Below are 70,264 nucleotides of genomic sequence, written 5' to 3' on the forward strand. Positions count from 1 at the left end.
TACTTTTGCCTTTCAACCCTTCCCCTACACTTAGACACTTCACACCCTAACACTTTCATTTTTATGTCCATACTATGTCCATTTTACATTGTCATTTTGTCATTTTGCGTCCTTAGTGTCACACTGAATCTACTTATTGCTCTTGGGGGCTCAACCATTCACCTGCATTCGCTTGTGCTGGCCCCGCGTGTTCATCTAACCGAGTCCAGTATCAGGGATTTCCTCGTTCGTGCACCAGCAGCAGTGCGAGTCCAGGAGCTCACGCTATATGGTGACCAAACATTCCCATCTCCACTCACCATGGAAGATCCAGCTGAAATAGCATCTTCCGCGCCATGTTTCACATCTGGTGAACTTGCCTACCTCGACCTCTCAAGCGCACCTGTGACTAGAGAGCTTCTCATTGATGTTTTCAAGCCACAGCCGAAGTTGCGGTTGCTTGCTTGTTCAGACTAGCCTTAATCTAGATTGGGTCAGGGCCTGACCTGGCATTGGCACACCTCGAGGCTCGGCACAGAAGGCAATGGGCTGCTGTGCATGCCCCCCCCACATGTCCACTCTGCACTTGCAGATGGTTGTAATAACCTCCTGCTCCCATGCGGCTTCAGAAAATGAGTGAGTACTCCAGATACTGACACATCTCGTGCTCCATCTGGTTAATTTCGCGCAGTTGAAACATGCCCCGTGCCACAATAGATGGAGGAGGCAGAAAGGGATTTGTGGTAGGAGGAGGGGTTGTCTTTGAGGGGGAAGGGAGAATATAAGTTGGGTAAGGTCCTTGACCTATGAAATCCTTCTTGACCATGTCCTCGAACTCCCTCAGTGTTCCTACTTCAGATACTGACACATCTCGTGCTCCGTCTAGTTAATTTCGCGCAGTTGGAACATGTTAAATTGCTTATCAGAGATATTATCACAGTAATAATGACTGCAGCAGTGAGCATGACGGTTACAGCATTATGTAATAAGCTGACATGGTGTTTTTTCGGCCAAGTCCATTGGTCACAACCCGGTCGCAACCTGGTTCCAACATTCATGCATCGCTGATTCAGAACCTTAGACGTCGATTCAGACGTTTAACTGTTGTCATCGCTTGTTACTTTTAAAACAGTGCGCTCAAATTATATTGCGCCTTGCGACCTTTTTACTCATCTTTCATGATTTAGGGTCTTTGCATTGCCAGACATTAATATAGTCCAGGCGACGCCACACTGGTAAACTACCTCATGTCTGATTCATTGTATTACTTTCTGACATGTTATTACATGTTATCAAGTACATTATGCATGTAAGTTGCCGCATGGATTATCTTCCCTTGGTGCTGATTCTGAACCGAACACTGCTCGGTTGTCAACACACAGCAAATTTCGACTATAAATTCTCCATCGCCCATCACACATCATTGTGGCCATCAGTCTCCCAATCTACTGCGCGAATCCTTCCTATTATGCCCCAGTACGCTCCCCGTCAAGTTGGCACACCTGATAACTCTGACTCGTCCGAATATGAATCGGACTCTGGTCCAGTGTCTGTCGGCGTCTCGTCAATTAGCCAGCCAACGGTCTCGAATGGTCGAATGCCGCAACACGAGGACATGGAGGTATGTTTCATTCCTGCAACTATGTATTATGATATGCTCTCCTAATCGTGTTCCTTGAAGATCATCTGGCGCTTACAACTTGAAAACCAAACGCTGAAGAACAATAATTGTGCTTTAGGCGAGACGAATAAGACATTATCAGCAAATCAATGGCGATCGTCTTCGAGTACCCAAATTCCAGATGAGCTGAAGGCTTTTGACGCTGAACTTGCAACTTTTTCCCGCAAGTATGGTATCATTGCAGAGATGTTCCCACCCATGCACCGCATCCTCAAACTTCCTGTGCTGAAGCCTCCACCTGCCATCCTATCTGGGAGCCGCTATGCAACCAAGAGCGCAGAAGAACTCTGTCTTGTAACAGAGCTATACTCACTTCTCCCAGATCATCTTCATCGCTTTGTACCGACTAGTCATTTCCAATCGTTGGTATGTGGTCTTAAGTTCAATGTTATGTGATCTATTATAGCAAATTGACTATTGGTATATAACACCACAGCTGGGACAACATCTTAAGGCGGCCGCTCAAGTGAGATTGGCAAGTTGCGAGTGATGGCAGGGTGTATTTTCGGTCTTGATTCTTCCTACTTCGACACCGGGTTTACGAAGCGAGACACGATCCCCTGAAATCCAGAAACTGCTTGGTCAATCATCTTCGATGTTTCCACCTGTCCTTTTTACGAGGCAAGAAATGGACCTAACGATGTCAACAGTTTTCGGTAACTGGGAACCGCTCGCAAAGGTATTTTTGCTATGGCTGCCTGAAGAAACTGTGCTTGTACTAATGTGTGTATAACAGGCGATTAGAATTGTAATGTTCGTAAAAAATTCAGCTGGACATTGTTGGGTGGCCAGCGCTAAGTGTAATGCTCGAAAGTGGGGCATAACATCATGCACCCCTGGCCTCCTTGCCTGGGGTTGGGTTGTGGTGAGTTGTCCCTTGTTCGCTATCATCAGCTCTTGGTGTCTAATGATTGTTTAGTTGATATTTATTCTGTCCTCGGACACTTCATTCACTAAAGATGGAGTCGGTGCAAGGTCTCGACTACCGTACGCAGCCATGTTCACTGGCCTACAAGCAACTATGGGTCACTGCTTTGGGAAGAGCCCCATATCATTTCGATCCGTCAGAAAATCAATACCCATGTCTGGCAGTCATCAACCTCGAATGTTGCAGCCTCAGAAGCCGAAGGCAAAGATTTCACTTCTGATCTAATGCGCTTGGCTCTTGCTAATGCTGGCCACAAAGATTCAGATTCTCCGACTATCAATGAAGATCCCGCACCTCCCACAACCCCTACTTCACCAATAATTGATACTCCAGTTGTCATTGCGCCACCTGTCCCTCCCACTGTACCAGCTATCACCCCTGCCATGTCGCCCCTGGACCAGGCCACTGAAACTATCATCAACCCAGTTCCCAGATCCACCACTGATCAACTTCCAGTCTCACTCACAGGCAATACCAATGGGGAGATCATGTCACAAGCTGTAGCCTCTGGGTCATCGTCTTCTCGACAGGGCCGAGGCAAAAAGGCTGGCGTACTTGCACCAGTTTCATTGTCAACTGATACAGCAGAGCAGCAATGTGGTCGGCCAGTGAGATCTCGCAAGAAGAAGCAGTAGCGGTAATAGTGGAGGATTATGCATATTAGATTGAATATCATTTGAATGGTTACAATGAAATTTATTCTATCTCAAGGATGTCTGAATTAACTTGAAACCTATGCATGTTTATTCTGACATTATTGAAACACACCTTGAGATTTGGATCTCAATCCAGTTTCAATGTCGCTACTATTGCCTAACTTGGTTGAAATTTTGGTTGAAAGGCTCGATTGTGACCTAATTGGAACATAATTGGAACATGAGACTCTTTTATTGTATCACGTTGAGACCTAGGTTTGTCATTGGGTCATTGCAACGCGTTGCAAGGCCATGAAACCTAATTAGGAAATTTCCGACATAAATGATAGAGTAGGAGTAGGAGAAGTTCACCTTAGCAAGTATAGTACATACTTGTGTTGCTTCAGCCTCAGCCTTATAAATACTATTGATAATATTCTTGATATCTTCAATTTTGTCAATCTGATATTCATCCAAAGGAAGAGTAGAGCTGAGAATATCTAAAATCAGTTAAATATGCTAACTGTGGATGAACTTTTGTGCAGTTACCAGCAACTACTATTAGACCCTTGTAACCCACTGCATCCATGAGTCATCTCACTCAAGCAATATTTTCAAAGATAGAATGTGGATTTTATAAGACATTGGATGACTTGGCAACAAGAGTCCTATCAAGATAATCAGACAACTGACTCTCTCCCAGGACCACATAACAACATATCTTAAGTGATGGGATGATGGCTTACCTAATTGCAAAGTAAGAATGTTATACTGACATATAGAGTTTCTACTGTGAGAACATATCAAAACCATAAAGTTTAGGTATATTTCTGAATATCAAATGCCATACTTTAAGTTGGGGTTGGTGGAGTTGGTGAGGTGGAAGCGGTCTGCAAACATGTCACATAATTCTTTGAATGTCTTGTGGTCTGCAAGTTTCCCACTCCTTGCTGCCTCAAAAAGCTCAATGAAACATTTGATAGAACTTCCATGCTCAAGTATCTTGAATATATTGAATATCACAGGGTTCTTGAGTTTGTCTTGCATGACACGACCATTAGTGGTGTGGAGTGTGTTAGGGGTATACTTCTCATGTATTAGCAGAAGCTCATATTGTTCCTCTTCTGACAACTCCAATTACTTTGTCTTCTGCTTATATAGTCATATCAGTTATACAACAAACACACACATAGCTGGCTCTACATACCCATCGGATAGCATGTTTAAATGCTTGATCACTATGCACCAGTCTTTTACATATATCACATATTTCACTCTTGTTCAAGGTCCGCTATTTGCACTGAGATAAGTGAATATAACTATTGACATAATCAACTTCCCATTGTGCCCAAGCCAACAAACTCTTATCTAGCTTCTTCTGCTCATCACTTGTCTAGTCTTTCTCCTTCACATTGCAATTTGCTTTCCATGAAACACTCTTCAGATCTAGGATAGCTCATTGCAACTCCTTTTTACACATGGAATCTTTAACAGCTGGGAATGGTTTGTACATGAAGTGTTGGTGGCTAATCTAGGCTCACAGTTTGTAGGAAATTCCTCCAAGGAGCCATGTTTGGGTACACAGTATGTACTCTGTGTACTTTGGCTTAATGAGGTGTTGATAGGGCACTGTAGAAGCCTCAGATGATGGGTCAGGCTATATAATAACTGTAGATGACACTGTCAGATTTTATGTTGTTTTACGCTTGGAAAATATTCTTATGATTGAAGGGGTCTATAATTATATCCTAGGTAAGTCTCAAAGGCCACTATCATTCTTGCATTACATTCACACTCTTGATATTGATAGTTGTATACTTTGTTGTGAGCTATTATTCTAGACTATCCTGCTCATAGCTACATTGCTGAAGAAATCTGGCAATAATTGCATTCCTGTAGACTGTTATATTGCATGTCAAATGGCAAATCAGTGTATGTTCATAGTGCCTTATCTGAGGTTTGGATTTTGATAACTTTATTGTGACCTTTCATTTGTTTTGCACGCCAGTAATGTGGGGACATTTTTTATGGTGAACCTCCTAGTTATGTAACTCATATTGACAGTTATCTTCGGAGCAAAGCATGATCCACCTCATACACTTATTACACTGAATATACTTAGGTTCTGCATAATATATCTACTGATCCTTAATTAAAACATTGCACTATTGTGATGCTGACAGGTATGACAGGGTATTATCTTTCTTCTGGGTAGCTTTTGACTTTTTGATTCTCTTCTTTTCATCATCAGTGTCATCAGGGTCTGAGTTAATATTTTTCTTTTTTCTTTTACTGGAGAACACAAATATCTCAGTACCACTTATGTGTTTCAAAGACCTTTACTTACAGTGGTACACTAACAAGCTTTTTTGGCACCAACTTTGATTTTATTGTCACATCTGATAAGACAGGGATTACATCGGGCAAGGTGGTGTATTACTGGTCCAGACAAATGACACCATCATCATCATCATAATGAGATACCCTTCAAGACTATAATATCCTAATCAATATCTCATGACAAGTAACTCATGGAAGTTTAAGTAGTATGTTTAATATGCATACTCACATGTCATCTCTAATATTTTTTAAATCCAATTGTACACATTGCCATCATCATAAAGATCCTACATGACCAAGAGTTATGTTGTCATTCATTAGCATTAGATGAATATATCTTGATCATCCAACTGCTATCTCTGATATTGACTTTGTGTATAACAGAAAATGCTGAGACAGCATAAATGGCAGCTTCAAATTACTATGCAGGTACATGTTTGGGGAGCATTGTTGGGAAGATAAGTGTGTTTCTTACTGGTTACATCCAGATTACTAATTTGAGCTCTGGAATACTATCATATATGCACCATATCTTTTGGTTGAAGCCAATGACACCAAGGACCCAGTGAGAAGGGTAACTACCACATAGAAGTATCATCTACTGTGCTCATTATAGTGCATTATCGAGGAGAAGATTTCCACACTAAGTTTCATTGAGCTTAAGTCATGTTTGTTTTTTAACACTTATAGCTGCTTTGATAAGTTTAACTATAGATCCTTCAGCTTGAGTAAATATAGCCTTATCAGTTGCAAGGATAGGAATCTAGGATGACAACACTAATGTGTTGTTGTCAGCAGCATGAAACTGCTCGCAGAGAACATCCTGGATAATTGCTCTAAAAGCATTGAGTATGGGACTAGGCAATTTATAACCAGGGTTAAGTAATAGGAAGAGATCATAGTAATAAACTTTGATGTTCCACACAGAATGGATCTCACAATGTAGATTCTTGCTGAGTAACATAATAGATAGGCTTAGAGATGATTGGCACTCAGTGCCAGCACTCATTGATCATACAAATTCACATAGCAACAGTTGAAAAAACCTACCCTAAAGGTCAGCTGAAGGCCTAGAATAGACAAGAATCAGACAGACATTGGCATGTTTGGAGCACTGGAGTGGCTCTTCAAGGTGCCAAATAGGCAAAAAACAGACAAGGACAATGCAAAATTTGGGCCTTAAATAGGCAACTTTTTGGTCAAACATCATAAGAAGCTTCTGGGGTCCTTCTGTCCATAAGATTCACATATAGAGTTACTGGAGGTATTCTTCATCTCAGACACATGCTTACTCAAGTCAGTTCTGACAACCATGATACCACCAACATTTCAACTTGTGATTCTGCTAGTATTTATTGTATGACTCAATTGTCTCAGGCTCATCAAGAATGGAATCACAATTGCCCATCATTATTCAAACTCCAAAATATTGACCATTGCAATATGAACCCACATTATGTGTTTCAATATTTAATTTCATGGTAAAATCTAAATGTTCTGCATAGTGCAAGTTGTAACTATGATTAAAATGCACGTCTGGGGCTGATATGCAATATTAGATGACTTTCTGTAGGCCAAATAATGGTGTCATGGGTGTCCTGTTGCCCTTCAAAGTCCCTTGAGGTCTCACCTTTGCAACTACTGCAAGACATTCAAATTGTTCTGATACTCACCAATGCTAATATGAACAGCAACAACCACTCTAATACTGGCTGACTACATTTAAAAGGATGTGGTAATTTTTGCTGTGATGTCAGATGAGCTAAGAACATACTAATGACATATCTCAATTTTTTTCCATTGTGCTTAGTTCATCTGTAAATATATATCAATTTACTTGTATGGAGAATGAAATTACAGCAGAGGGCTCAGCAAAACTTGCTACACATGGGGAGAAAAAGAACATTAAGGACACCAGGATACCTTGAGACTATGTAATATGGTCAGCCCGACGTCCACACATAACCATTACACATTCAAAGCCCCTATTAAGAACGTGCTCAATGGTTTGGATCCAAAGGGCTTGGCTTCAGCTCGTACACTGCACCCCTTACCCAAGTATGTGCCCCTAACTTCTGAGGGCTAAAGGACAACGTCCGGAGTCTGATGTGCAGGAATTCTGGCGGATGTTTGGGAACAAGTGATAAGACTAATCTGGATGATGTCCGAACTAGAAAGGAAACAGCAGAGGACTACCAAAGGTAGAGGCGGAGGTGGTAAGTCAATAGGAGTCAAACCTAAAACTATCGGAGACGACAAGAAGAGACTCAAGTCAGACGGAGGAGGGAATGAGCAGAATCTAAGATGATATTTAAACTAAAGAAATACAGAGACTTTACAGAGTTTATATACTATGAAGGACATAACAGAGAATCAGTCAGTGCAGTGCGAGGCTATGTGAGGCTATGGATGGAGCATGTGGAACAACTAACACTAGTGTATCGGAACTTAATAAAATGAAGACAGAAATGAATAAGGGACAGAAAATAAAGCACACTAACTGAGAAGGGAAATACTAAAGGAAAAATATACAGAAGATAGAAGCTAACCGGATCTGGAAGTCCGGAGATGATTGTGTGATAGGTCCGGGTCCGGAATGCAGGATATGACAGCCCCTCTTCAATGAGCATATATGTTCACTGACAAGTCTAGGATATTTCATTGTTACTTAGTTGTATTCTTGCTATCAGCTCATGCACATTTGCATTTTTTAAGCTAATATTAAATCTTTGATTTGATCATTACATTCATGTCCACTGAAAATGCTAGTTCAATGTTGTAGACTCAGTCTTCGAGAACAGCTACAAACTCTAAATCATTAGCTACAGGAGATACATCCCACATCAATCTCAATATACAGGCTACATTCTAATAAGTTTTGGTGATGGCATGTCTCGTCATCATCGATGACTCCAGATGCTCTATATCTTCAAAAATTGAGGTAAATATTACTTTCATTGAAACCATATTAGCTGAGTTATTTGCTATACTAGAACTGTGTGTCTCAACTGTTGCAGGACCCTATGTTAACATGCTTAATGAAGTTGAAGCCAAATTCACCCAAACTAGAGATTCTAAAAATGTTAGACAGTGCTTAGTTGAATCTGCACAAGTTGGCAAAGAAGCTCCTATATCAAAGAATAGGAGTAGAGCAGAGCCAAATGAGCTAGGAGAACCTACTTACAAACAATCCAAGCTTGACTACTCCTTCATTGAAGTCACTATCAAAGAAAAAGTATTAACCACTTTCACCCAGTCTTGAGCACACTAATAAAATCCTCAAAAACTGGTTGCAAGATCAGAAGGAGGTTCAGCAAATACCTCATATACTACAAGTATGGTCCTGAATTCCACAAAGCAGATGAGGTGAAATAATTGGAGGAGAATGTATTAATCTCGATATCATCTAGTAATGTTCTGGCCTAGCTTAGCTCAAAAGCTGTAGCTTTTACTTGGCTTCAGATGGCTTGGACTTTCAGAAATCACAGGCCAGGCCAAAGCCCTTAAGAACAGCTTAGCCCTGGCTTGGTTTGGCTTGATTTATGGCCTAAGTATGAAAATGGGTGATATCAATGATTAGTGCATAGATAAAACAAGTTTCACAATTTCATGCTGTATTCAGCATACTATAGTACCAATTATTTCTGTGAGATTCTGTGCACACACTCTACAGACACTCAAAAAATAGTATTGTACTCACTGCTCAACTATTTACTCATGCATAAATAAGCACAAATAATCACAAAATGGATAGTATACAATCAGATAATGTGCTAGTGGATACATGATACTATACTAATAGGAAAAAAATATAACATAAATAGGGCAATAGGACAAAGAACTCTGAGACCTCAATTAAGCATGAGTTGCAGATAATGATACCTTGATGTGTAAGGCTGATGTTGAGTATGAAGGGGTCCGGAATATGAAGCAGATTGAGATGAGACAAGACAAGGTAGGACCAAGATGAGACAAAACAGAACATTTTGACGAGATGGGATGTTTTGAGCTGAAATGTTCTGGACTTTGCGATGCTTGGTGAAACTCTCTTGATTTGACGATGAGTACATGAATATCAAAGGTTTATATACATACGAGCATGAAAGGGATAGCCAAGTGGCTCAATACATGGTACAATGTGTAGCAAACAAAGGGGAATTCAATGAAAGGGACTTTTTGGAACAAGAATGTGAGCGACAATAAGTAAAAGGAAGACTCATGTTCTACACGAGGTGGTGGCGTCACATGATATAAAATGAAGTGTTTGTTAGAATACAAGGGTGAATGTAAAAATGAAGGAAATGTATCTGGATGTCTCAGATATGAAGAGTGAAGCTCTTCACATCAATGAGACATGTGGACTGCATTCACATTCATTTGAAGTGTTAGTTGGAGTGCAGAGGATATAGTATCCTTACACCTCCTCCCCACTTTGGATATCAACCATCCTCGGTCGATCCTTCAACAAACGAGCTTCAAAATTTTTTTTTTGTAGAGTACAGTGGAAAAATAGAATCAAAAGCAAAAAGATAAAATGAAAAACACAACTATTCATTGTCTGGTATGATGCCTGTTAGGCTTTGAGGGTCGATATACTGAGTGACTTTGATTGAAGTCCGAGAGTGTGGGTGGTAAGGAATGAGATGGAAAGCAGCAAACTTCAGCTTCAAAAGGCTGCCATCGACTTCTGCGAGTCTGTAAGAGCTGCCTTGAGACCATGAAACAACGACCATAGGTTCAAAATAATGAGGTTTGCATTTTGCATTTGAGGCAGCTTCGATCTTTTTATTCAAGACAAGGACAAGAGAGCCGGGGGGAAAGTTATAATCATGAATTGTGGATGCAAAACAGTGTTCGAAGTCTTAGACTGATGTGAGATGGCTGTTGAGAAGGTGTTGATGAGCAATTGCAAGGTCATTGTCTTGTTTCTGAAGCTGCTGGGTGCGTGAACTGATGAGGTTGGACATTGAAAGGAGTGCAGAAATCTCGGGTAGCATGAAGGTTGCTTCAACTAGGTTGAGTGGAAGGAGGGGCTCTGTGCCATGAGCGAGGTAAGGTATAAGACAGCATAATCCAACAAACCTCATGTGATGTGACCAATGTGTGACGCTGTGAGGATAAGTCAAGCCGAATGACACAGACTCAGAGGAATCGGATCTAAGTAAATGATATGCAACTAGACTTGTAGTATCTAAGCTTGTAATGTAATAAATTGTAGCTCAGTGGGATTGCTCTAACTCTCGCACTGAACCCTTTGAGCTTTCCGCACACTACACTCAACATCTTCCATTGCGCCAGATTGCACCTGTCAGAAACATCATCAAGCCTTCATGTTTGATTTCTCATCAATTGACTTACAACTTGAGTATTTTTCTTATCTGAGCTTTGTTCAATATGCACCCTGGCTTTCTTTGACTGTAAATTTGAGATCCATATGCTGTGGAGACGTTTGCGCGGTGCCATGATGCTCTCTGTTGAGCCAAGTTGCCGCATTTGTCGGAGCCACAGTTTTGATGTCCGAATCTTTACTGTGTAGAACTGTAATTAACTATTAACTCTCTCATTTCTGCAAGGAATTCTATTCTGAAACCGTGAAAATGTTTGTTTTCGATTTATCTAGCAAATGGTGGAACAGATTTTTGAGAAGTGGTGTTTCTGAATTGTTAATAGATTTATACCTTAATGTCACTCTTTCATCACAATTATCACATGAGGTTCATCGGATTATGCTGTCTTATACCTTAGTACGGAGAATGGCCTGTGGATTTTCGTGTCATAATGTGATGTCTCTGTTACAAGATTTGACGAGTGAGTCTTGGATGGTGCAATGAGAGCGTTCGACAAGGCCATTAGCTTTTGAATTGTAAGCCAATATGTGAATATGCCAGATATGATACCTCTGTGCGAGCTAATTAACAGCTGCGACAAAAGGAGTCCCATTGTCCATCACGATGTCCTCTATAGCACCCCACCTGCACAAATTTTCTTCAAACAGAAAAGCCCCTAATGTTCTTCCCATCTCCTTCCTCAGCATTCTAAACTCTGGCCAGTTGGATAGTAAGCATTGTGCTTGTACCACATAAGAGAAGCCATGTGCTGTGGGCATGTGCATAGTGTCTGTGAAGACTTTACAAAATAGTGTCAAAGGTGTGGGGACCATTGGTGGTATTACAACCTTCTCTACTGAATGGATCTGACATTGATGACATGTCTTCAGATACCATGTGAGGTCTTGGTCCAGTGATGGCCACCAGAACTGGTCTGAAATAGTGTGACGTGTGGGATAAAAGCCCCAATGACCAAGGCTGTTGTGTGCTTTGCGTAATACTCACAAACAATCTGAATGAAACAATACCACCCTATGGTGGCCAGCTGTATCCTTGCGCCAGAGCCAGCCTCCTTTGGTAAAGAATTGTCATGCCCTTTTCATAGGTGGAAACGATCCGAATCTGAGATGGTAGAAGGGAGGGACAGGTTGTCGAGAAATGTTTGAATGATATGAAGTTCACCATCTTGTTGTTTGGTGATGTCATTTGAGGGTGGTTCCAGATCTGAGAATTCAACATCCTCCACACAACACATGAAAACTGCCCCGTTCTTCGTCATTCCACCCAAAGTTCCTTCCAAAACTTCTCCAATTCCTACCCCACATCCTAGAACTTCATCCACCCAGTCCTCAACATCTTCTGATGTTTCTTCAACCTCATCTTCATCTTCCAGTGCATGAGGTCGATGTGACAGGCCATCAGGTCCAAGGTGCCTTGCTCCAGGTACGTGTTTAAGAATGAAATTGAAAGTACATATTCCTGCTATCCATCTGTTCATAGCCGCATTGGGCTGGATGTCTGGTTTGTTGAGCATGCCATGGATGTACTTGGCATCTACCTCGATGGTGAACCTCTTTAAACCTATTAACCAGACTTTTGCAGCACGCAAGGCTCGAAATAGTCCATAGAGTTCTATCTTGGCCTGTGAGTAGTGCAATTCACACTTGTTCCAAGTGATGGAGCCAAATCTTGAAGGACGACAATGACCTTCAGAGTCAAGTTGTGAGAGAATCCATCTGCACACTATGTGAGATGAGTCTACTGATAGTATCACTTCAAGTGACGATGATGGGGCAAATTGCGGGAGAGTGAATGATTGTGTTTTTGAGGGAGTCCATGGCATTTTGAGTTTCTTGAGTCCATTCAAAGGAGACATTGGCACATGTAAGGTTGGTAAGTGGACGAGAGATTCGTGCGTAATCTTTAATCCAAGTTCGCACTGTTCCTGCAGTGCCCAAAAATGCACAGACCTCTGTTCATGACATGCATGGGGGCCAATGTCTGATTTTCATGACTTTGGATGAGTCTGGGCTGCGGCCTTCATATGTGCATATTTGTCTGATGACGAGAACTTCGGGTACACAAAGAAATAGTTTCTTCACAGAGACTGGTTCCAGTGTGCTTGAGTCTATGAAGGACACAATTAGCGTTAACACAGTGTTCCCAGACAAATCTGCAAATTCCAGGGTTCTCAATAAGTGTTTCACATGCTCCATCTGCCTTCTCATAACGGGTCTTTGGGCCTAAAATATTGACATCGTCCTGGAAGTTCGGTGCTATTTCGACCTCATTTTGAAGTATGAAAGCAACATCATTCTGAAACATGGTGGGTGAGTCAGTCCAGCCTTGGGGAAGGATGGTGCTGAGTGGTGTTTGGAATGTGGTGATGTCACGAGAATCCTCCGCGAGAGCCCTGTGATTGAATCCAACAAATAAATTTATTATAGAGTATATTGATCGTCCAGTGCATTGTTCGGCAAAGTGTTCAACATAGGGCATTGAAGCTGCATCCTTGACTGTAACAGAGTTCAGTTGTTGTAAGTCATGAACAATACGGATGGCTCTGTTCTTCTTTGCAACACAGAACCATCGTGATTGATATGATGAATTCGAAGGTTTGTAGACTCCTGACTTGATTTTGGCTTGGATTAGTCTGATAACTTCATCTTTGATGCCTGGAGAGATGGGAGGCTGGTGGTGAGTCCAGGGAGTGTGCTCAATAGTGGGAATGATGACTGGGGGAAAGTAGTCATCTCTAAAGTGCCCTTTCTCTGTTTCGTCCCAGGCAAGAGAAAATTCATTGTTCATAAGCACTTGGGCAGTGAGTTTGCACTCTTCTGGCCATAAGAATTGGTTTTCGAAGATTTTGAGGTCATGCATGCATTCTTTAGTGAGACAAGTACTGGGTTGGAATTCGGGTGGTTGAGGTGACAAGGTAGGAAGAGAAAGCAAAGGATCTTCAAGCAAATGGCGGATAATTTGAGCATGCGCCAGCATTGTTGTCGCTACGGGCTTAACTTTATTTGCGACCTTTTTGTATGCTAATACGTGATGGATGGGGTCAAAGTTGAATGATTGTTCTAGAAGGGAGTTGCAGAATGCTGTTGCATGAAGTTGAGATGTTGGAATAAGGGAAGTAGACAGGGCAGAGTGAGTGATGGTTCGTGAGGTTGATGGGCAGAGTTTCGAGATGGAGGGGAATGTGAAGAAGGCTGCAGATGTGGCTATGAACAATCCTGGTTGGGGCCATGGCCATGCCGATGTCTTGCAGGTATGAGTCTTAGTGCTGTCAAGAGGATCACTTATGGTTACCAATACTTCATCTTGTGTTTCATTCTTGGATAACTGCATGAGCCTTTGCCATGATCGCCCTAGGAGAAGCCAATAAGGTGCATCTGGCACCACATATGCATGTGCCCAAGTTTTGATGCCATCGACATCGATCTCCAACATTTCAATGCACCTGCCCATCTCTTGGGCTCCTCCATTTGCAGTTTGCATCCTCATATGAATCTCCTGGTTCCAAGGTGCATTAGTCTTCCTCCAAATGTCTTCCCTGATAACGACGATTTCAGAACCTTCATCAAGCAATCCCAACTCTAAGTGGACTCCGTTGAAGGTGACCCGAAGCTCTCTAAGTGGAGTAGCATGCTCGATCTGGACTGGTGGAGATGTTGCAACAATATTGGTGGTAAGAGGTACTGTGGAAGTGGGTACACACTGAGCCCTGCAGTGTTCTACAGCTTCCTTTCATAGCTCGGGACTGATGGCTAAAAGATCGGCAATAGTTACACCCGGGATCACTGAGTCAAGAATGTTTTGGAACATGTGTTTGGTCCATTCAAAATCAGCTGCTTTGGACTCGTATGTGAAGGAAGGTGGCATCTTCTTGGATTCAAGGTGAGGTTCCAATGGAGAAACTGGAGGTGCCGTGTTGGATGTGTTGCTTTGTTCCATGTCAATAGCTCTCGACTTCAAGCATGTTATAGCCAAGACTTCATTTGAAGGTTGACTTTCACTTTCGTCTTTGACTGTTACAACCACTGCATGATTTTCGGCAATTGAAGTACACTGCAAAAAGTATGATTCTGAGATGAAGGCGGAGGTAGGGATGTCATTGGAAGATTGGACCATGGTGTCATGTCAGAAATTGTCGAGAGGGATAGAATTAGGTCCACTTGCAGGAGTTGAAGGCTGGGCAGTGGCATATCTAGCGTCAATAGCTTGCTTTAACATTTCGTTGCCTGTTCGCCTTATGCAGGACTGGTCTGGAAATGCAAAGTATTGTCCGTCCCGAATTATACGTCCAGCTCTTAAGTAGTCCCCGGCTATCACGCAGGTCCGAATCACATGTGACCCTCCACAGAAGAAACATGTAGTGTTAGACTGATTGTTGGACGAAGGTAGCAAAGGAGGGAGAGGAATGTAAGGTAGAGTCCCAGATGTTGTGACGGAATTGACAAGTTGTCGTGATTTCGGGTCTGCCCATGCCTGTGCTGCAGCCGGAGCAAGGCATAGAAGGCACATATAGCAGCCTGAGTAGGCGGTGTCTCCTATATCTAAGGTATGCATCTGGCGTGCGAGATCCTCTACCTCATCCATCGTTGATTTAATCAGTACTGGAGGGGAGGTGAATGCCACATGCTTCATTTGGACTTCTCACCGTACATTTCATTTCTCTTCTTCTTCGTCATCAGAATCCCAACTTGGTCATGTCAGCTTAGCTTGGGAAGCATGATTTTCACGCATGGATTTGAGTCGACTAGCGATGGGCTCGTTCAAATCTGCATCAAATGCATCATCAGAGAATATGAATCGTCCTGCTTCGAGGACTTTCTCGAAGTCAGTGGCTTCATTTTGAGTGTAATTAGCTTCCTTGAGTTCGAGACATCGATTGATAGCACACCTTGCAGAGTGAGGGAGTCCTTGCCAAAAGTATCTGTCTCATTCGTGCTTGGAGATTTTTGGATTGGTCTCTAGCCATACAGCGATAGGATGAAACTGGTGATAGTATTGAAGAAGCTCCATTTCTGTGGAAATGTCAGAGTCTGCTGTATTGAGCACAACCCGTTCCAAGTCTCGGATCATATAACAAGTCCCCTGGTTCATGTGCGGGTACTTCGCAAGGATACTTTGTTTGAATATAGCATAGTCCTTACTTTCATAGCCCATTAGCATGACCCAAAAACGTTTGGTAAGGATGTCTGTATAATGGACAATCGCCTTGCATGTCTGTTTGTCCTGCAGCGATACCTTTGTTTGAGGTAGACATGGCTGTTTTCGTTTTCATTGAGGGCAGAGTGGATGCAATATATAATGGGGGAAGGTGAGACGGTACAGGAGCAGGATTGATAATGGGTGGTGCAAGTGTTACTGAAGGTATTGGGAGTGTTTGGGACTGTTGGAATAAGTGGTTGGAATTGAACAGGTGGTAAGGAAATGTTTTGACTGATGAATGTTTGGGGTGCAGCGGAGGTGACATTTCTTGCGGAGTCTACGAGAGGTGGTACTGATGGTGTAAGTGGGAGGAATCTAGCAGCCGGGAGTTTGAAAGGGATTTGTCATATCCTGTATTCCGGACATACATCCGACAATGTTCCCACGCCTCATCCAGACCTCCGGACCCCCTGTCCATGTCCTTTATCTGTCAAGATGCCTGTACACCTGGATCCCTGTACCTTTGCTTATCCACACATCCAGATCCAAAACCCAGACACTCAATCTGATATCCACTTGCCAGGATCTCCGGATCCAACCTATGCTTCATATCCGAACCCAAACCTTAAATCAGCGCTCATTCCCTTATGGTAATCACCTGTCTCCGGACATCTGAACATCTCTGGACATCCGGATCCGACCCGCATCTATCTTCCGTGCCTTTTCCCTTTGTATGTTCCTTCTTGAGTCAGACTATACTCATTTTCTGTACCTCAGTTCATTTCTGCCTTTGTTTTCCTATGTTCTCATTTCCGTCTTCATTTACTATTTTCCGATAGACTAGTGTTTGACTTTTCTATACACTCCGCCCACAGCCTCGCATAGCTTCAGACTGCGCTGACTGATTCTCTGTTATGTCCTCCATAGTATATAAACCCCGTAGAAACACCTGTATTTCCTTAGTCTGAATATTACACATATTAGTCCTCGCACTAGACCTCACACTAAGTCCTCATACTAGTTCTAGTCCTCTGACTTAGTCAATATCCATCTCAGGCCTAGGGAGGAATTCCCTAGGCTGGAGCTCCACTCCTCCGCTCCTCCACTCCTCCGCTCCTCCGCTCCTCCAATCCTACACTCCTCTGAGTTTCTGGAAGTTTCCCACACCCCTCCAGAAGTTTCTTGCACTCATCCGGATCCGGATAGTCCTTCCTGACTTTCCCGCGCTCCTTTGGAAGTCCTATGAACTTCCTCCGGATGTCATCTGCAATTAAGGGCACATACTTGGGTAAGGGGCGCAGCGCACGAGCTGAAGCCAAGCCCCTCAGAACCAGTCCTACCCTTTGTGCACGGTCTTAACAGGATTGGTGGCGGCTCATCAAGGATCAAAGGGAAGTCCAAAGATAATTCTAGAGCTTCATCTAAGGAAGATCTTGCCGACTCTTCTGAGTTGTTCGGGGTAGTGGCTAGTTCTAGGAATGGGTTGGTTTGTCAATTGGAAGGAGTTGTAGGATTTGGAACAGGAAGTTCTGGAATGATGGAAGTGTCGATTGTTGCAGGAAGTTCATTTCGAGGACGTTTCGGAGAGAGCTGCACATTTTTGTGATAAAATTTCGGAATGGTGGGCGATGTAGGTTTAGATAAATGAATCTAGAATGTTTATGAATCTGTGGATCAGAATGGAAGATCAAAGGATCAGATTTGAGTGCAAGGAGATGTTTGAAAACAGAACCCCTCGCGGTGGGCTCCAAAATATGTAAGGCTGATGTTGAGTACGAAGAAGTCCAGAATATGAAGCAGATTGAGATGAGACAAGACAAGGTGGGACCAAGATGAGACAAAACAGAACATTTTGACAAGATGGGATGTTTTGAGCTGAAATGTTCTGGACTTTGCGATGCTTGGTGAAACTCTCTTGATTTGACGATGAGTACATGAATATCAAAGGTTTATATACATACGAGCATGAAAGGGATAGCCGAGTGGCTCAATACATGGTACAATGTGTAGCAAACAAAGGAGAATTCAATGAAAGGGACTTCTTGGAACAAGAATGTGAGCGATGATAAGTAAAAGGAAGGCTTATGTTCTACATGAGGTGGTGGCGTCACATTGAGTCGGTGGCATCAAACCAAGCAAAAGGAATAGAAGCTGATGGAATGAGTAAGGTCTAGCTACTGACAGGCACTAGGTATATGTACCTAGGTGCCTTGAGGTCTGGACAGGACCCCTGACACCTCCGAAAGACCCTCAAAACCTCCAAAAGCCCCTAGCTGCCAACCCCTACTGACACAATGTGATATAGGATGAAGTGTTTGTTAGAATACAAGGGTGAACGTAAAAATGAAGGAAATGTATCTGCATGTCTCAGATATGAAGAGTGAAGCTCTTCACATCAATGAGACATGCGGACTGCATTCACATTCGTTTGAAGTGTTAGTCGGAGTGCAGAGGATATAGTATCCTTACAGATGTGTCATCTAAGTTGCCATTAACCTTATAAGACTCCACCCTATGTGAATTTCAATTAGTATTCAAAACTTCATAAAAATGCACAGCTTACTATCTAGCTTCAGTCTATGATAAGAATCATCTGTGAGTTATCTCAGTAGTTTGAACATTGACTCATATAAAGTGCAATACTCTTTGAAAGTAAACTTTGGAATTGATTTGCCATTACCATTCTTCTTTAAGCCATTGAGGATACAGTTAACCTAGTAAATATAATGGCAGTAGATTGTAAAGTAGTATATAAACATGAAAAACTTTACCACTATACAAACTAAAGCAAGATACTTCAAAGGTAAAGTCTATTGAGTGAAATAGTCTGTATCTTATAGCCAGCCCAATATGACAATCACTCATATTATACAGGCTATCCCAGATGGACCTATGGGCAATTGTAGCCATAACATATGGCTAGGTCCATCATTAACAATACATGTGAGTTTCAGCTGGTGCCATAATAATGGAGTAGTATGACTGTGGGCAATAAATAAATTATAGATGTAATATATGGCTGGGTCCATACTAGTTAGGTAGTATACATGTGAGCCAATAGATAAATTGTAGATGTAATATATGGCTGGGCTCATAGGTAATATTATAGATGTATTACATGGCTGGACCCATAGTGCTAGTTGGCCTTTTGGCTGGCCTATATATAGAGATAGATAGAGATATGAGTAACCCCTGGAGGTCAGAGGTAAGGGTACTGGAGGGTAGATGTATGAGTTTGGATCTAGAGGCCTCTGTACCCCTAAACAAATAATAGTACCTCTGGGCCTAGATATAATATAATTTATAGGTATCTTTGGACTTGTACAGTAAAGCAAACTTTAAGAACTCAACTCTAAATAAATTAGGCTACTTTGTGGTTTCATTTTCTACATCTTACCAACATTCTAATTATGTTATCTAAAAGAACCAAAAAGCCCATAGAAAGACTTCTAACTATGGCCACTAAGGGCCAAAACAAGCAGAAGACAACAGACAAGGCTTCTAATACTATTGTTGCACCTAAATGGTCTAAAATAACAATATCTGTTGACTTAGATCAAGCTATAAAAAGTTCATCCCTAGGTCCAACTTCCTATCGAGCCACTGTGTATGAACTGAAGAAGAGGAGGCATCTCTTACTGACCACATTTTCACTCATGCCATCATTAAGAAGAAATACCTTAATCTTGCAATTTGTGTATGTCTCAGACTAACTATGTGCAAGAAGTACTGTATCTGGTTTGTTTTATCATCAAAATATGAAAGAATCTTTGCAAGCTCTGCAACAAGGGTGCTGTTTGATGATATGTTGTCTGCTGTAACATTCAACACCTATGTTGATAAACCTCATGAGTTTTCTCCACTGATATTTAATTGGTTTCATATCCTATTTGATATTCCAAATTCTTCTAGGATTTTTTTGAACACTTTAGCCAAATTTGCACCTGTATGTGACTATAACTAGTCAATGAGAGATATGTCTATCTTTTTGTTTACTTTTACCTTTGAAACCTCAACAATATCAAGGATTATAAATAGCAGCTGTTCCTCATGCTTAAGATATACACATACTGTAACATATACCTAATGATTAGGGGAAGTCTACATATTAGTAGCAAAATTGAGCTTGCTAGTATAGTCCTAGTAAGTAATATTATTGCTTTGGATTTATTCATGCAACATTGACAAGTCTCACCTATAGCATTCTTGCTATATGTCTCCATGTTTTAATGAACATCAACCTGACATTACATGTGACAGTTTTTGGTACTAGTATATAGTATTCTGGCCATCTTGTTTTTATTGACAAGACAAATTCTCAATCCTTCACAATCTTAAAGGATTACAGACCTTTAGTATTGCCACTATCAATTGTAGCTTGTAATGCTGTTTTACCCAAACAGCTCCTTACATGTTTACAGATAGGAATATTCTTATATTTTCAAGGTACATGAGGTACAGTAGAGATAATATATGGTGTGAAATATGATTCTTTGAGAGTCCTCCTATCAGTTTCTTCAAATGCCAGAGTCTCTTGAATTAAATTCATGAGATGTTGAAAATGTTTTACTTCTTCAGGTAGTAGAAATCCTTGAGGATTTATTTTAAGTGTTTCCATATGTTCATAAGTTAAATGTTCATTAGAATTAAATTCAGGAGGATGTGGAATTAAATTTTAAAGTAGGTTATAAGGGAAATGATGATCTACTCTGGCTCCTTGAAGAAAAGTTCCTGACATAGGCTTGACTTTTTAATCAACCCTCTTATACATTCTAAGCTCTGGAACTCTCTCAGGATAGTTGGTAGAGTCACAGGAAATTAAGATATCAGACTCAGTATCAGAGTGTTAATTATAGTCTGAGTCTTGAAGTATAGTGTCTTCATTTTGATTGGAGTTTGTAGTATGGTTTTTGAATGTGAGATTATTTCTAAGTCTCTCAAAACACTCCTCTATAGACTCATTTTCAAGCAAATCTGAAGGATACATCAGGATCTCCTTGCTTGAATTTTGTTCACTAGGTTTTGAGTAATTTAGACTTAAACTTGATTTTGCTATTGTTGAGACTTGGGTTTTTCAGACAAAATTTTGGACTGCCAAAGACTTGAATTACAGAACAGGTATCTCATATCTAAAGCTATCACTTGAGATTTTATACCTTTTTCTTGTATCAATACACTCATGTACATAATCCTGCAATGTAGTTTTTGTGAATAAGCAAGAGCACTAGAGACAATCAAAACAAGCAAAGACAAACATGTGAAATGAGACTCTGAGTCTGAGACTGACATGAAAACAGAGATATCAATACATAGGCATTGGTTTGAAGATGTGAGGGTCCATGTTTTTGGAATTAAGTGAATTTGGATACAAGCCAATAGAAGTCAAAGGGGAAATAGATATGATGGATATATATGAAATTTTGAAATTTGAAGATCCAGTAATGAGTTTTTAGATTTTCTATTAGAGAGATTGATAAGTTGAAATCATAATAATAATAAATAATAGAAGTTTACCTCTAGATCACTAGAGAAAAAACTTTTTAGCCTTATATTTTGGCTCTTCCTCAGGTTCTTTGACCATATCTGAGAGAATAAACCACTCTTTTAAATAAAAGGGGTCTTTGGTTATCTCACTATGAAAAAGGGAGGTAGCAATAGTAGTAAGGTCCATGCGCACAATGCTAAGGACTGGATCTCTATCTAAAGCAAGACAAAGAATGTTCTTAACAGATCCTACATCAAGGTGTCATAATTCTGTAAGTGTGCAAATGGTGTTCTTATCAGAGAAAGGCATAAGTAGGGCCTCCAAGATATCTAAAGCAAGGATGGGCTCTCCATGGTTTTCAACAATGGCAGCATAGGAGTTGAGCTATTTGTACTTACTCTCAGAAAAAAATAAGTTAATATCCTCATAATGACTAGATAAGTATTGGGAGAGAGGCCTCCTTGGATATATAAGAAGTGGTCACATTTAATAGTGCATGCATGTGTCAAAGCTTCTGCAAGCATTTGAGTTAATAGGACTGTCTTGATGACATTAATAAGATGCTGGCTATAGGCATAATGATCTTAAAGCTTATGAACATATTCATGTCATATTCATCTGGATCAAGGGCCTCCTGTAGGGAGTTTAGCTCCCCCAAAAATAATAGGGTGCCCAAAGTATAATCTATCTTAGAACATATGAAAGTTCCAGTCATTCCCAATAATTTCATCCTGACAGAAGCAGAATAACTTAATGGCCTGCACAATGTTGGAAATATACACTGAGTGATAGTCATTATATTTGACTGACTTGCTCCTAAGGTGTTCTTTAGCTTCTACACAAGTCAGTCCTATAGAAGATATTTCAGTCCTACCATCTGCATAAGCAGGTCTGTGATAAGAGATATTTTCCGAAGTAGGTGCAGGGGGAGGTGAATATGATAGAATTTGGGTAAGTGTATTATAAAAGTTAATTGTTTTAATGTACACACCTTCAGAAATAAGGTAGATGTCTTGCAAAACTGATAAACATCACATGATTAGTATGATGAAATTGTGACTATAGCTCATAAAATTAATAACATTTTGCCAACTCCATATACAAGAAATCTGTTCTGCTATCCTATTGATATCATATGTTTGAACAACTTTGTAATTTCAAAATGTATATCCATGCTGAAATAAGAGAGCTATTAATGAAACAGTAATATAGAGGAAGTGGCAAATGAAACTTTGCCACAACTCTGCCCTACTACTATGCTGTACTATTTTAGGAAGGTATCAGCTTACAATAACACAGCCCAAACATGCTCATAGTGTATAGGCTGCAAATTTACAGTCAAAAAAGGCAAAGACTTCTAAAGAAAAAATCAGTAACCAAGGAAATGTGAGTGTGGAAGCCCTCATGTACCAAAAGATTAAAAATAACACAGAAGTAGATAAATGAGTATAATAAAGGAATTTGATGATTTCATATCCTTCTCCAGTTTATTCTGATAATCAATATGAATTGTCTTTATTACTCAAAATACTAATTTCTAGCTACCTGCACATGATTTTATACTACTATATCATGTTATTCTCTACTATATTACTCCTCCACTCATTTTGTTATCTTTTAATAGCTTTGGCAGAAGTTATCTGAGGTCTGTCACACTTGTACCACATCATGTGATGTTCATCCTAGATGATATCAATGGCTGGAATCATAGGGTCAGGGCCAAGGTCTGAAGCTGAGTCATGGTTAGGAGGTAGGTCAAGGTCAAAGCAAGATTCATTATCAATAGAGAGTACAGATAGAGTAGGTAGTGTATGTAAGAAGGTAGAGTAGTAGTAGTATTGTGTGAGTAGATAGTGTTAGCATTAGCCAAAAGAGGGAGCTACAAGTTAGCATAGATATTAGAGAAAAGAGGGAGCCATGGGTTAGTATAAACATTGAGGAAAAGAGAGAGCCATGGGTCAGTGTAGACATTAGAGTAAAGAGAAAGCCACAGGTCAGCATAGATGTTAGACAAAAGAAAAAGCTATAGGTTAGAATAGACATTAGACAAAAATGAAAGCTACAGGTCAGTGTAGATATTAGACAAAAGAGAGAGCCACAGATTAGCATAGATATTGGCCAAAAAAGGAAGGTTAACATTGACATTGGCCAAAAGAGGGAGCCACAGATTAGTGTTAGTGTTGGGGAAAAGAGGGAGTCATGGATTGGCATTAGTGTTAGCCAAAAAAGAAAGCCACAGATTGGTGTTAGCATTACGCAAAAGATAGAGCAACAGATCAATGAAGGTGTTGGCCAAAAGTTGTCCAACATGATAAGAAAAGAATGTAACAATAGATTTAGTTAGATTTTGTAGACAATCTTATTCCACTCACAGTTGCTTGGTAGGGTGTTTACCTATTCCCTTGCTAAAGCATTTATCTATTTCCTTGGCTGCATCAGTGTTCAAATCTCTAACTTTCTAGTTCAAAAGTTGTTTTATTTTAGTCTTGTAATTAGCCACTAATGTTCAATAGACTTACTCATTTGCTTCTCCACAATATTGCAATGTTTTGTCATATATAATCATATTATGGTAGGCTAAAACTAAGCTTGTGTTATTCAAATTACAACAATTAGGATTGCTTCTCCTAACTAAGCATACTATATCATCTAAACATAGTCTATATTAGTTGTTCCAGGGGTATATATGCATTTTTGTTATATGCTCAGATTGTTCTTGCCAATTTTTGAACTAATGTTTTGATAAAGCTGTGGACTATTAAAAATGATGAGAGTCTTCACTATAAACAATTTCAAGAGAAGATTACATCAGCAAGACAAATGAATGTATGAGCTGGATATACTAGCTAGTAGGGTGTTCCTATGAGGAATGGTCATTATGAACCTTATGAGATTCAACATCATTCATCCTGTTTAGTGGAGCATGAGTTCCTCAGTTATGAATGCTTATAGCATGACCAAATTCTACAGAAAGTCCTATATATAATGAGATAGGCCTTACATGAGTGGATCCTTCTACAGGTACCATATGTAATAGTCCAACTAGAGGGATTATAGGAACTTGTCCCACAAGAGGATTATGTACTAGTCCTGCAATAGGCCTTTTATATGCTGGTCTAGGATAGAAATAAGAATAATAAGAACTACGAGAAAGAGGCCCTTTGTCATATTCCGCATTCCGGACCCAGACTGTTCACACACTCATCTCTGGATGTCCAGATCTGACCCACTTTTTACTTCCACTTTTTTCTCCTTTCATATGTCCCTGCTTGGTTAGCTCCTTTTACTGGTCCCCTGGTTATTTACATATCTGACTGTACTCATTTATCTGGACCTTGTTTCATTTCTGACTTCATTTATTATGTTCCGTTATACTATTGATAAGCTTTTCACATGCCTCATACATAGCCTTGCACTGTGCTGACTGATCTTCCGTTATGTTTCCATAGTATATAAACCCTGTAAATTCTCTGTACATCCTCAGTTTGAATATCATATTAGATTCTGCTCATTCCTGCCTCTGTTAAGACCATGCACAAAGGGTAGGACTGATTCCAAAGGGCTTGGCTTCAGCTCGTGCGCTGCACCCCTTATCCGAGTATGTGCCCTTAATTGCAGATGACATCTGGGGGAAGTCCATAGGACTTCCGAAGGAGCACGGGAAAGTCCGGAAAGACTGTCCGGATCCAGATGAGTGTGAGAAACTTTCGGAGGGGTGCGGGAAACTTCCGGAGGAACTTCTGGAAATTACTATGAGGTTTCGTCCTGGTACAGATATGTGTAACGGCTACTCAGGATGAATCCTGAGTAGAATGGAGACAGAGGAAAGGCTGCAGGGACAAAGTCCGAAGCAGAATAGGTCTGGAGGACCACAGGAAAGTTCTGGAGGAACTTCCGGAAACTTGGAGGAGTGTAGGATCGGAGGAGTGTAGGATCGGAGGAGCGGAGGAGTGGAGGAGCGGAGGAGCGGAGCTCCGGCCTAGGGAATTCCTCCCTAGGCCTGAGATGGATATTGACTAAGTCAGAGGACTAGAACTAGTATGAGGACTTAGTGTGAGGTCTAGTGTGAGGACTAATATGTGTAATATTCAGACTAAGGAAATACAGGAGTTTCTACAGGGTTCATATACTATGGAGGACATAACGGAGAATCAGTCAGCGCAGTCCGAAGCTATGCGAGGCTGTGGACGGAGGATGTAGAAAAGTCAAACACTAGTCTATCAGAAAATAGTAAATGAAGATGGAAATGAGAACATAGGAAAATAAAGGCGGAAATGAAATGAGGTACAGAAAATGAGTATAGACTAACTGGAGAAGGAACATACAAAGGGAAAAGGCACAGAAGATAGATGCGGGTTGGATCCGGATGTCCAGAGATGTTCAGATATGAGGGTGTGATTGGTCTGGGTCCGGAAACAGGTGATTACCATAAGGGGATGAGTGCTGATTCAAGGTTTGGGTTCGGATATGAAGCATAGGTCAGATCCGGAGATCCTGAGAAGTGGATATGAAATCAGGTGTCCGGATATCAGATCCAGATGTGTGAATATGCAAAGGTACAGAGATTTGGGTGTATAGACATCTGAACAGATAAAGGACATGGACAGGGGATCCGGAGGTCCAGATGAGGCATGGGAACATTGTTGGATGTAGGTCTGGAATATGGGATATGACAGCCTCCATCCGACTTGAGTCTCTCCTCTTGTCGTCCTCTGATAGTCTTAGGATTGATTCCTATTGACTTAACATCTCCACCTCTACCTTTGGTAGTCTTCCACTGTTTCTTTCTAGTCTGGACTTCGTCCGGATTAGTCTTCTCTCTTGTTTTCTGAATGTCTGCCAGAATTCCCGCGCATTGGACTTCGTCCTATAGCCCTCGGAAGTTAAGGGCATATACTTGGGTAAGGGACGCAGCACACAAGCTGAAGCTGAGCCCTTTGGATCCGACCCTTTGAGCATATTCTTAACACCCTCAGACTGAGACTAGGACACTTCATATAATAACTTTGACTATGGTACTAGTGTCAGATTAAAAAAATGGAGTCATATAAATTACTAACATTAGATCCCTTATTAGCTATCTCAGGTCAATATATATTTAGGAAGCTGGTGAGATTAGTGTTCTTTACAAGTGCTAACAGTATAATGTTTAGTAGGCTGGGATTAATATAAGTAGGTCTTGGACTGTACTAGGCCTCATTTGTAAAGGATAATACTTGCAAAGGTGATGAAATAGTTAGCTTGCTCAAGTGAGATACTGGAGTAACTATCCTAGACATAGGCTCAAAGTTGGGTTCAGATGAAAATTCTAAACTCTGAGGAACTGATTGGATAGCATAGCAGGTAGCTCAGAGATATATTATTCTGATAAGAAAAAAGTGCATCAACACCCACAATATCATGAAATAGAGTAATTATGTATAGAATCTTGAAGATAGGAAGTATGCAAGCATGGTAATATTAGGTTGATTATTAAATCATAGTAAGAGTACAAACTTAGATCTAAAAATAGGTGGGAATTCTGGCACTAAAAATGAGTTTGGAATGCAGTGCAAAATGCACTAGTCTTATAGTCTACTCACATTTAAGACTAAAACATTATATAGCAGATTAGTAGGTTCTAAAGTTTTGTTACATTGGTTGGATATCAGATTAAGTCCCAGTGTGGTTTAGATTCCACTATAAGAGATGTATAAGTACTATAATATATATATTAAAATAACTCTTCATACTCAGATAGGCAACTAATAGAGGGTATCAATCTTAGAAGCTGGAACTGATAAAAAAAGCTATAATATATTATATTAACCATGAATTTTGAACTGGAACAAAGAAATGTATCAAAGTATTAAGCAACATAGCACTATCCTTGGACTTCAAATTAGCTAGAGATGTACTTTCTGGATATTGCATCAGAAGACCTATACTTTGCCTAATTATACTTTAGCACTTTTATGTAATTTTTAGGACTTATAGAAGGTAAATAAGAAACTATACTCTTAGCCAAGATAAATAAGACATTATAAGAAAATGTAAGATATTACAACTTAGTATGATTTAGTGTGATTTAGTGTGATTTAGTGATATATCTAGGTTATCTGCTGATCTTAATTAGCTTAATGACCTGCCAGGCTTAACTAATTTTATTAGACTTGGCCAAGTTTTTTAATATTTTTTAGCAAAATTGTAGGTTTCCTGGTGTGAAGGAAATTTCAGCCTTAGGCAGCTCCTCAGGCTATATGTGCCCAGGGGCAGCCAGTCTTAGCTACTTCCTTCTATTCTTTCCTTATAAGCTCCATATACCTAGGGGCAGCCAGCCTTGGCTACTTCTTTCCACTCTTTCCTTGCAAGCTCCATATTTGCCAGCTTATAATTGTCAAGCATCCACCTCCTACCAATGATTTAGCAGATTTATTTGAGCATGATTTGTTTATTAGAGAAGGATATTTTGTTACTTAATGTGCAAAGAGTAGCAAATTGGTCAATGATATAAAATGTATGTATATAAGTACTTAGTTTGTTTATTCTAAGGAATAGACACACAATATTTCCTCTTCTATTGCTCATCTGAGCTGGTTAGCATACTGAACTATAAAACATACAAAGCAGGCTTGCATTTTACTACTAACTCAAAAGCTAGTTTTCTTGCCTATATGATGACTAATGGAGAATTTTAGCCTTCCTTATTTGTGAATAAACATAAAGACATATTTAAAGTGGTTTGTCGAACCATGAGTACCAAGAAGTTTTTAAACAAGAAAGAGTATATACAGTGACTGATACAACAGGAACCTCATTCTGAGATCATTATTAATCTTCAAGAACTTGTCAGCATCTATATGAACCTTAAGCTAAACTCACACCTGCCTAGTATGTTATTTATACTACACATGATTGACAGCTTCAAATATCTAGCTCTTAAGATGAAATCACTCTTTGTCATGTACTCTATTTAACTAAAGCATAGTATTATATTGTAATACTTTATACATATTTGTTAATTAAAAACCTATATTACATAGTAATATTGACTGATACTTTTGTTTATAGCTAGGTAACAAGTCACATGATAGTTTCATAATACAGTTACCAACCTATATTGTATCTTGTCTTATTCTACATAGCTGCCATAGCTACTTATAAGCTTTTATTTGCTTCCACATATGTTAGTATCTCATGATATCTCATTAATACCAACATAATGCCTACTGAATATCATCATCCTCACAATTATCACACTTATTTGAATATTTGAACTAGACTGGAATTGAGCAAGTATTATATTATAAGAATAAGATACTTATATGACTCTTATAATATAAGATAAAATCTGAGGCCATTTCCTGTTCTCTTGTATTCCTAACAATTATTATATGCACTGTAATCACTAATGATTCAAGGCTGTTAGGTCATTTTACTCTAATATCACTAACTAAAGCTGTTTGACTCAAATTCTAGAGTTTCTGCTCTAATGTCAAATGCTGAGGCTATCTGACACAAATTCCAGAAGTTCTACTCTTATACCACAAACTGAGACTGCCTTGCTCAAATTCTGAAGCTTTCTGCTTCAATGCTATCAACTGAAGTTATATGATTCAAATTCTCAAGCTTTTATATTAATGTCAAATGAGACTATCAGGTCCAAATTCTAATACCAAAGTTAGGGAAATTTTAAATGGGGACATATGAAAGAAGCAAAATCCAAAAATAATATAAATATCAAATAAGAGATATGACAGGGCAGCTAATGTACTCTTCAGATACTCTGGTTATCATTTATTCTTTGTAGAGTGTAAGAGAACTTACCTTGATTAATTCAATATTGAACTGTAGTAACACACACAACAATAGAAAAAACCCTAATACTAATAATCTGACTAACTTAGTATGTATCTAATATAAGATTATACCAAATGTCTTCAAAGAGGTAATCATCATTTTTGATATAACAGGTGACACTATCTAACATATCTAGATACTCTATAGTGATCATGGACACTATAGGTATAACTACCCACAGTAGCATCTGGCCCACTCTTAACCTCTGGGAAAAAATGAGAATCAAATAAGAGAATAGAGTACAAAGTTAAAGAGGTAGTTTACTGCTTGTATACAAGAGATTGCTAGGTATACCTCATTAGGATACTCTCCTAGTTGTAACAGCCATCATGAATAGCATACTATATACTGATATGATGGATAAGGAGCTACATAGCTACTAGCACTTTATTAAGTATCTTCTGCTATATTTTTAGTTAGATACATTATATCATACATACAGTAATTTTAAATAACATTACTTGGATACTATCAGAAAACACCCTTTGGCCTTCCCTCTGCACTCTGTCTAAGCATACTAAAGATTGTCCTATTACCAAGGGTCTTTTAGGTTCTGAATGTAGGATATGTAACTCATTGATAATTTGCTCATCAGGAGGATATCATTACTCTGACTATGATTAGTTGTTGATACAGATATCTAAAGATAGTACCAAAGTTTTGTGAACTGTCTCTGGAGTTATTAAAGTAGGCAGATACATTGTGGCCTCCATAAGCTTCAGTAGGAGCAATTAACCAGATTTTTTAGTACAAAACTCAGAACTCATTAGGGGAGAGCTCAAAAGTGCTTAATATCTAACTGGACCTGTATATCATCTAAAATCTTATAAAAACAGTTAATGTAAAAGGGAAAATTTTATAACAACACATTCATAAATTTAAACTCACCATGAGATTAGGCTCAGGCTTTGCTATTTGTTTGTCCTTGCTAATATTTAACAGCATCACTATAGACCAGTCATTCATGAGATATATTTTTCTGCCAATGCAATAAAAGTAATCAAGGAGGGGCTTAAACCAATGTCATATTTGTCATTAATATTTGATTAGTATTTCTATTGCTATATCTTAGCAATTCTGATAGTATTACTTACCTTCTTAATATCCAACTGAATCCTCATTAGATACTCCTAAATGTAGTTCAATAGCCAGCCTTCTAGGAGTAGCTCTGGTGCACAATCAGCTCCTTTCTCCAGAGTCAAGTATAGGGTTATACAAGCAATGATGCTATGAAGATGACTTAAGGATTTGTTATTTTATATATCTTCTTTCATTTTCTTCAATAGGGACCATAATTGTCACAAGACACATATCACATTTGCTCAATATATACTTAAGAACATGATATAGATAGGTAATATCTCCTTAATACAATCTTCCTTTCCTATAAATAATGTCTGCATGTTTATAAATTTTACCTATGACCTCTGTCTATGTTGAGAGTTTGTCTTTCTCATCTTGTATGCAAGATCATTATTGATTCACACAATTTGATAAGTTGTGCTTTTATGTTTTCATCAACTTTTTCAATATCTTTGAATAGGTTATTGACCATCTTATAGGATGAGAACAATTTATGGGAGTTGGAAATGAATAGGGTCTGAATAGATAAGTACATTTGGATATAGACATAATTAGAAGACTGAAAACAGGGGCTAACTAAAATGGAACATACAAAAGGAAAAAAAATGCAGAAGTCAGAAGTGGGTTGCCAGACATGTGGAGATGATTGTGTCATACTTTTTTATTTTGCATTTATTATGCAATATAAGACCATGAGATAGTTTAGGATAGAAAGAGGAGTACATAATCAATAAAGATTCAGAGTAATTGATAAGATGAGAGAATAACATAATAAATTGAAATTAACTATGCAAAAGTAATACATTCAGATTCAATATATAACCTATGCAGGCAATGTTACTAATAGATAATCTTGCACAGTTAAATTAATAACTCAATACAGGTGTCAAAGCTGTGAAGATTGAAATTGGAATGATTAATATTTTGACCATCAAGAATAAATTAATATTTGAGACATATGATAACAGGCCTCAAAATAAAGCTAAGACCAATAAAATAATGTTATCATCTGAGAATAATAGTATTCAGTCAATGAAAGAAATAAATGTCCTTACCATCATTATCAAGTCATTATATATAGCCCCTGGACAGATACTAATAGGCAAATAGACCAAGCCAAACATTAGAGAAGATGACATTCCTAGATACACAACCTTTTATATTAGCATCTGGTTAGTATTACATTGCTATTTTAAGAAAACTGGCTTAAGCACACCTATCTTGAGGAATAAGAAGAGATACAGAAATGACTAGCATAACTACAGAGTATGAAGAAGATAACAGATGAGAAAGCTATTGAGCATGAAGACTTACAAAAGCAACTTAGGATAGTAAAAAGACACATAGACAGTCTAGCCTATGGAGAGTCATACTTTATATGACAAAGGTGAGTAAAACATTATCTTATATCATAATTATTATACATCAAGACTTGTATCTTGAATTGATATATCAAAGGAGTGTCCTATTTATACATACAGAGTTAATACTTGATTTAAATATTATTATATATTAATATGGCCCATCCAGACTCTGTTTAGATGAGATGGGATGAGATGTATGTCTTACATTTTCTGTTAAAAATACATATCCAGTGTCATGTCTGTATGCATTATATGAAATTAGCGATAAAACACCTACCAAATTTGACCAACACAGGCAAAGGCAAACTTGCAATATACCTAAGTTAAAATCAAACACTACATATTTATAGCAAGATATAGGAAGAGCAGCTTATTTCAATCTTACTGAATATGCAAGATGTATAAACCAAGAGTGACTAAAAAGCAGCTATCAAAGTACTCAAACTAAATATGAGAAATCTAGTCACCAAAAAAACTTGAACCTAACTTCTCTAGTAGATCATCTATGCAAATAATATTAGTAAAATACTGACATTCTTTACTGTGGACTAGATTATCTAATACCCTCATTTATTTTTTGAGGATATCATTGAACAACTTATAGTGAGATTAGATGTGACTCACTCAAGGTTAGAGTTTATAGTAGATCATAATCAGTTTGAGTAAGAAAAACTGTTAAAGTTTAGTAGTTAAAGATATAATTTATATTTGACTTGAGTATGCTCATAAATTCTGTTTAATTCAAAGAAAAAATCAAACTACACATTTCAAAGGGCATTACTGTCAGAAAAGCATATCAGAATCTTTTCTTTCTCTGAGTGATAGGAGTAGTACAGTGTGTCAAAAGATGGGCCACAAATTGAGATATATCATCAGCATAATTAGAGATTTAGAGCTAGTTCGGTAACCCAAGGTAAAGTAAATTTGCCAACTTCAAGGATGATATAAGGTCGGTACAGTAGCCTCTGGTTTGGAGACCGACATTGGAGCTTGAACTCCCTTTGATCTCATGTCTAGCTATATAGCTCAGTATACAACTCAAGATCTATGTGATCAGGAACAACATCTGGGCTAGTGTTATCAGCTCAAGTCCACATCCTTTCCATGGCTCAGGAGTCATCTCATACTACTACAGAGAGAGGGCTGTTTGGACCGACACAGAGATTGATCAGTTTCTCCTCTACCTATCCAACAATCAGGACAAGATCAGCAACACTGGTAACTTTAAAGATCCGATATACAATGGTGCTGCAGAGGCTATTTATGAGTACCTGCAGCAAGGTCCAGCGAAGACTGGGACAATGTATAAGACTGAAATGGGCATCAGTAAGTCATACCAATATATTATTTATCTATAGACTTGATGGAGATCATATAGTAAAACAGACTTTTAACGCTATTCAGAAGTATTGCCAGCAGTCTGGTGTCCACTGGGACAAAATTGGAGGAGTCAATGTCGAGGGTGATGCTTCAACCTCAGTATGGAATGAATATGTTTCCAAGAAGGTATGTCAAGTTCGCTAATACTATTTCATGTGTCTCACTGTTTGATAATAGGGAAATTCAGTCATGCGCCCTTTTTGTGCATCAGGATGAAGACACTATGAGCAAATGGACAGCATAATACCATGAGGCAGTGGTGCCTGAGGGCGTACAGGGTACCAACCCAATATAGCTCTCCCCCCTCCCTTAAGCTCAAGCTCCAGTCCTAGCATACCAGCAGGTGAACACAATACTATTGATCCTGTTCTTGCCACGTCTAGTGCTGGTGTTGCTGGTCCTAGCACCACCCCTACAGCAGCTGCCCTCACTTCTATGCCTGCTTCTCCTTCCTTCATGTCTTTTCCTGCTTCTCCATCCTTCATGCATCCTCCTGGCAAACATTCTCACACTGACATGCTTCATGAGCCGACTGCTCATTGGTGTCTACCTTAGTTTCGCAAATGCAAATGCCTGCCTCCCTCCGAGTTGAACTCTATCAAAAGAGCAAAAACAGCATCAGGCCACACATCAGGAGGCCACACATAGACTCAGGGTGGTTCCACAAAAAATACTAACACGTTGGACACCAAGATATCAAAGGCCACCACGGCTGTAGCCGTGATAGAATTCCAGAGCTCTGTTAATCAGCTTAATAGATGTAATTGCTGAGCGCATGGTCTATCCTGAGGATTGGGTAATGGACCAGCGCTCAAGGGCCATGCAGATGTTGCAGGTTGAGGATGCAGAGTTGCCATTCACAGAGCAGCTTATAATACAACAGGTTTTTTCTATGGACCCTGCAGCTACTGACATATACACACAAACCACCGACAAGGAGATGCTATTATTCATTCCACAGCCCAGCGGTTGGGACTTCAACTTCCTATGCTTGATAGTTAGTATACTCATATAATCAGTAGTATGAAAATGCACTATTGATACAACATATGATGATAATGCAGTAGTTGAAGCATGGTCTCAGAACGAACACAAACATCTTGTGCTTTGATGGTGGTGGATACATCAGAATCGTGCTACAGTGCTACATATCATTGTCACTATCTTCAAAGGAGTCATCTAGCAGGCCTCGCTGCTGCAAAACAGTTTGGTAATCTTCCCACATGCAGCGTGCAATACAATTGCGTGCTTCCTTCATACCTCCACCTCTGTCAAACACCTCCTCATCATCGGGGATCCCTTGGTGCTCTGGGTTGTCGTAATCAAAGTGTTTATTCATCATCATCATCATCATCATCATCATCTGGGAGCACTTTGTTGTCAGGGTTGTGAGTGGATATGAAATTGTGAATCGTACATAGCACAGCAGGTATATGTGCCTGGATGGTCATAGGATATTCAGGTGATAGCAAAAGAATGCGGAAACGGTGTTTTAACACACCAAAGATGCACTCAATCACATTTTGAGCAGATGAATGTCACAGATTGAAGAGTTCTTCTTTAGTCGTTGGTCTGCAAAAATAGAATAGTTATAAGAAAGCATAGAGTATGGAATAAATAAAACATACCTGACATTAGCGCGTCCCCATTCAGCCAAATGATAATGGACACTGCGGTAGGGGACTAAAAGCCCATCACACAAAGGGAACCTCGCATCCGCTAAGAGATATTTGCCAGGAGGGACATACAAGCTACCTGAACAAGCCTCGTCGTAGAGGCATGCATCTGTAACAGATCCCTCTCAGCCAGTGAGAGCATATGAGAACTTGAGGTCAAAGGTGCAGGTGAATAGATAGTTCTGAGACACAAAACCCTTGCAATTATGATATGAGGGGCGGTCAGATGATGAGGGGTGAGCGTGGATGTGGCTGCTGTTGATTGCACCGATAGTGTCCTTAAAGTAAGGCCAGAATTTGAGGTTGCTACAGATGTTGCTAGAGACGTTGTCAGTGTCATTGGGAGAACATACATGAGTAGTGTAGAACAGGGGGATGCAAAAATAAACAACATCTTATGGAAATACCTACAATTAGGTGTGAGCTCATCATAAATAACAATAAAATCAGCTTACTTTGAGATGGTATCGTTTGACCATTGAAAACGCTCCCTGACATGATGGATTGTTAGCCCTATAACACACGTATATAAAAACATGGCAAGTTGCTCTTTGAGTGAAACATGATGTGAACTAGCATAACCCAAAACATGAAGTTCAGCTATGAGCGTATAGAAGATATGCATGCCAAGCTCGCATCACATACGATCTGGGTGACCAATGATGAGTTCCATGACCCATTGTTCACCTGAGAGGGCCGATGTATGGTATGCCTCAGGCACAGAGTCCTGAAGCAATGAGTGTGTAGCAGTCAGAAGGACACTGACGAGTAGTGCAATGTGACATAGGATTCACATATGATTCTGCCGACGGCCTGCAGCTGGCGGCTGAACAGCCTGAGCTTGAGTAAGTTGTCGGAGCAAGGGGTCAATGATATCCATAAAGCAATGAGTGTGATGGATAACAAGTCCTACTGATATTGATATCACAAGGTTGAAACTCAGCTATCAGCACCTACTGTGCCATGAAAACACTATAAATATCCTTTTCTAGTCTCAAAATATAATAAGCTATATATTGAAATTGATATTACTAGTACCTTGTTTAAGGATCTTATATGATTTATATAAAATAGTATATTGATATACATTGCAAAATTAGTCTTGAAGATTTAGCTAAAGAACACTTATTACAATAGTTAGATCTCCTAATACTGGCTTGTATAGTAAATTTTAAGAGAAAAATCATTGAGGGTGTCTCATACTCTGACTAGTTCTTTCTAACCTTTTATAGTAATTACATAGAAAAATTAAGCAGCAAGAAAAGATAGCCAAAAAGCACCTAATAGATCATAAAGTAGTAGTTAGAAGGTAGAAAATCTTATAAAGTATTGGGCATTTGAGCCTTGGGGTGAAGAAGTATATTAGTGATAGTTGTAGTTCTAACTTCTTGACACCACCTCAAATGTTAAGTTCTTACAATATTTTCTTTCAAAATTTTTCCAAACAGCAATATTATACATTTATTACCTAGTTTATCATTCAAAAAATTTATTCAGCCTATATTGTATAACTAAATAGGCCAGTGACAGCCTTAAATTAAAGTTTACAGTATTATTTCAAATAAAGATAATAGTTTGCTAAGAGTCTATATTCTCAACAGCTAGATTAAAAAATATAAAAATATACAATGGCTCCAATGGATATACAGAGTGCTATTTACTCAAATTCAGTAATTATTGAAAAAATCATCATGCTTGTTTAGATGTATATTAAAAGAATAAGGGCTCATTCAGCAACCAGTTAGTTGTATCCATTTTCATTCAAAATGGAACAATATGTTTATTTGATTAAGGGCCTGTCACACTGCTACATAATATGATGTTATACTAGTACTTGTTTACTACTACTACTACCAATCATGTGACCTAAGCAAATATAACACTTTCTTTCATCTGACACCAGGGAGCCTAAGAACACCAACCTACTGCAACCTCAAGAGTAGGCTGATAACACAAAGATCCCATGGAATGTGAAGTGGAGTTCTGGGGATAATACAACACTCATTGACTCTCTCAAGACTTTTGCTGATGGAAACATGGCTAATAATGGAACCTTCAAGACTGTTGCAAAGGCCATCAAAGATAGTCACAAAGCCAGTAGAGGTGCTTTAAAAACTGTGAAAAGTTGCTCATGTCATTGAAGCACTGTAAGTAGTATTTTTTCTTCATTTTCATGTTGAAATACTATATGTAGTTGAAGGCCAACTGGCTTATTGTCCCAAAACTGCGAGAACTGTCTGAATTTGGATGGAACAAGATGAGGAGGATTGTTATTGCTAGTAACAAAGTGTAGGATGATTATCTTCAGATGAGCTTTTACTTGTTGCTTATTTCTTGACTAAATTACTATTTAGGTCCATTCTGAAGCCAAGCAGTCAGGGCATTATTAGGAACAAAAGTATCAATGTGTGTCCACTCCAACAGTATTGGAAAAATGAGTAAAGCTTAGGATTACTGTGAACTTCAGGGGAGACTATGTCATTGAATGGCAGGTGGATGTAGTGTTAATAAAATTATGGTGATACTATCATGTCTAGATGACAAAGAAAAATCCTAATAGTACAGTTACAGTAATAAATCAATTTTGTTATATTTTAAATAATAATGTGGGCACTTACTTTGAAATAGTATCTGCACTGTACTGAAAAAAGAGTCTCTTGTCTTCTTTTATGCTTCTTCATAAACAAAGAATGACTGGTGAGGTCAGACTTACTAAGCATAGAGTTTTGAGTAGGAGGTGATTATATAAATTGCTAGAATATTAGGTAAAGGAAATAAGAAATTGATATGATTATAACATCAGAAAAAGTACATAATCAGTCTATTATATTCTAGAGGACTCTCCAAGGTAAAATGATAGATTAGGAAGAATAGAAGTTTGAAAAAAAGTCAGAACTAGGTCAGATAATAAGTAAGCTTACTATCCCATATTCTACAATATCAGTTTTGTAAGAAGTAAATTAACACTACCATAAAAAAAGATTAAATATCTGAATGTAGTCTTTATAATTTAAAATTTAAGATTTATATCTATCACATCTTTTGATGCTATAAATACAATGTGGAGAAGAGTGATATTAATAAGAATATAGTAAGCAGCTTTTATCTCAGCAGAAGTTATAGTGAGAGTGTCCTTCAGACTAACTAAGCTCACTTTTACTATAGAAGAGATATGATGCTTAATCAATTTTAATAGTTCTTTGAAAGTCTAAAATAAAGTCTCACTTGGAAATATTTATATTGGTTTTCAAACTTACAATTCTAGCTTTATTTGTTGTCAAGAATTAAAAGCTTAGTGTAAACATAAGAAAGAAAGAGATATATATATTTAATTTTTTAATGCTAATATGTGATTTTAATATTCCAAAATACATACACCATGTTTGAAAACTATCTTGCTAGTTTTCAGTATTGTTGCTTTATCCCTTATCCCCTCCTCAGATGCTATTGGCCCAGTATTCCATTAAGAAATCTATCTGATAGGCTTCCTTCACAGCTAAAAGTAGCTCATCATGTGTAGCTGCTATTACCTATGGTATTGAAAACTTAGCTATCTCAAAATTGATAAACTAATCAGCTACACTACTTGCAAGTCTGTTGCTAGCTGCACAAGAACATGAATTTTGTGCTTCCTGTGGGAAAAGTTGTGGTTTGCTAGTGAACAATGGTTGATACAGGAGTAAGAATAAATCATATAAGTGAGTGAATGAATGAAAATAAAGTAATGCATTTCCAGGGGACAAAAACAATCAAACTACTGCACACCATAGGGACTATTTAAGCACTGTAGTTACCACTTGTATTCCTCACTTTAATCTACTAGGTTTTACCTGGATATCTCCTCTACTAAGGGATCTACCTTAGTAGTCTTTGAGCCACAATTCATCTATGTAATAGTCACAGAGGAAGGCAAAACCGTACTCCTCAATATCAGTGTAATTCATACCAGATGATACAAGAAAGATTGATTGATTGATTGATTCGGAAGAAAATGAATATATAAGTGTTGGCTGCCTGGGTTCATTGTCTACGATGAATGTTGGAAGACCCCACATCCAAGGAACTGCTCATGCAGTTCATTGGCTCTGTGGGGTACCTTTCTGCTGGATGCAAGGGAGTTCGCGTGCATATGCAGCACCCTTTGTCATTAACTATGAGTTGCTGACCAGTCTTCATGGACCATGTTCCCAACCATATACTCAATTGCCATGGACTACGCCCTGGTACAAGCTTCTGCTGTGCCATGTGAGCAGGTATTTTCATCAAGTAGTGAAACCCATATGAAAAAATGGAATCGCCTCAGCCCCGTTTTGATGGAAGGATTACAAATGGTCAAGTTTTTCCTGAAGAAAGAACATCTTGACACCACAGGTTGGGTGGCAAGATCACATCTCCATCATGGTGAGGTTGGGAATACAAGAGTTGAACAGTGGTAATTATTTTCTAGCACGAACACTGTCATTATATCATTATACACCACTAACATTCCCCACTTGCTCATACCCATCCCTCGAACATGACCTACGTCTCAAATGATCTTCCACTATGGGTGTCGCATATCAGTGCCGATATTGATTTCAGCTATCAGAAAGGTTTTTCACATCCAGATGTCTAGATCCAACATTGACTTGTGGTTTTGCAGTTGCCACTGTCATCGTCATGGTATACAATTGGGGTAAGCAGGACAGTGTTCGAAAATCACTGATATTACCATAGTTCAAGACTCCGTGCCTCGAGACGATCAGAAAGGCACTCCCTTGAATGTTTTGATCGGTGTAGTAGCGCCTGTGGCCACGAGTATTGCAGCCTTCTCTTTAGGTCCATTTCATTCGTCCCTTCTGGTAGACACTGAATGTGCTATCTCAATGATCTTGGCAGCTGCTTGCACCAAGTCACAGCAGGGAGCCAAAGAAGGAACATTCGAGTTACAAGAAGCTGAAGAAGGGCATGGATCAAAAAATTTACAGACTGCGACAGGGATAACAAATCAATGATAATGGTATATATCACGTCACAAAGAGAATACTGGCACAACACTAGTACTTGAGTACAGCAAGCACTTATAGTATGATGGAGGAATATGATTCTATCGACATTCTTGAGGAAATCTTACATTGAGCATTCCAGGAGATTTGATGCTTTCCAACAAGCTGAACATGGTATTATTGTACAACAAATGAAAGGAAAGTCAGTCCATAATGGTATGCATGACCAGCAGCCACATTTCAAATGTCAGATTTGCCCCCCTTGTAAATGCCTCCACCAACTTAATGCCAGTGCTAATTCCTTTGCTATCGCCATTCTTATAGGACCAGAATCCTGGCAAATCCAGTTGTGCATGTTCTGAAGTTCACTAGATGCCTAGCCAAATATTCCTCTGCATATGTGCCCAATGCTATGAGGTTGGAGGTGATGGAGTGCCTAGTAATCCTGATGGCAAAAAACTGCCTGTCATGATGAAGCATGTGCATTGATTGCAAGCTACCAACATTGCTTCTTCACCCTGTGAAGCTTCTCGTTCGTGTCGCACTCTGGATAATACACAGTAAGCATCATCATAGCTGACATCACTACACTTTGAGCTCTCTAACTTCATTGTTTCTTAGACATATTGCTCATGTTTGTACTGTCAAGCTCACCACCATCAATCTCCACAATCATCCAACATCATAAACATAGTAAAAATGATGGTGGTGAGGCAGCAGCTTTTAACTTTGGGGAAACTTGGTATCAGGATGACTACAAGGGAGGGGGACGTATGAGACTATATTTCTTCCACCCAGATTGCTTACTGAGATATCTAATTCAAATTGTGTCTCAATGCTTTCAACTTGTCCAGTATGGCCTCTTACCAGGCCAGCTTGGCCTCTTGCAATGCTAGTTATGCTTGTTGCTGAGCCAGCTTGGCTTTTTGCCTATCCAGCTGAGCTTGTTTCTAGGCCACTTTAGCCTGTGTCTAGGCCAATTCAATCTGTTTCTTCTCAACCCTGTTATCCATGTACAGGATGGTCTCCTTCAAGCTCTCCTCCAAATATTGTTTGTTCTTCAGGTGCTCCAGATTGAGATTGGACTGTGCATAAACTTGTGCACAGGTTCCACAGCAGACCACTGATGGTGGTACCTTTGTAATCAGTCACTGTCTCGGCTTCCTCTTCTAATGCTTGTGAGAGCTTGTCTTGGCTGTACTAAATAGAATCACACACATTTTTTGGTTGTTGCTTGTGTGTGGATGCAGTGATCCTTATGTGACAAGTCCATGGGGTTCTTGTTATGGTATTTCACCTCAGATAGTAGGGGTTGATGCTCAGTGTGTATCTTAAGAAGACTGTCAATGTGCAAGGTATTAGTTAAGAAAATAGTAGTGGGTTGCTAGTTTCGACCTTGCATATTGTGGACATCATAGGTTAATGAACTCCACCGACAATGTCCATGTCAGCCCAACAGCATACTTTAATTTACTTATTAACTAAGATATCCATAACCTGGATGAGTGCAGCCCCGATATTTGGAACAGAATGGACATTGCAAATGATTATTTACATTATAACACTGTCTGCATGTATTTTACAATATAGGAGAATATAGGAGCAAGCTTGGACAACTGAAAAATGAATGGTGAGTCAGATCCCAGCACAGTACAAACTACTGAGTGGCCATAGCTTGGGATCTCAAGAGTGTTGAACAAAGACAAGTGCTTGGACACTACATTGGAGGTAGTTACGGGATTGCAGCAGTCTTCACTTCAATCCACTGGAACAGGATTTTTGCAGAGCCAAGAGTGTCAGACAACAAAGAGGAAGTTACAGGCACCTCTGAGCAGTACACACTGCTTGGTAGGAAGTGGTTCCAGAGCAAAGATGTACATGACTGTACATACAACCATACCATGTGAATGAGGGGAAGGAAGGACTTGGTACATTCAAAGCGATGAAATCAGGAGAGAAAGGCGGGAACACAACCATACAAACACTGCTAAGATATTAATGTAAACAGTCAAACAATAATGTCATAGGCTGACTCACTATGCTAAGCTCCTACCTAGCAAACCAAAGGAATGAGAGCACTTGTGATCAATCTGCTTTGAGAAGTCAAACAATTAGTTGATCCAGTGCGTGAAGGCTAGACTTTGCAAAGTTAATATACCCAAAGCCGATTCAAAGGCCAACTTACCAGTTCATGCTCCTACCAACAAAATGAGAGCACTTCCAGGTGTTATTATTACATTCTCTCAGATTGACGACTGTCCAGAGCTGGTCCAATCCAGGTTTCTTTATGAACAACATGGGTATGGTATTTCCCACGCTCGTCATCTGCCATCTCCCAGACGCAAGGTGCCCACCCATGATAGAACATGTATCTTGGATGTAATAAATGGCAGGCAACAGAAACTTGAATGAACTATTTAGCCAGTCTTTTCCTTCAGCATTACTGTCAACACTACCATCCCTGGACCAGACTTGTGTTTTGAAGTTGGATTGTTTGAAGTGGCAAGGTCTGCTGCAAAGAGGAGTATCCAGAGAATCCATGGAGACCGCATTTTTATATCTTTTGGGCTGAATTTACCGCACATTGATCATTGTTGGATCAATGATCGAGCACACAATTTGACAGCAGTCGCATGTAAGTAAACCAAAGTCTTATGGAGATTGAGATTGACTTGGCATTGCAAAGTTCCAAGAACTATGGTGGTGGCAGTGAAGTGTACTGATGGAAAACGGACCAAATGGAGGGACTGTGTCATGATCTAAATCAGCTTTTGTTATGTGAGCAAATATGGGTCAGCCAGCAATTGTTGTATCTCTACAATGGGTAAGTCAAATTCAATTACAGACTGCCATTGCTCTGCCTTGAGCTTACCATGCTCTGCTTCCCCCAGATTCTTTAGCGGTCTGCAGTGCCATGAAGGTTGTTTGGAGCGAGATATATTTCTCATGAGGGGGCAATGTGGCCACATATAGAATTATGACCTCTCTATCAGTGAAAAGTGTGTGCCAACATCTTTAGGGCACGTCTGTGCAACTTATATTTCATTGAACTGAATTGGCGACTTTTGATAGTATATATCAATCCACAACAGCATGGTGACTTTAGCCAGCAATGCAAGGAGTTTCCTGTAGATCAGTGCTTCACCCCGTTGTCTGTCATTGCATGCAGGGTGTCTGAGGTGCAAGCAGAGCAGTGTAATAACTCAATTTCCAATAATCCCTTTGGTGTATATGCACATGTGAATCACCAATCAAATAACAAAACCCTGACACTCTTTTCTACGTCCAATCTCATCCTCCCATATTCTCACTTCTTCCTTTCCTCCTCCTCCTCCTTGTCATCCCCAATGTCCATACCGCTCATTGTCATCGGATGGCATGCACCGAACATTGCTCCAAAGCCCACTTACTTACCCTTCACCTTATTCAAATCCAGCTCACCCGTTAGTTCAAGCAAAAAGGTGTTTTTAGTGCAGCCCATGGTTCGTTCGTCAGGGTTTCACCCTGAATCCATTCTGGAAGAAGATAAACATGGACACATCTGTTGACACCAATGTGACCATATCAAAGTTTGGAGGCAATTTGCAAATCTGGGTGATGAGTGCCTGTTACGAGAGATTGAAGATAAAACACACAAGATGGTGGGGTTCAAGTACTGGTAATATACCAGCCTGCCAATTTGTGCACCATGAATCGCATGCTGTAGGGCATCCTGTGAGTCGACTCAAATATGGATACGGCAAAGACTTCAATCTGCCAATGAAGTTTTTGGAGATCTGTAAATATATCAAAATAAGCTCCAACACTTCGAGAAGAAATAAACATGTGCGTCTGATGTACTTGGCCCTAGTATCAGAATCTTTCAAAGCCTCATAGAACAGAACATCTTTGGGCTTCATGCTTGTGAATCCAGATCACATTTGCTCCACATTTATGTGTGATTGGTGGATATAGACAAGGTGCATCATCATACAAGAAGCACAAGAATACTTACCATAGTAGGGTCAGGTTCTATGTCAAGATCGACAGTGTCCAGGAGCTCACAGATGACACCCTGCAGCATTTTGTGGATGTATGTGATCTGTCGTGGGTGGACATACTGCATCGCTATGTTAATATACATTGGATGTCCACATACAACATTCGAAATTGACGGTGCAGCCAGGATTTCCTTGTGGATCGAAAGCTAAAATAGTAGTTTCAATAACCAGACATCATAAACTGTGGGATGCGCACCTGGAATAACTTCAAGAAGATATAATCCTCCCTTTGGTCCTGACCATACCCAAATAACGTAAGCACAACCTGCTCTGCCAACCGCCTGTGCTTCTTCACTGTCTCGTCAGAAAGCTGAACAAAGAGCTCCCAGACTATGGGATCTTGAAGGATTTGAGGTTGGTAAGTCTTTGTAAACTCTAACTTCATGATGATCACCTGTATTGATGGCTCTATTGATCATTCCTTGTCCTTCTGGATGGTTAGACATCGCCAATCCCATCCTATGGAAATAAATGCAGGCATCCCAACCTTATTCATCAATGATACTGGTACATCGATGTCCCCTTTCTCTATATATTTAGAGACCATCTCCCACAGCACTGTCGCACTCTGCTTGGTCAACTTGGGCATAGCTGCCCATTTGTCCTTGATGTTTGTGTTGGTAGGTTGTGTCACCATCTTGGCTTGCATTAGGATTGTGGACATCAGGCTCTAGATACGAGATTGCTGCATGGTAGACTATTATTCTCTAGCTGCTCACATCTGATCTTCATTGACTTTCAAATAGTCGACATCCATCCCAGTACGAGCAATAGTGCATCCACAGTGCTTAGGGTGTTTTTGAATGCTGTCCCTATCTATGGCACACCTTCAAGAATACGAGGAGATAGAGGTGGGGAAAACAAAAAAGTCTTGGTTTATATGATCATGACTAGAGGGCCCAACCATGCAAGCTTTATGTGGGGGTTGTAAGTTGGCACCCAATTTGCTCGCATGTGGCGTGCATTTTTCTATTGACTCAAGAGGCTTCATGACCTAGATGTGTCCGATGCTCAGCATCTTTAGTTACATGAGCTTTTCCTTGAGGAGATTGAGTCTGACTGTCATACATTTTGAGCTGAATGGAATGCACACCCTATCTCAGGAGAGAGACATGATCAGAGCCCAAATGTATGTTGTCCAATATCTTAGACATGATCAGCTGCAGCTTATTGCTGCTGATCACAATGCCCATTTCTATCATAAGCCTGTTCACGTTCCAAAGCATGCCAGTCCATTCAACTCTGCTACTCTTCACAACACCTTTCTGTTAAGATGGGAGTGAAGTGGGCCGCTTCTAGAGGCTACTGAGAGATCAGAAGAGATCAGACTAGAGTCCAGAGTAAGTTGCCAATCTATTGAATGGTATAGTGAAGTTGTACTGTACCTAGAGTCCAGAGTAATGATACCGTAAGTGTAATGGCAAGGTTAGACACATAAAAGACATAGAAATGCGTACTGTAGAGGTGAATAATCATATAACTAACACTTTCATCAAGCTTTTACTCAAGTATGAGAGGCAGGGCACATCCCAGAAGGATTTAGTGTTCTTCCACATGAATGGGATGATGATGAGTATCCCTCACATGAAATAATTTGGTCAGGACAACAGGGGACCAAGGAATTACGAATCCCCTTGCCTGATTTTATTTGGCGACCTAGGGCAATAAAATGGTGTCAAGCACTTGATGTTATGTTCAGGCTTTTGGAGCTTGCCGATACCGATGTTGGATCTAGTAGTGACACAGATAGTAATACCAATAGTGCTGGACATCACAATGGCTCTGATAGCTAGCTACAATTATAGTACATAGACTCTCGATATATGCGAAAGCAGACTGGCTTGAAGTCAATGATATTAAGTTTGAAGTGACCATGCAATTATACAGCATGTACAGCCACAGATCATGTGATGAGTAATGTGGTTGAATTTGACTACAACTGAGCACTTTCATACTACAACAATCTACAGCACACTTAAAAATCACTACTGTCTCTTCTGTCACCAATCACTCCTTTATCTTTCTGCTACCTTTTTAATTTTTCATATGGCTCCCAAGCGCAAACGACAGGCCAGCAGCCAAATGGACAATGTTAGAAAGTCAACCTCGACACTAGCAGTCAATTCCATCTTGCAAGAATTGCTCGGTAATTCAGCTGGATCATCAACTGCCTATAGAAAGGCCAATAACGAGGCCAATCAAGGCTTAAAGTCTGCTTCTCAATCTCACAGTAGGCCGAAGGCTCAGATGGTCTCTAAAGTAAGTGTCAGCATTTTTTAAAATGAGTTGTTGCTCAGGCAAGTGACTGGGAATGTTTGTTTATTAGTCAAAGCCAGCTTGCCTTCCTAACTTCCACTTTAAAGCTGGTGAAATCATTTTCATTCCCTGTGGAACAAAATAGGTGGGCTGTTGATATTGTAACTGTAATTGGCTGGGATTGCTGACTACTTTTTAGTCTAAGAAGACCTTACATTCATATATATCACTTCTGACACCTGTTCTTTGCAATCCCCAAACACCAACTTTTGTGGAGGTCCAGACTCTTGAGGTCATGAGACTGGCAATCACAGATTATGTCGATGTATCATCATTAGCAAGAACTGGTCTTTTGAGCTCTTTGACCTAGAGCTTCGCAAATCTTTCCCTCGACTCTCTTCCTTTATCTCAATGCCTTGCCGAAGTTGACGAATCCAGACTACAAGGAGGACCAAGACGAGATCTTTCAGCATCTCCCTCAATACTATCTTTGTGTTAAAGAGAAGCGCAGGATCGTAATTTCTCCTGGTATTCAATTTCCTGATGGGTCATCAGTGGCATGAAATGCAAAGATGAATACGAGAGGTGGATTTTGTGAAAATGTGGTCATTCTAGGTCAGTCCTCAGTTTGTTCGCTTTACACAGACTATGCCAATTCCTGCTTTCTTAGTCACTCACCAAAGCATCCCACTGTCAGTGTTGCAAGGGTGGGCGAAATCAAAAGGGAAGGAGAAGGCCACTCTTTCATCTAGCTCGGCATACCATGATTGTACTGGGTCTGAGAGTATATCCAGTGACTCAGAAGACAGCTCCACCTCATCTGAGTCGAGCTTATCAGAGCCTCCTCGCAAGACCAAATATCAATGAGGTATGGTGTATTGTTTTTTCTGTTGATTGCGAGCGAGGCTCATATTAAACTTTTGTGATCAATATGAACAGAAACTGATGACGAGATTATGCCTGCATCAGACTCTGAGACCATATCTGAGTCAGCCACTATGGTTGACTTGACTGCAAGTGATGACAAATACACTGGTCACTTCTTTGGTTCTTTCAGTGTAGATAATCATGATGTTGTTACCAAGCCAGAGGCCACTGTTGAGGCTGACCTCATCCCTTTAGAGCCTGTGGAGCCTGTCTCGTCCCATTGCAGGTCTCTGGGTCTTTTGTTATTGATCCCAGTCCTAATAATCTCCCAACCTTGCAGGCCTCTGGGTCTTTTGTTCTCGATCCCAGCATTGACAACCCATGGCAAGGGAATCATATTCTTGATTTCTAGTCCTTTTTGCACCTATATCATTCAACTTGAAATATACCTATCACCGATTAGCAGTACTGATTATATTCTTTTATACCAACTTTATTATATCTGTTTATATTCTGGTAATCATACATAGTGACTATCTCTTACTACAATGCTTTTAATTGACATGTTTCATGTAAGCCTGGGTGGAAATAAGCATGATGATGATAAAATACACTTAGTCAAATATTGGAATCACACTTTTAATGTTGGGGCAACACATGTTGCAATTTTCGGGGCAACACAATTTCCTTTTTTGGTTGTCACACAATTTCAGTTTCGGAGGGCACAATTTATTTCGGGGGGGACACAATAATATTTGTGCAGATTCAGCAGCATATGAACAGGTGTGCTTGCACACTTGGAAGCACCTACCTGTTCCAAACAAGGAAGATCCTGCCATGCCATGCGATCATACCATTATTCCTCACTGCCTGCACATTCGCTGTAAATGTGAAACTTCTGGAGCATGCATACAACCGCAGTCATTTAGCCTGCTGCAAAATGAGAGGCTGTGGGGTTCATGTTGTGCTGAGTGAGGGAGTTAACAACAAAGGAGTGTTAGTTATATGATCATTCACCTCTACAGTATGCATTTCTATGTCTTTTATGTGTCTAACCTTGCCATTACACTTACGGTATCATTCCTTACACTTTGCTACCTATTTCCATGACTTCCTGATCTCCCTAGGTCGAGTTATTACTTACCCTTTGATTGTGGCTTGTCTGTTTACATTTGTTTACCATATGTCACCCATATCTCAGAGTCTAGTGCTTCCTGCCTCTTTGGCAACTTACTCTGGACTCTAGATACTGTACAACTTCACTATACTATTCAATAGATCGGCAACTTACTCTGGACTCTAGTCTGATCTCTTCTAGTTTCTCAGTAGCCTCTAGAAGTGGCCCACTTCACTCCCATCTCAATAGGTTATGAGCCCTGTTGACGGATGTGACCTTAGAAATAGGCACAACTTCCGCTGAAACCCAAAAATGGCATCTTGTAATCCCTGTGTGGATTAAGGGGATGTGTTGGAATATGATGTAATCCACACATTGGATGCAGTGAGAGAAACTGGAACGGCTGGATAGTCTAGTGGTTAAGATGTTCCTCCAGAGTTGGGAAGGCCTGGGTTCAAATCCTGGTCCTACCATGATTTTGGAGTTCAATAGTATTAGCTTTATCCAACCATGATAAAGATGAAACCCTACCTGAAGCAGCTCTTCAAAATTGTGCGCTACCATTCATTTCATCTCTGAAGAGTTGGTGTTACACACTCAAATAGATCTGTTACATGAGGTCCTAAGAGGGGTGTCACTCATAAATGTTCATGATGTAGCTGGAAGGATCCAGTGTAGCAAGTGATACTGGTGACAAACATCAGTGGAGATCACACACACATGTGTTATGTGACTTCAAGGACTTCAGAAATGGCTGTCTGAGAAGTGAAGTTACCAGGCTCAAAGTAAGGACAGTCTTGTCCAAACAATGAGTGTCAATCAAGGTAGACTTAGCTGTGAAGAGCAGCTAAGAAAAGACACTAGAGACTGAAGCTGAAGGGGCTTTAGAGAGAAGTATGTTCCAGGGAAGATTGAGTAGATTCAAGTTAGAGAATCTAGTATAGGGTGACCGACTACTTATACTAAGTGGGAGAGGTTAAGGCTGGGTTACCGTACTGTAGGTAAGAGTAAAGGGGAGACTGGATGGAGTATAGGCATGCTGGAAACAGAGCCTGATTAGTGATGTATGGTTGAATGTGGAGTGAGAGTGAGAAACATTCGAAGGATTCAATTGGTAAGAATAGGAACATGTGTACACATGCATAGGGGAGAAGGATATGAGGGACAGAAACGGTCCTGAGTATCTGGTCAACAAATATCCAGTAAAGGAGGATGAGTTGGTGGATGGTGAGGGTGAGGGTGAGGATGAAAGGAAAATGATAGGGAGGCCATGTGACCAATGATACTTGTAACAATTACTGCTTTACCTGCTTGTATCTACAGCATGAAATCAGTGTCAATGCTGATTTTCACAATGGTGAAGTTCAATACCTTTCACTCACAAAAACTAACCATGTACTGTGAAATGGTGACTGAAAGTGACGGATTTCTAATGAATTTCCCTAGCATGGCTGTGTGCTCCAACCACAGCTGTGTTCTAAGCTGGTAGTCTCTGCCAAATGTGTGGCTTATTGCAGCATGAATCTTCTGTGCCAGGTAATGATGCAATTCTTCAGGACCACATAGTAGTATGGATAGATCTCTATTCCTCTCCCTACCATTGGCTCGACAACCAATAACCACTGATTACCATGTATCTTGGTTCTTGAAGCACTAATCCAAGCTTCAAGTCTCTGGAGTTGTTCATCTGAACAAGTCTGCAAGTTGGTTTCAGTGTATGTCCTCTAAGTCCCAAATATGGAGAACATATCGATCATATTGGAAACAGATGGTAGGCATTGGTCATGGAAGAAGCATCTTAGAGGATTGTTGGGACCTGGCCGGCATCTGCAAGACCTTTGTTAGCATTGGTGATTCTCTCGTTCACAAATTTCGGGTCAAGATGTTCGGTCTAAGTATAGACATTAGCACATTGTCAAAAGAGATGGATGAGAATATTCTGAACTTCATTAGTAGAACTTCCTTCTATAATCTCTGAGTTGGAAGGCTGCTCAAAATTTTGTTCGAGAGTGGGAGGGGTGAGATCCTGCAGAAGCGATGAGTACCAATCATGGCACAAGGGACACATTCAGAGTTTAGATTACACTTACCTTAGTTGACCAAACAGGTTGGGTGTCCTGCAGGCTGGAACTTGCAGCTGTGCATTCAGGGTTTGGGGATTGTCAAGCACTTCAAGCGAAGCACTTGGACACTTTACCAAAGATCTTGAAAACTGACCCTGAACATCTTTCATGAGACCCATTCCTCAAAGGCGAGAGAGACGACAGCTGTAACGATTAGATATAATGTAAATGATAATATGAAAGTTTATACATCCAGACTGGCTGTCGTCCTGCCTCTCTCCTCCACCAAATGAGGGTTTGAATGACTTGGCTCCATTCACCCCCAGTGTTTCTTCCAAAATGGATTGTTTTCATCCATCTAGTAAGTGAGAAAAATAGGTAGATGGATATGCGTGTTTTGGTGGAATGGAAGTAGGAAGTGTGGTGGGTGGACTGGCGTCTACATGTTTACAATAAGTATTACTATCAATTATGAATGTGCGGTTGGAAGGGCCCATTAAGCCTGAACTATTATAGAATGAAATCATACCTCCAGGGTCAGATTCCTCATTAAAGTGTCTGATCCATTCCTCACAATAATTTGTAAGATGACAATTGTATTCTAATGTCACATGCCAGCTCTATGGGACAAGAAGTTGCAGAAATGCAATGATCAAGTGATACAGGCAGTGAAACATGATTTGAACCTTGAGGCTTGTAGTTTGGATTCCCAAATTTTCGTGGTCTCATCTTCATCTTTCAACCAGCTCCTGAATAAGGAAAATGAGATTATTAGCATCGTCCATAATGCATATAAAATCACATTCTGTTGCAAACCTGTCTGCTCAACACTAATTGCACAACCCAAGGGAGACCGCACACCACAAATTCTTGGAGAAATATGCTATTCTTGAAGATAGAAAGAATCAACTCATGGCCGCTATGGCTAAATCGTACATGCAGCTCACAGTCTGCCATTCTCTACAAATAGCATATTCTCTACACTAATTACATCTCTCTTCAGCGGCTAGCTATAAAACACCACCATGAAACCATCTTGCTCACACCTTTCATGTGGAGCCTGACCTCATTGGCGAATGACCCAAAGTTCAATGGTCCAGTGAAAAACGAGCCTCCACTAAAACACAATCAGATCTATAAACAGCAGCAAGGACGAACCTTGTCCCCATGTTTATGTCGCAGAAGTCAATCGACAATTTTGCATTGTAAGGTAAAATGGGAATCAGTGAGCCTGCCATTTATTACATCCAAGGTACGTGTTCTATCATGGGTGGCCCTGCTGGGTTGAAGTGGAATGACCCTCAGTATGTTTTGATTTGCTGACATTGGCACAGTTCTGATTTTTTTGTACATTGTGACCAGGACAAATGAAAACCTCCGAAGTGGTGAAATGCTGGTTCCTGGGGATCAATGGCCTATCTTTCTGTACGCTCGTATCCTGAAGTGGCCTCAGCGTGGCCCAACCTCCCTGCAGGCGCAAGTGCAGTGTGCTAGCTCTGCCCTGTTATGCTTTTCGCCCCCCGGCACACCAAAGGAAGTTGCATGGCAAAGCGGGCGGAGCTCTGAGGTGCGGCGCAGCAGCCAAAGTGCTAACTGCAGGGCAAAAACAACAAGTTTGCGAATAACAATGCTGAAACAATCAGAATATACTGGACCACCCCTCTGGAGTCTGTTGAATCGTAAACTGAGACACTGGGTGTAGTCCATCCCTGCTGACTACCGATCTTGTTGCCTGCTTTGATGGACCTGGGGCCTGATACAAACTGGAGGCGTGATGACAGGCGATGAGAGAAAACACCAACCTCATCTGCGGCCTTCTCCATTTCCAAGGATTTTGAAATTTTTCTGTCACGGTCAGGTAACCGATATGGCACGGTTAGAGTACTTACCAATCACCTTGCCGGTCTTGTCGACCTTTCAGGAGGGATCGTCCGCTTCACTCGCTGCACTGTGAGGTCCTTCTCATCTTCAAATTCTTCAATATCGGGATCGCTGTTCACTAATGTTTCGAATCCTTATTTTCCTTATTTGCTCCTTATTTGCCTTAATTCACACAATAAGGTCACACAAAAATAAGGAGAATAAGGAGATCCATTTCCTTAAAATAAGGCACTTTCCTTGAAATAAGGAACTTTTCTTTAAACTAAGGCAGATAAGGAGATCAAAAAATAGTATTATTGACTACTAAGTACACTAAGGCGAATACCTGAAATGATTAAAAAAATGTGTCTGAAAACACATGATGATGGTGGGAGCAAGAACCAATTAATGAGTTGAGGGGGGGAGGAATAAGCACATACTGTGAATGGTGGGCAACGACTTTGATCAGCATGGCTCGAGCTCAAAGCTGGATCAACACAGCAGTGTGTACCGAATTGACATGACTCAGGCCAGTGCTAGGACCTGGTGCACCAGTCATTTGCACGACAGGGACTGTTGGGGGAGCTGGCGCATCTTGCACTGGCACTGGCTGAGGATAGGCAGGAGCCTGAGCTTGTGGCAGTGGGGGCTGGGCTATGACAGGCTGTTGGTATTAAGGACCATATGCACCATACTGGGGTTGAGTTCCTGGAGCAGACACCTAACATACTAGATTATTATGGTGTGTTCAAGGTAGGGAAAAGTTACTCACCCACAGCACCACAGGATCATCATGAACACTACAAAGACTTGGAGGAGCTGGTTCATCAACTGCAAGATCTTTGACCTCAGATGCACAGAAAATTATGTATTGATATGGTTCTTGGATGGGAGGAATGAATTCTGAGGGTGGCCTGACATGAGTTTGATGTCAGATTACGCGTTGTGAGGAGAAGACGAGGCAGAAACTGGCAGTGTCAGAACAAGGACAATGGCTCACCTTTTCGACTCTGTATCCATAGAACACACTACTCACATCCTGTGAACGGCGGGAAACAACTTGGATTAGCATGGCCTGAGCTTGAAGCAGGAGCAGGATCGACACACTCACAGGCTGCGAATGGCAGGAAATGACTTCAAGGATTGGGACACTCATGTCCTGCAAACGATGGGCAACGACTCTGATCAGCATGGCTCTTGCTCGAACGAGGACCGACACACTCACATCCTGCGAATGGTGGGTGACGACACTGATCAGCATAGCTCTTGCTTGAAGGGAGAATTTAATGAGATTTTCAGAGGATGAGATAGAGACCTTGGTGGACATAGACAGTATAATTTGGATGACAAAGGTGTTCTGATGCAAATCACACATATGTCAACATCACTATACCGCAGTCAGAAGAGGATGCCAATAGTCCTAGTGGAAGAACGGAATGGTTGTCCAAAAGATTTCCCATGTCTGCGATCCCTCATACCTGCATTGGGCACATATCATCTGCTTCCTCGACTCTCAATCTTTATATCACCTTCCCTAGAATGATACACCAACATCTGGTCAATGGTCGTAGAATCACGCTGATGCCAAAGGAGGTCTTGGATATCTTTTGGGATTGAGTGCTGCTGCCATCCATAGGAGACTGCACCGATGTCAGCTGGGTGCCTTACCTTAAGTACACTTTGGAGGAGGCAAGATACAAGGCAAGAGGTAGTAGAGATGGATGGAAAGGTGGATGGGGACCTCCTAAGATGATACCCCTCTTGGATGATGACTTCTGAGATGTGCAGGACCGCATGGAAGCTCACATACACAATGGAGAGGGAGAGCTTAGTATGTATGGATCATTGTTCTTTATTCTGTAACAAAGGATGGACAAAGAGGTCATTTCACAGGACCAGAGGAGGCACTGCGTCTCAATCTGTCCTACCTTGACTGGTCATATATGATGGACAAAAAGCATGGGGAGCTTTTGGTGGATGTGGGCATATCATTCACACCTCGCTCTCCAGATGTTCCCATCGTCAGGGTGTGGAGATTAGATGCGTTGGAGGCATCATTTGGTGCAGGAGGCTACAAGTGAGGCGAGATACATCACCACAACATGCTATCCAGATATGGTGCACTGGAGGCAGAAATGCAACAGGAAAGGTCGCAGCAGATGCACATAGCATTCAGGAGCACCTACAATCTATACTACGAGTCTATCCGCATGAACAACAACCAAGCAAACTTTGCTTCTGACAGTGATGTTTACAAGCTCCGCTAGTTAATAACTCCCCAAGAGCCACCTGGCTAAAAAGCAGGCTAAGTTAATTTTTTATCCTGAACCCTATTGAGCAGGGCCTCAGTAAGTGTCCATAATGTGCTTAGGGATCCAAATATTCAAACTCCTTCAGGTGTTTGTGGTGTGTGAACATCCTGTGATCAAAAATGTTTAAATAGTCGCTGAGCTTGGCATTTTTCAAAATTCACCCTTCGCTGTAGTTCCTTTATGGGAGAAAATGGGCCGTTGGCTCTGGCGTCGAGTGACTCACGACCTGGTAAATATGTCGTTGACATTCTGCTGTGAGTCCTTTTCCTCTGTCTTCAGATCCATTTGCCCACCTTCCGTGCTACACCTTTTTGTCGTTTTTCAAGTGTGGTACGATGATCGTGCATCAGTACAATCTCACCATCTTTGGTGTTGAACTTCATGATGCACACAACAGGACCAAATATCTCTTCTCTGACAATCTTCATGTCAGGCTGGCACTCCATGAAAATGGTTGGCTTGATAAAGTATCCCTCTCGGTGAATCTGCTTGCCACCAAGGTGTAAGGTAGCACCATCGTTCTTGCCTGAGGTTATGTATCCCATGATGCGCTTTATGGACGTCAAAGTATGTTTTATGATGAGAGTAGATGCATAAACCTCAAATTAAGTCTTAGACACCTGTGGCCCTTGGTACGTGTCAGGTGAAAAAGGATCACCAACCTTGATCGCATGTGCCTGCTCTGTGAACTGGTCCAAGAACTTTCCATATATGCTCTCTTGAACAAAGATACGAGAACCTGCAGAACAGTTCTGGCCATGGTTAAAGCTACAATGACGATGAAAACTAGGATAATACTAGCTTTGCATGAGTGGCAGATTTTCAAGTCACATATTTGTGTTCCAACATCATCTAGAACACTCATTGATTGTGCACACTATTTGGGCTACTTCGAATCAATTATGAAGTCTATCAGTATGACATTGCTACTAACATTTGCTTGAATGCACTTCTAGACAGAAAAAGAGAGCGAGCTTGCTAGGATGGAACAACAATTTGCCAGGCATCATAGGGCATGGGCGATGATATAGAAATAGATAGTAACCCCCCTTTGTGGAGAGACACAGGACAGCCATCTGCACCGTCCGCAAAACGGTTGTCAGGTACCCCCATGCCTTGATGCGATTAGAAGGATAAAGAGAACTCGCGGAGTATCGCGCAGGACTCGCCTTGTATCAGTAGTACCGGAGGTAAGGGCCTGATGCCATTGGCTGTGATATAAAATTTGATGATAGTAGGTGGACAGCGAGTTTGATACTAAGAACAGGTTCAAAACCCCCTGGAACAGAAAAATCATCGATCTGCTACTTGGAGAATTATGAAGAAGGGGCAATGAAGAGAGGTAGCCAGTCAGCCAGTCAGAGGCATGTTTCAGGGAAATTGTTTCAGAGAAATTCTTCAAGATCGCTACAAGCAACTGCATATGGTCTGGACGGGTGTCCAGCCTAACGTCACAGAAAAGGGTGTGCTGGAGACTTCTGCAGAGGTGGAGGTGAGGTTAATCGTGAAGAAGGACGAAATATTGAAGGTGACTCGTCAAATGACATCACCGAAATGTATGCTTGCAGTATCCAGACAGTTCTAGCACTGATACTTTCTCAGAAATATCTCTGTGGAGTGACAGTTCTCAATCATCTCGTCAAGCAGAAGACCAATGACAAAGAAGAGGATTTCCTAGCATGGCAGTGGCTTCAGAAACTAGTGAAGACACTGGGGGAATGCAGCATGAGTTCAGAGGAGAGCAATTTAGAAAATGATATTGAAACAGTCCTTTGCATCAAGAACATGATATGGCGCTGTGCGATAGGACGCGAATTGGATATTGTTGATCACCAGAGACTTGTGGATGATGACATATCCGCCCCCCAAGGCTTAAAGTCAATGAAAGAATACGCACAGCTGGAAATCCAACGACTTCCAGGTTACTGGTGTAGCGGTTGGGTTTGGCAGGGACAGGTGCCAGGGGTCCTGTAGAGGTGTTCGAGGTCTTAGATAGTCATATATAGCATGTCTTAGGGTTAGGTTCTATACATCCTTTCCTCCAGCTTTTGCTGTGTGTTTGCTTGAGCCTTGTCTGAGGCTTTACTTTGCTTTGGCTTTGGCCATTTGCTGCCTCGGGTCTTTGCTTTTGAGGCTCTTGCTGCAGTTCTCGTCTTGTTCTCGTGTCTCAAAGGTTTTAGCCTCATGTCTGCTGTTCTCTCACTGGTGTCAGAGTGCACTGTTCCACCGGTCAATGGATTGCCTAAAACCTTGCATAGTGAAGAATGGCTCATGGGCCTGAACAAACATCAAGTCGGGAAGTTATCGATCTCGGACAAGATATTTAAATGGATGCAGGTTGCGGCAGTGTAGTGTAGTAGTAGTAGTAGTAGTAGTGTATGTGTCTAGTGTTGGTGTATATGTGTAGTGTATATGACATTTGACTGTGTAGATGTCAGGGGGGGGAGCACTGCTAGTGTGGAGCGGGGGCCGTGTGCATTATGTGCATGTCAAAGGTGGAATGATTGTGTTATGAGTGTGATTTCGGCAAGACTGAGTGTGTGTGTGTGTGTGTGTGTGTGTGTGTAGAATAACATTGTACATACAAGGGCATGAGGACGGAGCATAATAAAGTAAAGAATTAGTACTTACCAAAATAGATTGGTTGATGGGCTGGAGAAGGGAGCCACGAGCAGTATAGAAAGCTCTGTGATAGCAGTGGGCTCGGGTTAAGGACAAGTTGGTCAATTGTGAGATTATTGACCTCCATGATGACCACGTTGTTGTGGCGCTCTCGTCATGAAATTATAACATGCTGCAGAAACATTTTGCATCATCTTGATTGTGCCAGGGTTAAATTTGAGAGAGCACTTCCATTGAGTGGAGGTCATTGGACCATTGGCATTATTGGTCCATGAAAGTCGCTTGCGAGAGACTCCTTCTCAGCCAGATGCAGAAGGACCTACCCTCGAAGTTGACGTTATTGATGATGTTGAACTTACAAAGAAAGCTGATGTTGGAACTTCAGAATCTAGCAGAAATCCTGAAACACATATTTGTGCAATTGCTTCAAACCTAACAAGAGGGATTAGGCTGAGGAGATGGCGACCAATATGAAACCTACATGAATAGGATGAACAACCCAAAAAACATAATCCTCCCAAGCAAAAAAGAAACCCTTAAGTGAGATCGGCATAGACTGATCCAAGGGAAGAAGGACTGGTATGCGAATTGAATTGCATTTTTGCAACTCAACTATTTGTTATACCAGGCAGCACATGACCACAATTGTGTTACCTCCTTATATTATACCTCCCCACATAGTTCCCACACTCCGCATTTTCGCATTTTTAGCCACCTACTGCAGGAATTACACCACTACTCCCAAAACATTCATCTATTTTGGGAATCTCCACAATATCCATTATTCCCACACCCTTCCCACGTTATTCTAGCTTCACCACTACACCACAATTGGTCCCTGTTCTTATATAAGTAGTAGTTTAGTATATATGTGTATAATATCATATAATACACCACTTTTTCATCTATTTGTGTGCCTGCTTCTTCTCTAGAGGTCATTTAACATATGGTAGGGTAAAGAATACTTTTACATTTTTGTACCTTTGGTAAGGAAGGTTCTATTATATTCAAAACATGTTTATGAGCACATATGAATAGATTCCCATCTTTATTTGACCCCCTGAAGTGCCCTACATCAATAGATATAGCACATATGCAAAAAACACAGAATATGTTCCTATTTAGTTATTTCTAGGTGGACAAAATTGGAAAAATGATTCCCAGCATCTATTCAACAATTGAAATAATGTATCAGAAGCCCAGGAGGATAGGATAATCTTCTATTGCATGATGTGTCTATCTTCTTCTGGTGGTTCATCTACTGTGAAATTTTTTCCCATAGGACTGGACCTCAATTGAGATGAGGGGTCTATTTCTATGTATATTTGGAGTAGATCTGTCATATAGTTGGCCCAGAACACACATAGGATCCTGCTACAAGAACAAAAATATAGAAAATCCCTCTTTAACATTTTGGCTGTTTTTCAGTATCTTAATCTTGCATAAATAATACAGCCTGTTTATATATCATTATCATAGCATGTATACTTGCTTTGTATGACAAGGATCAGCTTAAAATAGGCCAGAGTTTTGAGCTAGTGTGGATACTCGCTATTTTTACTGATAAGGAGCCCATACTTTCAAAATATCAAAATTTAAAAGAAATAAGTGCTGAGGAAGTGAAATAGATAAGAAATTGAGTGTGGGAAAGTTCAAAGACCCAAAACATCGAAAATAGTCAGTTAAGCAGTAGTAGGACTTTAATGCTAGGTAAACACCACATTCCTTCCACAACCATCTAATCTCAGGGCAGTATCTAGTATAGGTTCCTTTAGTAGTCTACCATGTATCCTATATATTTTTAATGAAATATTTGACCTGTACCATATATAAATGTGGCATTGTGTAGAAATATGTCAATTATCACTTTTCACACATATGTTATTTTACTTGTCATTCAGTCAGTCCTTTGTGGATCTTTCTAAAACTTTAAATCCATCATCAGGGACATATATGAAAGATATCCCAGGTATTTGATCACCTATCGCAGGCTTGCTTACTATGTAGGCTTATTATCAGTAGAAATACCTCCTGTACATCAGATATCAAATATGCGCTCTATGTAGAGCTGATCCATGGGAACATATTCTGTGTTTTTTTGTATATGTGCGATATCTATTGATGTGAGGCACTTCAGGGGAGATAGAGCTAAGATCATAAGGATTATTTCAAGGTTGCAATTTCTCTATCTCTTTGGACACTATTTTGCCCTTGAAGTTACTATCGCAACAATGGATAATCACAAGGAGTGTATATTTGATGAGCTCTATGCTTCTGATACCTATGTAGAAGCTCAGGACAATCTTCAGAAGTTGCTCAAAGAGCCTGGCTATTCATTGGAATGTGTCATAGCAAGTCTGATGTTCTTTTCTGATGCCACTTACCTAGAAAATTTTAGAACTGCTAAGGCATGGCCACTCTACTTGTATTTCAGCAATCTGACAAAGTATGTGTGATGTAGCACTTGGCCTCGTTCTAGGCTCATATTCAGCAATTCCATGGTGTCATAAGGATGTTACAACCATTGGGTCATTGAAATAAAGTAACGACACTGTGTCATGTAAAGTTCAACTATATTAAATCTAATCCATTTTAGGAAAGAAACTGACAGCTCAAGTATGTCACAAATGTGTGGCAAGAACACCATGTGTAGTGAGTGGTGAGTAGAGAAGAAATTCGGGCTTCAAGACAGAAGGCACAAAGCGCGCCTGCAAATGTGTCAGTGAGATGCCAATCATGAAATTTTAGGACACGCACAACGCCACAAGCCAGCAATATCTAATACTTTTTATCATTTTTCCCTGCATTAGGGGCTGCAACGTTACTGGTGCCTGCTTGCATATCCCAACCACTATCAAAGTTTGCACTTTCCTTCAAGCACTCTCATCCAACACACGAACACACCACTACTGCTCCCAACCCTCAATTGCGGCTTCATAGACCCAACTATCAGTGCTGTCCACAATACTGAATATGATTGAATATTATTCGGATTATATTTGAATACCCTGAATATAATACATAGGTCCTGTATTCCTAGTCATGAAGATTATGGGTGAATATGTTACAATACATTATGAATACAATACATTACGGTCACTGTATTTATCCATATTCTGAATACCTACAGTTGAAGATTGGTGGCCCGGGAACACGAACAAAGAGAGACAAATTGACCGCAGACAACGTGAACTGTACAGTTTATCTACAAATTTCCCACACGCCAAAATTCAGCAGAATCGGAAACACTGCGACTTTCGCACTTCAAATCAAAACATGGCCATATCTGGCGGCCGCAGCACTGATCAGCTTCTCGCTGACCTTCGAAATGCAATCACAGGCCTGCCATTGACTGTGCCAGAAGGAACAGAGGATAGCCCTCTTGCCACACACCTTTGTGATTTTAATGTTGATGAAGAAGAGGGGCCGTTTTACTCTTTTAATCGCTCATGGGAATGGGCATTTCAACGTAATGGATACTATGTACACTAGTTTTGCATCCATGCATACGAGTTGCATACTTCGACAACCAGAACTTATGGCCCACTAGGAATCTTGGCTGTCGTGCTCACATTTTGCTTGAACACCTTTACGAGACTTATACGACCAACGACGGCACCATTAGAAAAACATCCGCTACCATTCCCACATCAGTCCCAGCCTCGCCATCAAAATCTGCCCTCATTGCAGCTTTGACTATGTCTCGCAGTGGTTCCTCTACAGTTCAAAATGAGGTAGACATCTATCTAAGTGGTCTCTACCCTTGTCCACCTGAACAAATGACCAATCCCCTTCAGTGGTGGAAGGTGAGTACACTTCTCATATAATTTCTACTGAAAATGTCTCGATGTAGTCTTCACAGCAACATGAGACGACATTTCCTATCCTGTCGCGCATCGCTCGTGATGTCCTCGCTATACCCGCTGTCAGTGTTGCCGTCGAACACTTGTTTTCCAGTAGCAAACACACCCTTTCTGATTCACGCTCCTCGATGACTGCAGAGACCGCTTCTGCCACTGTCATTACCAAGGAATTGTTGAAGCTTGGCCTTGGTGATGGAATTCAGTACCTCGATGGTGTTTCTATCCATTAAATATGAATAGATACAAATACCTATGAATACGATATGAATAAAATAACACTATCATTAAATATCTCGGGGCGGATTGAGAACATAATATGGTTAGAATAAAATATGCCCTCGAGATTATTTTATTCATATTTGGACAGCACTGCCAACTATACATCTATCAGGACCCTGCTGCATCTCCCCCACACCTGCTACACCCTCTCACTCTAGCGTCATTTGTCATATTTTCCCCATGTTTCACATTTGCACATTTTCATGTTACTTACAATGTGCATTTGTTACCTATATGTAGTTCTGCATCGAATACATTGCCAACTAACTGTGTGTATCAGTATGTTGAGTGTGCCCACACATGCTTCAAATTCAATGCAAGTAGTATTATCTACTATCTACTGTCTCCATTTTTGATATATTTGGGATATGTCAGATTCATGATGCTTGCAATTGATGGGCCAGGCACTGGAATGTTGCGGTAGCAGGGAATGCATATGGTTCTCAAATGGCTGCCATACAAAAGAAGGCAAATAGGGACTCTGATGTGGTGGCGGCCAACCATCCGACCATGACAGTGTCTGACTCCGTGGCGATGATCCAAGGGCGGTGGATAGTAATACAAATTGGATATATACTAGGCTGGATGACTACAACAAAAGATGTATTGTACTTTTAGGATAGTATCCTTGAAAGATATATTATTCTGCCTGTATCCTGTGGATTTTTTGCTTAAATACTTCTTTTGCAATGATGAGAGGTCATCATGTTTCCCTTCATTCACACCCTGAAATTCCCCATCTCATCCACCAGTTGCAATCAAGGTCTGCATGTCTGGCGAATAGACAACTGCCCATGCGTGAATGTTCCCAGTGTCGATCAGCTCAAGGATTATCTCTCCGCTTTCCATGCCCCATTGCCTTGCCATCCTATCCTGAGATCTGCTTGACCATCTCAACTCCAGCAGACAGACCACACTGGCTGTGTGTTCTGTCCATTTTGCAATGACTTTGTAGGTGTCGATGTCTCACAACCTCACTGCACAACCGCAGGGTGCAAAGTCCACACAGCACCAGCAAAGACAATGTATGGTCCTGAAGAAAATATCTGTCATCAATGATTGTTATCGAGAAATCTAGGAAAGAGATACGATACTGTGACTTCATTTACCCAAGAAGCGCTCAGTGCCATCGACACCCCCTTTGCGGAGGGGATGATCTGGATGAACGAAAGCATCCTGGGCTAATGACACCCTCAATCAAGGGACCTTTCATCAATATATCTATCTGACTGTGATCTAGAAGGCTACATGGAGTCAATTCACTTCAGGTATGTCCTAGATTTTTGCCCTTTAGATTGTGCTCATCAATGTGCCCCGTTTTCACCCTGTGATATGGACTTATGACTCAATCCATGCACTGCCTTTGGGATTTACCACTTGGTGCGTGCATTGGCATTTTCATGATGAGGACTCACTGGTACTGGATGCCTCTGACCTGGTGTCCATGCCAGTATCAGTGGGTGTGGAGGCATATGTTGCGCCCCAGCGGAGAAGCGCGAGGGTAGCTGCCAAGGCTGCTCCAATGTCTGGGCCAACGACCAAACAATCAATTGCTTCGTCAACATCAATGACCAAATAATCAATCACTTCATCTGGTGAGATGGGGTCAGCGACCAGACAATTAACCAGCTCGTCAACCGAACCACTCACCAGGATTGTTAAACCCCCAGGTCATGGTGGGAGGCAACCTGTACCACCCACAGAAACTGAGTGACCTGAGACGAGCAAGGAGTTTGCTCGTCGGGTCCAGGACAGATTCGTCCTGCGTAGTCCACAAACCTCTGCTGAACGCAGCTGTCATGCCTAATGTTTCAGTGTTCGGAGTCCACTTGAACCCCAGACCATTCATGATCAAGGAGCATGTTTTAATCACCATTATGGCTACTGTCGGATGGCAATCTGCATATGCCGTACATGCACTTACTCGTGTTTGCATCAACACAATTAATATCATCTTGCCAGACCAATATAATTGCAGTGCAGAGAGTGTTCTACCATCAAACCTCCAACTTCAGTTGTGAGTGTGTCCAGAATCTGACCGATATCGCATTGGGTCTGATATCCACATAGATAAATGTATGTTGGTCATGTCTACCCCCCTTCAGCCTTTAACTTTACATTGGTTTTCTGCCTTGGTCCTTTGATAGAGCCAGCCTGAGTCCTGATAGGTTGAGATCCATCATTCTCACTTCGTGGCATCTTCCTTGCACCATCCTCACTGCTTCCCAATAGGCTTTCTGTATGTCCTCGTTTCCGTGGTTGCCCAGTCATTGCTGGCACACTGGGTGGCAGTTGGTTCATCTGACTATAGGTCACAGTGTTCTGACTTGGAATTTGTCGAGGCTGAGTGTTGAGCATATGGTGAATATTTGAAAGCTTCAATAGTCAGTACTAGTCAGTGCTTTTTAAAATATCATGTCAATGGCTTCTAACCTCCTGGCAATATATCATGAGTAAAGAAAATTTGAAAATAGCCATGGGAACCCGCCTGGTTCATAGAATTCCAAAAATTTGTGCTGCTGATGAGAGATCTTGCAAGGAAAGAGATCAGCCACGTTGTTGGGGAAAAGGAAGAGAATTTGTGCAAGATGCTTGTGGCAACTGTCCATTTTTCTGCTCTGTCACATTAGTCAAACTCATTGCGCCATAGACCAATGAGAATAAACTAGACAGGAATATGAGAGTAGGCTAGGATTGTGCTCCAGATGCTTTTGCGGTGTGCGCACAAATATAGAGGGACCGTTACCCATAGTGCTGCGAATGAAACCAGCTGTCAGTGGACAGTGTTCTTTGTGCCAGTCATAGTTGGTTGAGGGCGTTTGTGCTAGATATACCACTGTTCAGCGTTTCTATTGCCAAAATAAGTATAATGGAGATGTATATTTGATTGCACCTTAAGACCCTTGATCTGGTGAAATGGTTTGAAATCAAACAAAAAGAAGCTGAGCCTGGACAATCAAGTATAATTTGATTTACAAACCAGTATTATGCATGCAACTACTCGGACACCAGAAATTCCAGTGGTGCGGCATCTACCCATCCCTCATGCTGAAGGCTGCCATTGTTCTTCAGTTTTCTGGGTTCAAGAGCGTCATTGGCACACTGTGGGAGGTTGATGATTGTGTCGCAAAACATGTCGTTGAGGATTTCTACAACTAACAAAGGTTGAAAATGCTATGAATTATAGCCTTGCAGACAATTGCTGAGATGAGTGCAGTTGAACAAGAAAGGCCTTCTGCATGACTTCAGCTTCAAAAGTGTCTGGGAACTGCTGATATTATAATGTTGGCTTACCATGATTTCACAGTCATTTATGGTGGTCTTCATGCTCACGGAAAAGCTCCTTCTGCTCCAAATATTATACATCAAGTGGACCAGATCCAGTCTGAAACAGAAATGGTTCTTTCAAATTCTGCCTGTGGTAAAAATAATAAAGCAAGCATAGCATGTCTGATTCAGATCAACCACATAAGATGTTGAAATGGACTATGACTAGCATGCTAGCTGCAGAACGCCCCCAAAAGCAGAAGTTGTGAATGACCTAGGCAAGATAACATTGAATTTAGGTGAGACTTGACTGATATTGTGGTGCATGACACTGTGCTTGCATAGTGTTGTGCAATTATCAATGTCTATGCCATTGCAGGGGTCTGCAGTTCACTGTGATCTCATGGTACTTCAGCAAACGCAAGGCTAATTGGCCCGTGCGGAAGGCATGTGGTTGGAGTCATTTCCATCAGAAAACTATGGGTTCATCCTGGACTTAAACTTGGGTACAAAGAAGAGTGGTTGCTGCAAGCTATTGCTAAATGCTGAGACTAGTGATTGTCCTTCAGTATGTCCAGGTTGTGGAGTCATGGACAGAGGCTTTAGAGTATGACTCAGGCTATTATCAAGTTGATTATTGCGTGGTTTGTGCATGGCCATTCTGTGTTCCTGATGAGGCTCCTAGCCCAGCAACCAATCTATTTTGGTAAGTACTCTTATTTTCTCTATTATGCTCTGTCCTGATCGGACAGGAGGTAAAACAAAAAATGATTCTACAGTGCGTAGGTATGAAGATCTATCAGGGTATGGTACATATTGCCCAAGGAATGGTAGTACAACTTGAAGGAATAAAGGTTCAGATAAAAATATGAATATGGAGGCGGGACGACCTTGCGATTGTATTTGCTCAGTAGTTTTACCAGGGCTGCTTGTCGACATCAGCAGCGCTACCCTCAAGCTCATCCTCCTCATCCTCTACAGGATCAAGTCCTTCTAAGCCATGTTCCAATACGACACATTGATATTGAGTCCACATTGCCTCAGCGATGCGATCATGCATTTCAGTGCCTTGACAAAAGTCACCCTCGTTGTCTTCTTTGATAGCAACAGCCTCCTCATCAGCAGCTATGTCAAGGTCAGGGTCCTCCTCCAAAATTTTGTCTCCATCTCCATTATTGACAGGGGGCATACCCTCACTAGGGTCGTGCACACAAATGTAGCTATGGATTGCACAAAGCATGGCTGGTATTTGGGTCTGGACCAAACCGTAATGCACTTTGAATTTAATAAGTTGTGCACCGCTACATGTGGTGTGGGAATTTTTAATAATCATGTGATGGATACCGTGGTTCATTCATCGTAAAATTTCATTGCAAAACTTCTTGAAAATTGGGCCGTAGTGGTTCCTGTTGACAATGATTACTATGAGCTGCACCAAAAGGGCATTGGTAGTGTCTGCCGGGTTGGGCTGCATTCTGATGATAAAAGTAGTGATGATGGTTGAGAGCAGACCAGCCTGATTCGCCCATGAGATTTGCATTGATAAATATAGAAATGAATGCACAAAATTCAGGATAACAGTTATATCACTTTGGGCTTGGTTGACGAGGTCATTATCATACTCATTCGAGATCCTCTTGTATCTCGCCCAGAACTTTGATCTATCATCCTTGCCATGTTCTCCTGCAATAGTAGATTCTTGAAGGACTTTGAGGATGTGCCCCAGCATGTCTGATCTTTGAGAAGAATAAAGTCTGACGTCAAGTGCATGCTGCTGATGAGTTGACATTCACATATCCTTGGCAATATTTTCTTCAATGTACACCACAGGATTCTTTTTCACGTTATTCAGCTTGATTTCATTGTCCAGGGTATATGACTTTTGAGACAACATAATTAGATGCTAAATGTGCCGTGCTTATTGGTTAATGATTACATATTCTCAGTCAGGCCACCACGTTCCTCATTCACATTATTCAGCTCAAGTTCATCCTGGATCTCATTCAGGGTGCTTGACCTTTGAGATAATAGAGTCAGATGTCAATATACCATGCGGATTGATTGACATTCACACATTTGCAACAAGGTCAACCTCGATCGCATTCCTGTGTGTGCATGGGTATTATGGACAACTGAGTCTAATTTGCTACTTACTCGTTGGTCAGGAAGTCGACCCTGACAGGTTGGGGACTGGGTCGTGATAATGTGCTTGGCATGCCATCCTCTGGCTCCAACTTCAAGGGTCCCATCTCTGACACAACAGTATGTACTGTCATGTCATTGTGTCATTCTTTCATTGCCCATCCCCACTCCAACTTCAATGGTCCCATCTCTCCATGTCGTACTTTGGGAATCAGTCCATCCCTGACAGTACCATTGTGTCGTTCTTTTAATACTTTCCCCCACCTCCAACTTCAATAAAGTATGTGAACTGACTCTTCGGGGTCACTTGATAAACATTCGCGAATGAGACCTGCTGCAAAATTTTGCAAACTGGGGTGAGGATCAGTAAACAAATTCTTCGCTCAGGTGCGCACATTGCTGCTCCATTTAATGTGGATTTTAACTCTTGGGGGTTGATTCTCCATTCTCTGCCATGCAGGAGGTGCCAGGCTTTCAAGGCTGCCACGAAGTTGGACAACACTGAGCTGGAGTAGGATCCTGCACAGCTCTAGAGGAACTCGAAAAGATGAAGACAGACCATTAGCTCTATGGAGATCAGTCGCTGTGATACACCTGTGCCATCTGGTAATGGATCTGGACCAAGTGCTGCAGTGCCAACACACGCGGACTTAACACTGGCAGTCTGCCATGTGATATACTTCGTTTATAACCATCATCACCATTCTAAACAAAAGACCTTTTTGAAAGTTTTCCCACTTATTGCATAGTCTGTGATAGCACCTGAAACTCGGATTACCATGATTTGCATTTGTACTGTTGTGCATGCACTGTGGTCAATCACTCACGGTCTCCTACCCATTGAATACAGGTACGTGTCGTCATTTCAAAACAGAATATAAATATTGAGCTATCTGCAGGAATGGACTGGTATTTTTTTCCAGGCCATGTCATTGAAGGCTCTTGGCCTTCGTGTCCAGCTCGGGCATCCTGTTGGCCAATGCTGCATTCTCCCTAGACACACATTCAACAGTGAGTTCGTGCTAATAGACACAAACGGAATCCATGAAGTCGGATTGGATTTCTGTGGTTGTGAAACTTTGAATTCACATGTTGAAAACTGCAGCCACCTTTCAACTGCTGTGCAACTTCCAACTTTTATCATTTGAGTCGAAGGCATCTGCCTATGAGTTCTATCACTCACTAGTTCGTCTGACAGATAATACAGGTCTTACAAAATGCAAGGTAAGGTGCTTCATCATTTTGTCTACTTGATTACTTGTCTTAACCTTTGACTTTAAGACTGTTACAATGTGTTCTTACAAATGGTTCATGAGTGGCAACATCTTAAGATTGTGAAACACTTTGGTCATGGACATGAAGTGAGCGGCATTGATGGCACATCGCAAGGTGAATGTGTCGTTATCTGTCCAGCTTGTCCCCAGCCTGGTAAGGATTTGCACGATGGCTGGGCACTTGCAACAAAAGCGAACTGGTAAGTATTAGAGATTTCTAAGTACAGATATGGGCTCATGTGATTCAGTTGGTTGTACGCCACCACCACTGTATCATTGCAAGCACTCCCATAGCACAGTTTGACTCATATTTCATTTGGTGCATCTGACATTTCAGCCCACATTCACTAGCACAAGCACTTTCTTTTGTGCATCAGTCTGTGCACCTTTGGCTCCATCAATTGTCCTCTGTCTGTCTATTCCATATATGTTTTGGTTTGTCAGTGCACATTTCTATTCTATTTCTGTGTATTCTTACAGCAGGCTTGAAACCTATATAATCATTCTTTGCCAAGTGGTTGTCACAACAGAATTAAAGTCTGTTTCTCCTGAACTGTGCATGTTCAAAACCTGCTGAATGATCCATGTTTTGTCTGTGCCTGCTGCCTCTCTTCATGGTCAGCTGGTCCTTCTGCAAGGCCACCTCAAGACTCGCCTGGATCATGGTCAATGAAATCTTCATCAGCAAAGTCTTCTATTCTATTTTTGTCAGATTGTGAATGCGAATAAAATTATGGATGGTGCAAAGGGCTAGGGGTAGTGTTGCCGCAGCTGCAGCTTGGCTTAATAAGCCACAGCTTATCCTATAAACGGCTAGCTGAACTGGTAGAACCATGGCTAAGCGCCGGCTCGGTTCCAAAGTGGCTTGCAAGCGGCTATTTACAGGTTCGGCAGGAAGCAGCATGACCCGAGTATTAGGGAAGCCAAATCTGAGTAGTAAAATGACAGAAATAAGCAAACAAATTCAGTCATGACAGACACAGAGAGTGGAAAGGGAGCTCTTGAGTCTTGAATGCATACAAAAGATAAGGACTCTACAGAAGTTGACGAAGGTAGGGATAATCTGGTTTCTCGCTGAACTGAAGACCGCGAGCATAAGTGAGCATGGTGGTGAATCCTGAGGGAAGTCCAGAACAGAGTGTTTTGGGAGCTTCAAAACATGAGTAGGTACTAGGTAGCACTGCAGTAGTACTAGTAGGTACAACATAGATCATCAATAATGGATCCAGCACAGTCCAGTCTGAAATAAATAGTAGATTGTCAGATATAACGAGATACCTAATCAACACTCATCCTCGGGGTCGCTGCCTTCAGACAACTCAATGACATTCTGATCGAGAGCATCGTTTTCGTCATCCTTTGCCAAGAGATGGAAAAGATTGTCCAACTTCTTGATACTATCTTTTCCCTGTGCTTCCATGAGTACAGAGAGCAAGTCCATGTCAGTGTCAGCTTCCTCAAATGCTCGCTCGTCAAGTACTAATCCCTCTGTAAAATTAAGGCGAGACTTCTTGTAGAAAAACTTCAGCATTTGAAGAGCCTCCATAAGTGCAGGGTTGATGCGGTTGTGCTTGTTTGTGTCGGTCTCTCCACTGGAAGAGAATATGCGTTCAGACAGAACTGCAGAAGCCTGTATAGGAAGGTAATCCATGGCAATCGAGAAAAGAATCGGAAATGTGAACTCGTTCATCTATAAGAGATACGTATAAATTAATACCATAAGATAAATAGCCCTCCAAGTGACAACATACCAGCCAAAATTGCAATATATCAGTGCTGATTGGTGATGTTGTTCCATTGAAATATATGTCAAATTCCTGATTGACGGTTTTGTCCTCTCCACCGTGAAGATTACATACAAGCATGTCATCCTCAAGTCCATATTCTTCCCCAATGGTCTCAAACAATGACAAAGGCTTGCAGGCCCTTGCAATGACCTTGACAGGTGACTTTGCACGACATTCCTGTCCCCTGGAGCGGGGCGTGCTATCATGCATCTGCAGGGTGTTAGAAACAATGCCAGGTCAGATGTGCTCGAAATACCTTTGATTTGATTACTTGTATTGCTTTGTCAGATCCCTCATGTGACCAATGTCTCTTGATCCAACTCATGCAATATGCTGGGTTAAGAACTAATGAAATGCATTAATTATAAGAGTAAGGAAGACAAAGTAAAAATCACATACCCATTGCTATGATATACGTGTCTGATTGCATACGATCATAATACTTCTGAGCCCATTGTAACCCAATGTCCAAGAATGGCTTCAGATGGGGTTGGCTATTCTGAAGAGACTTCCACTTCGCAATGAATTGTTCGAAGATGATGATAGTGCCGCATAAGACTGGCAATCGTTCTGACAGCATGGACTGAAGTGCGATATGAGGAACCTGGATGTAAAATAGTATTGCGCATCACTATTAACCATTCAGTTCATTTGAT

At 40.8% G+C, this 70,264-nt stretch overlaps 21 protein-coding genes and 1 pseudogene across 22 annotated transcripts in view; 10 read left to right on the plus strand and 12 right to left on the minus strand.

The window, feature by feature from the left end:
- Positions 1-63: 63 nt before the first annotated feature.
- On the plus strand, positions 64-456 carry F5147DRAFT_781465 (uncharacterized protein; the record flags this gene model as incomplete). The annotated part of the gene is made up of 1 exon (XM_041442644.1): positions 64-456. One exon carries the CDS (start codon positions 64-66, stop codon positions 454-456), a length of 393 nt encoding a protein of 130 aa, XP_041285041.1.
- Positions 457-1,447: 991 nt separating this feature from the next.
- On the plus strand, positions 1,448-3,223 carry F5147DRAFT_659072 (uncharacterized protein; the record flags this gene model as incomplete). Its single annotated transcript, XM_041434538.1, has 7 exons — positions 1,448-1,600; positions 1,661-2,026; positions 2,067-2,126; positions 2,157-2,339; positions 2,397-2,525; positions 2,580-2,647; positions 2,677-3,223. The coding sequence occupies 7 exons, from the start codon at positions 1,448-1,450 to the stop codon at positions 3,221-3,223; spliced, it is 1,506 nt and encodes a 501-aa protein (XP_041285042.1).
- Positions 3,224-3,394: 171 nt separating this feature from the next.
- Positions 3,395-4,270, minus strand: F5147DRAFT_659073 (uncharacterized protein; the record flags this gene model as incomplete). Its single annotated transcript, XM_041434539.1, has 5 exons — positions 3,395-3,442; positions 3,617-3,713; positions 3,748-3,802; positions 3,970-4,010; positions 4,074-4,270. 5 exons carry the CDS (start codon positions 4,268-4,270, stop codon positions 3,395-3,397), a joined length of 438 nt encoding a protein of 145 aa, XP_041285043.1.
- Positions 4,271-10,110: 5,840 nt separating this feature from the next.
- On the minus strand, positions 10,111-11,026 carry F5147DRAFT_748576 (uncharacterized protein; the record flags this gene model as incomplete). Its single annotated transcript, XM_041440085.1, has 3 exons — positions 10,111-10,344; positions 10,432-10,598; positions 11,011-11,026. The coding sequence occupies 3 exons, from the start codon at positions 11,024-11,026 to the stop codon at positions 10,111-10,113; spliced, it is 417 nt and encodes a 138-aa protein (XP_041285044.1).
- Positions 11,027-14,184: 3,158 nt separating this feature from the next.
- On the minus strand, positions 14,185-14,484 carry F5147DRAFT_559449 (uncharacterized protein; the record flags this gene model as incomplete). The annotated part of the gene is made up of 1 exon (XM_041430564.1): positions 14,185-14,484. A coding segment is annotated over one exon (300 nt), but the record flags the coding sequence as incomplete, so codon positions are not given.
- A 1,350-nt stretch (positions 14,485-15,834) lies between these two features.
- Positions 15,835-16,140, minus strand: F5147DRAFT_588342 (uncharacterized protein; the record flags this gene model as incomplete). Its single annotated transcript, XM_041432078.1, has 1 exon — positions 15,835-16,140. A coding segment is annotated over one exon (306 nt), but the record flags the coding sequence as incomplete, so codon positions are not given.
- Positions 16,141-20,488: 4,348 nt separating this feature from the next.
- On the minus strand, positions 20,489-20,707 carry F5147DRAFT_588348 (uncharacterized protein; the record flags this gene model as incomplete). The annotated part of the gene is made up of 1 exon (XM_041432081.1): positions 20,489-20,707. A coding segment is annotated over one exon (219 nt), but the record flags the coding sequence as incomplete, so codon positions are not given.
- Positions 20,708-32,954: 12,247 nt separating this feature from the next.
- Positions 32,955-33,342, plus strand: F5147DRAFT_588345 (uncharacterized protein; the record flags this gene model as incomplete). Its single annotated transcript, XM_041432079.1, has 2 exons — positions 32,955-33,144; positions 33,197-33,342. Coding segments are annotated over 2 exons (336 nt in total), but the record flags the coding sequence as incomplete, so codon positions are not given.
- Positions 33,343-43,859: 10,517 nt separating this feature from the next.
- F5147DRAFT_562202 (uncharacterized protein) lies at positions 43,860-44,212 on the minus strand (the record flags this gene model as incomplete). Its single annotated transcript, XM_041430610.1, has 2 exons — positions 43,860-44,045; positions 44,096-44,212. Coding segments are annotated over 2 exons (303 nt in total), but the record flags the coding sequence as incomplete, so codon positions are not given.
- A 1,219-nt stretch (positions 44,213-45,431) lies between these two features.
- F5147DRAFT_559340 (uncharacterized protein) lies at positions 45,432-45,623 on the plus strand (the record flags this gene model as incomplete). The annotated part of the gene is made up of 1 exon (XM_041430561.1): positions 45,432-45,623. A coding segment is annotated over one exon (192 nt), but the record flags the coding sequence as incomplete, so codon positions are not given.
- A 2,917-nt stretch (positions 45,624-48,540) lies between these two features.
- Positions 48,541-48,612, plus strand: F5147DRAFT_t130 (annotated as a pseudogene). Its single transcript has one exon. The product of its transcript is annotated as a tRNA-OTHER (tRNA).
- A 2,856-nt stretch (positions 48,613-51,468) lies between these two features.
- F5147DRAFT_659078 (uncharacterized protein) lies at positions 51,469-52,156 on the plus strand (the record flags this gene model as incomplete). The annotated part of the gene is made up of 3 exons (XM_041434540.1): positions 51,469-51,506; positions 51,565-51,769; positions 52,061-52,156. 3 exons carry the CDS (start codon positions 51,469-51,471, stop codon positions 52,154-52,156), a joined length of 339 nt encoding a protein of 112 aa, XP_041285051.1.
- Positions 52,157-52,828: 672 nt separating this feature from the next.
- On the minus strand, positions 52,829-52,978 carry F5147DRAFT_790996 (uncharacterized protein; the record flags this gene model as incomplete). The annotated part of the gene is made up of 1 exon (XM_041443062.1): positions 52,829-52,978. A coding segment is annotated over one exon (150 nt), but the record flags the coding sequence as incomplete, so codon positions are not given.
- A 732-nt stretch (positions 52,979-53,710) lies between these two features.
- Positions 53,711-54,329, plus strand: F5147DRAFT_659079 (uncharacterized protein; the record flags this gene model as incomplete). The annotated part of the gene is made up of 4 exons (XM_041434541.1): positions 53,711-53,791; positions 53,851-53,893; positions 53,956-54,139; positions 54,176-54,329. 4 exons carry the CDS (start codon positions 53,711-53,713, stop codon positions 54,327-54,329), a joined length of 462 nt encoding a protein of 153 aa, XP_041285053.1.
- A 320-nt stretch (positions 54,330-54,649) lies between these two features.
- Positions 54,650-55,141, minus strand: F5147DRAFT_588334 (aldehyde dehydrogenase domain-containing protein; the record flags this gene model as incomplete). The annotated part of the gene is made up of 2 exons (XM_041432076.1): positions 54,650-54,973; positions 54,995-55,141. Coding segments are annotated over 2 exons (471 nt in total), but the record flags the coding sequence as incomplete, so codon positions are not given.
- Positions 55,142-55,740: 599 nt separating this feature from the next.
- F5147DRAFT_781473 (uncharacterized protein) lies at positions 55,741-56,348 on the plus strand (the record flags this gene model as incomplete). Its single annotated transcript, XM_041442645.1, has 2 exons — positions 55,741-55,930; positions 55,999-56,348. 2 exons carry the CDS (start codon positions 55,741-55,743, stop codon positions 56,346-56,348), a joined length of 540 nt encoding a protein of 179 aa, XP_041285055.1.
- A 5,891-nt stretch (positions 56,349-62,239) lies between these two features.
- F5147DRAFT_659082 (uncharacterized protein) lies at positions 62,240-63,409 on the minus strand (the record flags this gene model as incomplete). The annotated part of the gene is made up of 6 exons (XM_041434542.1): positions 62,240-62,319; positions 62,554-62,730; positions 62,789-62,826; positions 62,854-63,037; positions 63,063-63,129; positions 63,257-63,409. The coding sequence occupies 6 exons, from the start codon at positions 63,407-63,409 to the stop codon at positions 62,240-62,242; spliced, it is 699 nt and encodes a 232-aa protein (XP_041285056.1).
- Positions 63,410-65,822: 2,413 nt separating this feature from the next.
- Positions 65,823-66,077, minus strand: F5147DRAFT_532652 (uncharacterized protein; the record flags this gene model as incomplete). Its single annotated transcript, XM_041430108.1, has 2 exons — positions 65,823-65,921; positions 65,970-66,077. Coding segments are annotated over 2 exons (207 nt in total), but the record flags the coding sequence as incomplete, so codon positions are not given.
- Positions 66,078-66,794: 717 nt separating this feature from the next.
- Positions 66,795-67,076, minus strand: F5147DRAFT_588351 (uncharacterized protein; the record flags this gene model as incomplete). The annotated part of the gene is made up of 1 exon (XM_041432082.1): positions 66,795-67,076. A coding segment is annotated over one exon (282 nt), but the record flags the coding sequence as incomplete, so codon positions are not given.
- A 382-nt stretch (positions 67,077-67,458) lies between these two features.
- Positions 67,459-67,620, plus strand: F5147DRAFT_561737 (uncharacterized protein; the record flags this gene model as incomplete). Its single annotated transcript, XM_041430600.1, has 1 exon — positions 67,459-67,620. A coding segment is annotated over one exon (162 nt), but the record flags the coding sequence as incomplete, so codon positions are not given.
- Positions 67,621-67,636: 16 nt separating this feature from the next.
- Positions 67,637-68,025, plus strand: F5147DRAFT_588337 (uncharacterized protein; the record flags this gene model as incomplete). Its single annotated transcript, XM_041432077.1, has 2 exons — positions 67,637-67,754; positions 67,829-68,025. 2 exons carry the CDS (start codon positions 67,637-67,639, stop codon positions 68,023-68,025), a joined length of 315 nt encoding a protein of 104 aa, XP_041285060.1.
- A 1,803-nt stretch (positions 68,026-69,828) lies between these two features.
- Positions 69,829-70,264, minus strand: part of F5147DRAFT_588347 (uncharacterized protein) — a gene marked incomplete at both ends in the record, with an annotated part of 505 nt that continues 69 nt past the window's right edge. Inside the window, 2 exons of the mRNA XM_041432080.1 lie at positions 69,829-69,953; positions 70,008-70,212. Of these exons, the coding sequence (XP_041285061.1) occupies positions 69,829-69,953; positions 70,008-70,212 (330 nt within the window). The remainder of the gene's footprint in view (positions 69,954-70,007; positions 70,213-70,264) is intronic.

This window comes from Suillus discolor (genome assembly GCF_016758755.1).
Source record: "Suillus discolor strain FC423 chromosome Unknown F5147scaffold_138, whole genome shotgun sequence".
Lineage (NCBI taxonomy): Eukaryota > Fungi > Basidiomycota > Agaricomycetes > Boletales > Suillaceae > Suillus > Suillus discolor.